Source organism: Amblyraja radiata, chromosome 2 (genome assembly GCF_010909765.2).
Source record: "Amblyraja radiata isolate CabotCenter1 chromosome 2, sAmbRad1.1.pri, whole genome shotgun sequence".
NCBI classification, from domain to species: Eukaryota; Metazoa; Chordata; class Chondrichthyes; order Rajiformes; family Rajidae; genus Amblyraja; species Amblyraja radiata.
This window is the reverse complement of record NC_045957.1, coordinates 78,816,520-78,888,608: the sequence shown is the minus strand read 5'-3', so window position 1 is coordinate 78,888,608 and position 72,089 is coordinate 78,816,520.

Genomic DNA, 72,089 nt, shown 5'->3' with positions numbered 1-72,089 from the left:
AGGGCTGTGAACTAAGCCCCATGCTCTACTCCCTCTTCACTCACGACTGTGTTCCTGCATTCGACACCAACACCATCGTGAAGTTTGCAGACGACACAACAGTGATTGGGCTGATCACCAACGGTGATGAAACAAAATACAGGGCAGAGGTGCAGAACCTGGCGGACTGGTGCACATGTAACAACTTGTCACTAAACACCTCCAAGACCAAGGAGCTGATTATTGACTTCAGGAGGACCCATAATGGAGAATACGCCCCAATCTCCATTTACGGGGAAAGTGTGGAGAGAGTGTCCAGCTAAGTTTCTGGGCACTCACATTTCTGAGGACCTCACATGGTCCACCAACACTGCTGCGCTGGTCAAGAAGGCACAGCAATGACTGTTCTTCCTGAGGACATTAAAAAAGACTGGTCTGCCCCAACAGCTGCTGACAACGTTCTACCGCTGCACCACAGAGAGCATATTAACGTATGGCATCTCTGTGTGGTATCTCAGCTGCACGGAGGCGGAGAGGAGAGCTCTTCAGCGCGTCGTCCACAGAGCGCAGAGGATCATTGGGACAGAGCTACCAGCCTTGGAGGGCATCTACTACACACGGTGCCTCAGGAAGGCCGTCAGCATCCATAAAGACTCATCACACCCCTGTAACAGACTGTTCAAACTACTTCCCTCTGGCAGACGTTACAAGGCCTTCTACGCCCGTACCTCCAGACTCAGAAACAGCTTTATTCCAAGAGCTATAGCGGCTCTGAACCGGCCCTGCTGAGTGCCCCCCACCCCCCCAGGACCGTCTCCCTCGGATGGTCACGACACACAGCTTATTTATTTATTTCACTTTTCTTTTTCATCGGTTGAGCTGCATACTAAATCTTGTTGCACTGACGTGCAATGACAATAAAATATATTATTATTATTATTATTATTATGGGGACATGGGAGACGCCCAAGAGGCCAAAGCTGCTAAGAAGAAACAATGGTTAAAATAAAGGAGACATGTTTTGAAAGCTGAAAATCTGTCTGAGATACTAAACGAGTAGCTTGCTGGGCTTTTCAAGTAGTGAGAAATGTAAGAGGAAGGTTACAAGATAAGGGGAAAAAAACCCATAAGAGCACATAATAAAAATGTACACCTGTAAATTTATCCCTCATTGGCACGATCACATGAGCACTTTGCATCCTGTAACGTAAGTTAATGAAACAAATTTTAGAAGCAAAGTATGTTATCGTTATGTTCACACCCAGGGATGCAGTTCAAACTCATGGAGCCGATCACGTTGCGTTTGTATCAACCGGTGGGACGGCCCCTGGCGTCCGTGGACTCCCGCTTCGCACGGATCTTGGCCGCGTTCCCAGACATTCTGACCCCACAGTTTCGATCATCGACCCCCAGACACGGAATGGTACATTTTATCCAGACTACCGGCCCACCTCTCCACGCATGAGCACGCCGACTGCCGCCGGATAAACTGCGTCTGGCACGGCGGGAATTCCGCACAATGGAGACCTTGGGGATCGTCCGCCCTTCGAGCGGCCCTTGGGCGTCCCCACTCCACATGGTCCCTAAGTCGAGCGGGGGCTGGCGACCTTGCGGGGATTACCGATGGCTGAACGCCGCAACAACAGCGGATCAATACCCCGTACCCCACATCCAGGACTTCACCGCCCATTTGGCTGTGGCCACAATATTTTTAAAAGTGGATCTGGTACGGGGTCATAACCAGATCCTGGTTCATCCAGATGACGTACCCAAGACGGCGATCATCATGCCATTCGGACTTTACGAGTTCACGCGGATGCCATTCGGCCTCAAGAACGCTGCGCAGGCCTTTCAATTCCTAATGGACGGAGTTTGTCGCGACCTCGATTTCGTGTTTGTGTACCTGGACGACATCCTGCTGGCCAGCCGCTCACAGCAGGTGCACTGCGCCCACCTTCGGCTGCTCTGTCAGCGGCTCAGCGAGCATGGTTTGGCCATCAACCTCGACAAGTGCCGTTTTGGTGTAACAGAGATTGACTTCCTCGGCCACCGCGTGACTGCGCAAGGCGCAGTTCCCCTGCCTGACAGGGCCGATGCCATCCATCGGTTTCCCCGCCCAAGCACGGTGCGTGGCCTGCAGGAGTTTGTCGGCATGGTGGCATTTTACTATCGTTTCGTGCCATCCGCAGCCCACATCATGCGGCCGTTGTATCAACTTCTGGCGGGTGGGCAGAACAAGAACGTTGAATGGACCCACGAGGCAGGGGCAGCTTTTGACGGCGCGAAGGAGGCCCTTGCTCGGGCCGTACTGCTGGTGCACCCACGGGAAGACGCCCTGACTGCTCTCACGGTGGACGCCTCGGAATCGGCGGTTGGTGCTGTGTGGGAGTATACAACATCTATCCGCCGTTTTCGAGGTGGCGCCCGGAATTGACTATTCTGCTCTGGCAGAGGCACAGCTCTCGGACTATGAGATGCCCGCCTACCGGACTGCCATCTCCGGCCTCCGCCTTGAGGACGTCCCTCTCGGTCCTGGAGGAGTGACAACCCTGTGCGATGTGTCGTCCAGTCAGCCGCGCCCCATCGTCCCTGCCACCTGGCGCCGGAAGGTGTTCGAGGTGATCCACGGACTGTCTCACCCATCAATCCGGGCGACAACGGCACTAGTGGCCGCTCGTTTCATGTGGCACGGTCTGCGCAAGCAGGTTGGCAATTGGGCTCGCAACTGCATTCCGTGCCAGATGGCGAAAATCCAGCGCCATGTCCGTGCGCCTCTCCAGGAGTTTGGTCTACCTCACCGGCGATTCGACCATCTCCACGTAGACATTGTAGGGCCTCTCCCGCCGTCCCGGGGCATCACCCACCTTCTCACAATGGTGGACCACTTCACGTGGTGGCCGGAGGCCATTCCGCTGGCCGATACTTCAACAGCTACGTGTGCTCGTGCGTTGTCCGCGCACTGGATTGCTCGCTTCGGGGTGCCGGCGCACATCTCCTCAGACCGGGGGCCACAGTTCACCTCCAAGCTGTGGTCAGCCATGGCTCGCTTGCTGGGGGTGCGGCTACACCACACCACGGCTTACCACCCGCAAGCCTACGGTCTGGTGGAGAGGTTCCACCAGCAGCTAAAGGCAGCGCTGAAGGCGCGACTCTCCGGCCCGGACTGGATGGACGAGTTGCCGTGGGTCATGCTGGGCATCCGGACTGCTCCTAAAGAGGACTTGGCCTCATCATCGGCGGAGCTCGTGTACGGCTCGCCACTCACGGTGCCCGGGGAGTTCGTGCCGTCGGCGTCGGGGCAGCAGGGAACGACCTCATTCACCCTAAAGCGCCTTCGCGAGCGAGTAGGCAGGCTCGCACCCATCCCGACGTCCCGCCATGGGACATTTCACCCACACGTGCCATCAGCCCTCAGGGACTGCCCATACATCTTCCTGCGCCGTGATGCCCACCGGACGCCACTCCAGAGGCCGTACGAGGGCCAGTGATGGAACACGGGCAGTCGACTTTTGTCCTGGACATGGGGAGCTGGCCGGAGGCAGTGTCGATCGACCGGTTGAAGCCGGCACACCTGGACATTGACCAGCCGGTGCTGGTTGCCCAACCTCGACCTTGAGGGCGCCCCCATTCACGGCTCCCTCCGCCTGTCACACCACCTGTCCTCCCGCCGATCCCTCGACCATTCCCTCGACCTGTCCCTCCACCTATGCATCCACCAGCCCCACGATCGGCTGACTTCCGCACGCGGGCCGGCCGGGTCGTGCGCCCGCCGGTGCGTTTCGTGCCTCTGGTTCTGGGGGGGGGGGGAGGTCCTGTTGCGGCTCCCAAGGGTCGTGCCATCATACTGTCGAACCCCTCGGCACGGGAGTGATTCAGTCCGGAGGTGGCCCTTAGCCAGAGGGTTTAAAGGCAGGGGTTTGGGTGCCATCTTTCTTTTGTTTGGTCTTCCCTACAACCGGGAGGAACATATTTAAAGGTGCCTCTCAAAACACTGGACTTCGTGCTTCCTTTTGAGACCCACGCACCACAATATAAAGGATCAGAAGGGGGTGAACTTTCCCACCACTGGCAAGACATGAATTTGGTGCTTGGTGGAGGTTTTAGTGATCGGGCAAACCACCTAAAGGATATACTGTAGTTGGTAAATTAAGAAATCACCAGTAAATATGCTGTGGATTGTTGTGGCATTTTACATTTTACAGAAATAAATTGTGTAAGTACAGATCTCCAGTCTGAATATCTGTGGCTTGGGAAACTATCAAACCTGAACTTCATACAGAAAGCAACTCTTTGAGAAATATTGATAAATATTAATAAATCTCATAAATTTACAAAGCCTTTTTTTTATAGTTTTATATATAGTTTAATATTAGCTATATGCTTGTAAAGCATAATTTAACATACAAATACATTTTTTTAATTACATCAGTTATGTAAAAACACCACAGATCTATAATCATAACACATCCATAATTCAAAGGCTGCACTGGAGCTGTTTCCCCCCCTGTATTCAAGTTATTATATACATCTTCTAAAAATTTGCACCTGCAAAATTGGAATCTAGTTTAGTTTCATTTTGGGTTCCTAAATTAACATTCTAATTTATTATTCATGAACGGAATGCATTAATATGATGTCTTACATCAAGGAACTTCACAGAAGTGTTGTCAAACAAAATTTGGCATTGAGCCACACAAGGAGATATTAGGCTAGATGGCCAAAAATGATCAAAGAGGTAGATTGCAAAAAGCACGAGATATCGGGGATGTGGAATGGTTTAAGGGATGAATTTCAAACCTTAGGTATGCCTCTAATCATATAACAATAACCATATAACCATATAACAATTACAGCATGGAAAACAGGCCATCTCGACCCTTCTAGTCCGTGCCGAACACGCATTCTCCCCTAGTCCCATATACCTGCGCTCAGACCATAACCCTCCATTCCTTTCCCGTCCATATAACAATCCAATTTATTTTTAAATGATAAAAACGAACCTGCCTCCACCACCTTCACTGGAAGCTCATTCCACACAGCTACCACTCTCTGAGTAAAGAAATTTCCCCTCATGTTACCCCTAAACTTCTGTCCCTTAATTCTCAAATCATATCCTCTTGTTTGAATCTTCCCTACTCTCAATGGAAAAAGCTTATCCACGTCATCTTTGTCTATCCCTCTCATCATTTTAAAGACCTCTATCAAGTCCCCCCTTAACCTTCTGCGCTCCAAAGAATAAAGCCCTAACTTGTTCAACCTTTCTCTGTAACTTAGTTGCTGAAACCCAGGCAACATTCTAGTAAATCTCCTCTGTACTCTCTCTATTTTGTTGACATCCTTCCTATAATTAGGCGACCAAAATAGTACCCCAATACTCCAGAATTGGCCTCACCAATGCCTTGTACAATTTTAACATTACATCCCAACTTCTATACTCAATGCTCTGATTTATAAAGGCCAGCACACCAAAAGCTTTCTTTACCACCCTATCTACATGAGATTCCATTTTCAGGGAACTGTGCACAGTTATTCCCAGATCCCTCTGTTCACCTGCATTCTTCAATTCCCTACCATTTACCATGTACGTCCTATTTTGATTTGTCCTGCAAAGATGTAGCACCTCACACTTATCAGCATTAAACTCCATCTGCCATCTTTCAGTCCACTCTTCCAACTGGCATAAATCTCTCTGTAGACTTTGAAAATCTACTTCATTATCCACAACCCCACCTATCTTAGTATCATCTGCATACTTACTAATCCAATTTACCACACCATCATCCAGATCATTGATGTACATGACAAACAACAGTGGACCCAACACAGATCCCTGTGGCACCCCACTAGTCACTGGCCTCCAACCTGACAAACAACCATCCACCATTACTCTCTGGCATCTCCCATTCAGCCACTGTTGAATCCATCTTGCTACTCCACCATTAATACCCAACCATTGAACCTTCTTAACCAACCTTCCATGAGGAACCTTGTCAAAGGCCTTACTGAAGTCCATATATACAACATCCACTGCTTTACCCTCATCAATTTCCCGAGTAACCTCTTCAAAAAATTCAAGAAGATTAGTCAAACATGACCTTCCAGGCACAAATCCATGTTAACTGTTCCTAATCAGACCCTGTTTATCCAGATGCTTATATATATTATCTCTAAGTATCCTTTCCATTAATTTGCCCACCACTGACGTCAAACTAACAGGTCTATAATTGCTAGGTTTACTCTTAGACCCCTTTTTAAACAATGGAACAACATGCGCAGTATGCCGATCCTCCAGCACTATTCCCGTTTCTAATGACATTTGAAATATTTCTGTCATAGCCCCTGCTATTTCTACACTAACTTCCCTCATTGTCCTAGGGAATATCCTGTCCGGACCTGGAGACTTATCCACTTTTATATTTCTTAAAAGTGTCAGTACTTCCTCTTCTTTGAATCTCATTGTTTCCATAGCTACTCTACTTGTTTCCCTTACCTCACATAATTCAATATAATTCTCCTTGGTGAATACCGAAGAAAATAAATTGTTCAATATCTCCCCCATCTCTTTTGGCTCTGCAGATAGCTGTCCTCTCTGACTCTCTAATGGACCAATTTTATCCCTCGTTATCCTTTTGCTACTAATATAGCTGTAGAAACCCTATGGGTTTACTTTCACCGTACTTGCCAAAGCAACCTCATATCTTCTTTTAGCTTTTCTAATTTCTTTCTTAAGATTCTTTTTACAATCTTTATACTCCTCAAGCACCTCATTTACTCCATGCTGTGTCCAATTTCCCATTGAAAACCATGGCTCTTTCCGATTTTTACTATTTCCTTTCAACTGAACAGGGACATAAAGATTCTGTACTCTTAAAATTTCACCTTTAAATGTACTCCATTTCTCTTCCACATCTTTCCCATGAAACAAAATGTCCCAATTTACTCCTTTTAAATCCTTTCGCATCTCCTCAAAGTTAGCCTTTCTCCAATCAAAAATCTCAACCCTAGGACCAGTTCTGACCCTCTCCATAATTATATTGAAACTAATGGTATTGTGATCACTGGTCCCGAACTGTTCCCCAACGCATACCTCTGCCACCTGACCCGTCTCATTTCCTAACAGGAGGTCCAGCACCGCCCCTTCTCTAGTAGGTACTTCTATGTATTGCTGCAAAAAACTATCCTGCACACATTTTACAAACTCCAACCCATCCAGCCCATTTACAGAATGTGTTTCCCAGTCTATGTGTGGAAAATTGAAATCTTCCACAATCACTACCTTGTGCTTACTACTAATATCTGCAATCAAGGAGGAAATACATGCAAAAATGTTTAACAAGCCAGAATTAGAGGAGAGAGTTATCTTCGAAGGCTGTAGAGCCCATTGTTGTGTCATAGCTCAAGGATCATTGAATGATCGCAGTACAGGAGGCCATTGACCCATCAGGTCAATGCCAGATCTCTACTGAAGCAATTGTTTAATTCCATTCTTAGGCCTCTTCTCCATGACATTCAATTTTTTTCTCAGTCATATATTTATCCAGTGCCCCCTGGAGTGTACAAAGGAACCTAATTCCATCACATTTGCAGACAGTGCATTCCAGATTCCAACCACATGGTGCACACAATTGTTTTCCCTCATGCCTATCTTCACTCTAAATTCTATCCACTCTTACTTTGTCTTGTGGCCCTTCATCTTCAAAGGCTCCAACAAAGGGGATGGCCTCCCACTATCCATTTTGCCATGATAGACACAAAATGCTGGAGTAACTCAGCGGACAGTCTGCATCCCTGGAGTGAAGAAATGGGTGACGTTTGGGTCAAGACCTTCCTTCTCTCCAGAGTTGCTGCCTGTCCAGCTAATTCACTCCAGCACTTTGTGTCTACCTTCGATTAAAACCTGCATCTGCAGTTTTTTCCTACACATCCATTTTGCCATGATCCCTTTTCCTTTATCAGCTTTCTCTACTTCAAAGTGTCTTTGCCTCTGTAATCTATCCTTGTAACATCTATCCCTGTTCGCAAGAACTACTGTATTCACATAAATCATTTCTGACTGTCCCTAATGTCTTTACATCCTTCCTACAATGCAGTGGCTAAATCTGAATACAGTACTCCATTTTGGGTTGGAGTAATCTATCACTTTCACAGTTCACAACATTGCCAAGATTTGTGTCAACTGCAAACTTAAAAATTGTAGAGTGTGCCTCCAAGTCTAGGTCATTAATATAGATTTTATTTTTAATAGTCCCATCACTTGAGGATGCTACTATTTCTCCAGTTCAAATAGCAACTATTCACCATGATACTCCTATGTTGTCTTTTACTTAGGTAACATTTGTTTGCACATTTTCCCTGTGAAAGGGCTTTCTCATTGTGCGACCTGAAGCAAGACCTAACAAGATTTAACATCGTGGGAACCTTCTGCGATAGCAGTACGGCATTCGTGGACCACCGAGGACCTCCGTGGCGCTAACGGCAGGTAGTCGTGTGACTTGGTAAGGTCGGGAGAAAATTCAAACATTTTTGAATTTCTCCAAGAGTGTCTTGAGCAGCGTTGCAACATTGTATGGACGCAGATGCCAGTGCGATATCCGTGCGATATCCGTAATGACACTTGCGAATACCGTGGGAACTCCTGCGAACGGTAAACCCGGAAGCTTGACAGAAGGGACATAAGGTGAGTAAAAGAGGTGGTCTCAATATCGCCAATGGACCATGTGTCCATCGAGGACGTCCCACCTAATTGTCATTGTTTGAGAATCTTTTTCACAGTAAGACTTGCAGAGATGCCTCTCAGAAAATCGCAAAGAAAGGGGTCAAAGAAAGTCGGAAAGTTTTTAGCCATGCAGGTAAATGAGGAGGAAACTCAGCAAGAGAGACAGGTGGAGAGGCAAGAGGAGATGCCAGAGATACCACTGCCTGTGGGCTCCTTGGAGCAGGGAGAGGGTGATCAGGGTGTATTTGAGATTGCCTCCCCAGTAGCTGTTGCCTCCACAATATTCTCAGCAGACGAGAACATAAAGGTTAGATGGCAGAAGGTAAAGCCATATAACTTCAACAGGGAACAAGAGGGTGAACTGGTGGAGTGGTACCAATTCAATGAGATTCTCTATGACAAATCCAGAGAGGATTATAGAAATAGGGAGAGAAAGCGCAACCTGCTGGAGACGAAGGCTGCTGAGTATCCCCGGTGCTCATGTGAGTAACTATAACAATATATTAGTTTATGTACAGGAGAACAATTTAATGTTATCCATGATTTTAAAACATACAATGCTACAGATGTAAAAGTGCTGTTTTTGCAGTCACCTTTAATTTATCTTATAAGTCTGTCTGTTCCCTGCAGCTGCAATGTAAAAGTAGTGGCAGACAGCTTTTACACCCTCTTCGTTTGAAGTGCGAATCATGTCTCTTTTAGAGCCATAAAATAAATTATGCGAATTCTACGAACGGAGGATATTTATATAGCGTGTGAAAAAAAAGTGACATCATTTGTGCCACGTGATTAACTACACTACAGTCTACGATGTTCATTCACGATTAACGGGAAAGATCGGGAGACGGACAAGTCAGTCGCACAAATGACAGAATTGCCGAGTACCGTGGGAACTCTTTATCATGGGAACACTTTATCGTGCGGAACTCGGGCTGGACCACGACCACTTCACTCGGGTGACATCTTGCTTCAGGTCGCACCGTGAGAACTCGCCATTACCCACAGTCCAAATACGTGCAGGTTTGTCAGTTAAATCGGCTTCCATAAATTGCCCCCAGTGTGTAGGATGCAAAATTGGGATAACGGGTGATCATTGTTTGGCGCAACTCAGTGGGCAGAAGGGCATGTTTCCATGCTGTACCTTTAAACTAAAGTAAACTACAGAGATCCAAGCACAGATACCTGCGGAATTCTACTGATCGCAGATCTCTAGCCAGAACAATACCCTTCCATAACAACCCTCTGTCTTAGTTATTTTTAATTACCATATATACAATGAAATTTGTAATTGCTGCAGTATTACTGGTCAATAAACACAGTACTCAGAGATGACACAATAAACAAAAGAAAGTTTAAAAAAAAACAATATTAGTAAAAGATAAAAGCCCAAAGTCCCTATTGTAACCGCCAGTTCATAGTTCATAGTTTAGTTTGTGGCTATCGTGCTTAAGAGCCTGATAGTGGTTGGGAACAAACTGTTCCTCAATCTGGAACTCACCAATTTTCTTAGTACATATGCAATCTATGTGGATTGGTCTGTGAATTTTGTCCAATTTATGCTGCTGCATATCACAGATGAGGGTGTCTTGCATCCATCTGGGGATTGTAGGTTCTAAGGTGACAAGTGAAGCTTATTGACTCAGCTTCAAGGATGCACAGTAAAATTGTGACAGATTGAGGATTGTGTGGTAGCTGGGTAGTAGGCAAAGTTTAATTCTTCCACCACTATTTTGTTTCATTGAATATCCAAGTGCTCCTCATGTAGGTACATGCATTCGCAGCACCTTCCCGAATGTTTCTTCTCTCTCTGTAGCCATATGCCAGAGCTTCCCTAATGTGGGGGAAATGTTTACATATTTTTAAGAAGACTTTGAAAACATTCATTGATGCATTCCCTCATCATCCTGGTAATCTCTCACCAGACAACACTTGGAGTTCAATGCTTGCTTTGGGAGTCTGATATTGTAACTGAATGACGTGTCCTGCGTACAGGATCTGAATGAGTGTAATTAGACTGTTCGTTCTGGAAATGTTGGCCAGGGACATGATGCAAGATCTTTCTTTGTCTCATTTAGCTTGAACACAATGTTATAAAGGTAATGATCCAGTGAAACAAAATAAAAAGAATTACACCCAACACTTCATACTTCAGTTACAACTGAGGTCACTGACATAGGTCACTGCGCAGATGTAACAATTATAACAAGAATATAGCAACAATTTACCCCCAATAGATATCATTTTGAAAATGTCAATGATTGCACCCATAATTTTAGCAAAGATAACTCTGTCCAGTATGGCAGTAAACAAAGAAACAGAGTAAACGGGAGAAAAAACAGGCTGTTCGTGCCTTCAAGATAATCCACCATTCAATGCAATTCATAAGATCATAAGAGATAGGAGCATTCTTATGCGATTTGGCCCATCAAGTCTACTTTGCCATTCAATCATGGCCGACATATCTCTCCCTCTTAACCCCATTCTCCAGCCTGCTTCCCATAACCTCTGACACCCATACTAATCAAGAATCTATCAATCTCTGCCTTAAATATATCCACTGACTTTGCCTGCACAGCCTGCTGTAGCAAATAATTCCACAGATTCACCACCCTCTGACTAAAGAAATTCCTCCTCATCTCCTTCCTAAAATAATGTCCTTTAATTCTGGGGTAATGACCTCAAGTCCTAGACTCTCCCACTAGTGGACACATCCTCTCCGCATCCAATCTATCCAAACCTTTCACTATTCTATACATTTCAATAAGGTCCCGCCTCATTCTTCTAAACTCCAACGAATGTAGGCACAGTGCCGTATAACACATATCCTATGTTAACTTCCTCATTCCTGAGTAAATTCCGTGACTCGGTACCTAGCTACTGTTCTCACCCCATGCTCGTTGATGTTCTAGAAATCTAGAATCTAGAAATCTATTTACCTCTTTCTTAAGTATATTCAGTAACTAGGCCTTTAGTATCTTCTGTTGTAGATAATTCTACAAGTTCATCATCTTTGGAGTGAAGATATTTCTCCTCAACTCTATCCTAAATATGTTACCCCATTGTAGACTCATTGTAGACCCCCAGCTAGAGAAAACTTCCTCCTTGCATCCAGAATGTTGAGTTGTATCAGAATTTGAATGAGATCCATTGTTTCTAAACAGGCATGTGTAAATACAGGCCTAGTCAATCCAATCTATCCATATATAATTGTCCTGTCATGCCAAGAATCATTCTAGTGAATCTTCACTGATTTCTGTCTCTGGCTGGAATATTCTTTCATGAGTAAAGAGACAATAATTGCACACAATATTTTGGTGTGGTCTCAACAAGGCCTTGTTTAATAATAAAAACAGAAAATGGAATGGTAGAATCATTCAGCAGGTCAGACAGCATCTGTAGGAGGAGTAACGGTTATCCTTTCAGTTTGATGACTCTTCAATTGACCTGGCAAAGAAGAAAAATAAATTAGTCTTCAGTAGCAGTAAAGCTGGGATAGACATGGTAGAAAGGGATGGCTGACCAGGCAGCATTTATGGAGAAAAATGAACAGATATTTTAGGTGGCAACTACCTTCAAACTGCTCAGTTTAAAGAAGTGTTCTGACTCAAATTGTCATCTGTCCATTTTAATCCATGGATGTTGCCTGATCCACTGAGTTCCTCCAACATTTTGTGTTTTTACTCAAGATTCAATCATCTGCAGTCTCTTGTGTTTCCAGATCATGGTTCTTTTTCTGCATGGATTGCTAAAATAAGGCTGTGAGTTGCTGAACAAGCCAGACTACACTCGAGTAATTTACTTTAAATTGGAGAATTTGAGCATTCTGGAGAATTCTGATTATGGATGCTGTCTGTATGGAGTTTGTACTTCCTCCCCGTGGCTTGGTTATTCTCTGGCTGCTCTGGTTTCTTAGAGTTTCTTAGAGTTAGATAGAGCTCTTAGGGCTAGCGGAATCAAAGGATATGGGGAGAAAGCAGGAACGGAGTACTGATTGTGGATGATCAGCCATGATCACATTGAATGGCGTGCCGAAGGACCGAATGACCTACTCCTGCACTTATTTTCTATGTTTCTATGTTTCTTCTCACACTCCAAAGACGTACAGGTTTGCAGGCTAATTGGCTTGGTATAATTGAAAATTGTCCCTAGTGTGCATAGGCTAGCATTAGTGTGCAGGAATCACTGGTTGTCACAGACTCAGTGGGCCGAAGAGCCTGTTTCCACACTATCTCTAAACTAATCTAAAGTGGAGAGCAGTGGTAAGGTTCTAAAACTAGTCAATTTATTCAAGGCCTTAACAGTACATACTGCAACACTCTCTGAGAGAACTGAAAGTGTTACAAACATTCACAGCATACACAGTCTCATATTCTTTGTTACAATGGAAATGTGTGGATATTACATTTAAAGAATAATCAATCAGTTTTTTTTGTGAACATTCATCCTTGCTCTCTTAAAGTAAGCTTCACATTTCTATTTCTCCTCCAACTTCTCTGAAAAGTGGGTTTAATAAAGAACCCCTCTTATCTTGTGATTAGTTTTATTGTTCTCAGCCTGGTTTACAACATACGATGTTTAGCTTTACTCAAACTAGCTGTGCCTTGTAGTCTACAGACATCCTGAATCTAACAATTGCCTCTTCTAACATATAACCATATAACCATATAACAATTACAGCACGGTAACAGGCCATCTCGGCCCTACAAGTCCATGCCGAACAATTATTTCCCCTTAGTCCCACCTGCCTGCACTCATACCATAACCCTCCATTCCCTTCTCATCCATATGCCTATCCAATTTATTTTTAAATGATACCAACGAACCTGCCTCCACCACTTCCACTGGAAGCTCATTCCACACCGCTACCACTCTCTGAATAAAGAAGTTCCCCCTCATGTTACCACTAAACTTATGTCCCTTAATTCTGAAGTCATGTCCTCTTGTTTGAATCTTCCCTATTCTCAAAGGGAAAAGCTTGTCCACATCAACTCTGTCTATCCCTCTCATCATTTTAAAGACCTCTATCAAGTCCCCCCTTAACCTTCTGCGCTCCAGAGAATAAAGACCTAACTTATTCAACCTTTCTCTGTAACTTAGTTGTTGAAACCCAGGCAACATTCTAGTAAATCTCCTCTGTACTCTCTCTATTTTGTTGACATTCTTCCTATAATTGGGCGACCAAAATTGTACACCATACTCCAGATTTGGTCTCACCAATGCCTTGTACAATTTTAACATTACATCCCAGCTACATCCCAACATGACCTTTAAGTTATCTTCACTATGTTAGCCTCTTTTACCATCATGCTGCCCAGTATGTATGCTCTTGGGTTATACGGTGAATCTTAATCTTCTGGATCAGCCTACAATGTGGGACTTCATCAAATTACAATTAAGACACAATGTACTTGTGCTATCATTCCTGGATAAGCACTCAACTAAGAAAACCAAGTCCAAAGTCAAAGTATTGTGTAACTATTTAACTTTACTATCCAATGCTTTACCAAAATCCATGTATTGAATGACGAACAAAGGTCGAAAGACCATATGGTCAACTGCTGTTCCTATTTTTCCATGCAACCCGCTCTCATTGTGTTGATTTCCAGTCAATGAGATCCATTCTTTGACCCTTCAGACTCAGACTCTTCAATACAATAGTAATAAATCATTTTTGCCAATGTAATAGTATCCCACTCTAAGCTCACATGTGCTACAGGGATAAATTGACTTATCTCATCTTCTTCATCCTAATACGTTGGGGATCTACAGAGTATAAAGGTAGAAGGGTTTTGGCCCGAAATGTTGCCTATTTCCTTCACTCCGTAAATGCTGCCTCACCCGCTGAGTTTCTCCATCACTTTTGTCTACATTCGATTTTCCAACATCTGCAGTTCCTTCTTGAATACAGAGTATAAAGTACAGTTTTCTTTAAATAAACATTTTCATAAGCAAAGGCACAGCATTCTATGGAGAAAGTTGTCAATCATTTACTTTTAGTTTAATTTGCCCAGTGTTATTCAGTGTGCACCCACACATTTTCCAATCAGCCAAATAATGAGCCCAGAACTCATTTGTCTAAGTGATTTTCCAACTTCTATTTAAACCATCTTCAAATAAACTGTAATTGCTTGCTCTTTCTCAGGAGCCTTGGAAATAGCTTCCTATTCACCAGCATTTGAATAGCCCATTTATTAAATAATAAACAGAGCCCTCCTTGTATAGGAAGGAACTGCAGATGCTGGTTTAAACCGAAGATAGACATAAAAAGCTGGAATAACTCAGCTGGTCAGGCAGCATCTCTGGAGAAAAGGAATAGATGACGTTTTGGGTCAAGACCCAACACCTCTTGTCAGCTCTGAAGTTAACATATAAAAAGATGTTTGTAGTGCTGTCACTTTCCACATCCGTTGTATGAATCATTTACCTTGAACGTTTTTTTGTCTGCCAGTACATTGAAACTTGGTCAAATCTTTACCTGCATGTCCTGAGAGGGACACAGGGAGTTTTCAGAGAAATATAGACAGTTACAGTGAATGGGCAAGGTCATGAGAAATTGAAAATGAAGTTAAAAAGCATGAGATCATCCATTTGTGTGCTTAGTCCCCTGCTCTGTACTCTTTCCCTCTCTATCATCAGTGAAATGTTGACAAAAGATTATTTGAAAATCAAGGAAAGTGGTTAAAAACAAAACTAAAATCCTTTCTTTCCTGACACTAGTTTCACTGAAGATTTGGTTGAAATATGCAGGGCAACTTAAACAGAAACTCTAGATGGGTTTTTTTTCTGTACTGCTTATAGCATAGCATAGGGTGGAAGGCATTGTGTGACATTATATCTTACAACTTCAATCCATCTGCTTTCTTGGTGCTATAGACTTTGATACTATTTTATCTTAAACTAAGAGAGCAGGCACTTGTCTTAGTCTTCAAAAAGTATTTGATTTCAAAACTAGAGCGGCATAGTGACACAGCAATAGAATTGCTACCTTACAGTACCAGAGACCCGAGTTCGATCATGACTTCCGGTGCTGTCTGTGCAGAGTTTGCACGTTCTCCCTGTGACTGCATGGGTTTCTCCGAGTTCTCCAGTTTCCTCCAACATTCCAAGACGTGCAGGTTTGTTGGTTAATTGGCTCCTGTAAATTGTCCCTAGTGAGTAGGCTAGAACTAGTATACTTGTAATGGCTGGTCGGCACGGACCCGATGGGCTGAACGGCTGTTTCCATGACATATTTCTAAACTAATCTAAATGTATTTATTATTTTTTGCTATTTATTATTTGGCATTCATTTCTCTTCAAATTAATTAATCAAACCAAACAGGATTATAACATGTCACTTTACCAGAACCCATTACAAAAATGGGTTTGAATAACATGTAGACCATTAGATTCTGTTAATTTTGTTCCCATTTTGAAACTTATTGTTGTTTGTTTTGTGCTTTGAATAAAATTGCTATGTAAAAATGTATATTTTAGTTAGCAGACAGTCCCTATAGAAGTTCTATAATACTAATATTTCTATAATTAGTTTCATTATAAACCATTTTTCCTTTAAAAAGGCAAACAATAGAGCCTACTTATTCATTTCCTTTATTAAAATGGATCAAACTTTTTAAAAAGCATTTTTGTTCATTTTTTAGTTCCTTTTAACATTCATCAACTTGACACATCATAATATCATTTTTTTACCCCAATCATTCCTTCATTCGACAAGATTTCTCATAACAAATGATTCTTAATTGTAACAAATGTCCATTTAATGTGCAGACGACTATAATTGTTCATACACTTTGCAGTCAATTATTTCATCTCTTTCCACTGTGTAGATTTGAAGGTTTTAATCGCACCTAATGGGAACAGACATTTTCATAATTCTCTTTCATGTGGAATTTGTAGCTCATTGATGTGACTTGGCCACATAATTAATCTACTGGAACTAACCATGGCACTGGCTGTCTCCAGAGATACTTCAACAGCCTGAAGTATCACCCTGACTCTACCATCTTATCTTTCTGTCAGCCACTTTTCTTCAACTCGCCCTGTCAGTGCCATCACTTGTAATTATAAATGTTGAAAGAGAAGGTTGCCCTCACTTTAACTTCAATTTTTCATTTCACATTTGATCTCCATTCTGTTTTCTTGTCCTTTGCTCTACGATTGTCCAACTTTATTTGAACTTGTCTCTTTCTCACTCTTTGATTCTTGTCCAAATCTCTATTTTCCATTTAAGCTTCATTCAGCAGACCTCTTTACTAACTTGATTAAAATAAGTGGAAAGTGCATTCACACTGACGGTATATATACCCTGCTTGTGTGTTGGGTTGGTGGATGAGGTGTGGAAAAGAGGAGATGATTAATGGAAAACAGACTCATGGTCTGTCAGCAGGTAGAGGAAAGTGTGGAAAAAGAAAAGGAAACAATGACGAATTTGTGCAGCACCTTGTACACTGGACCACAGAAGATTGAGTTGAATAGACTCTCCTCTTTTAATAGATCAACACTTGGGCATCAATTAGCATTGAGTTTACATTTTTGAAAAATAGGCTTCATAATTATATAGGGTGGATTTTCTAATTTATTACACCCAGTTATCAAGAACAAGCAAATCATATATATAAAAAAATGTTTTACACCTGAGGCACACACACATGAGACATTAATATTCGCCAATAACTGCAAAATTAAATTGTACATTTTCAAAATAAACACAATCAATGTAAATAATCCTTTATAGTTAGTGGGTGGTTATAAAGATGTCCTCTCTTTCTTCACTTGTGCATGATCTATTTGATCTATGTTTACCAAGTAAAGCCCATGTCCCTCTTTCACAACCTAATTCGCGACCTCTGATGACCTTAAACGACCTAAAAAAAACCTACGACTTCCTATGACCTCCCATGACTAGTGTATGTTGAAGACCTCCCACGACTATGAAGAGGACGTTTTACTGCTGTTTGCAGTAGCCCTTTTGCTTCAGCAGCCTTTGAAGAAAGGCAGGGGAAGAGCAAGAGTGAAGAGGAAGCACAAGAAGGGTTCTCAATGGGTGAATGTAGATGATGTGATGGACTGTACACCAGATGACTGGAAGAGAGTGGCGCTGGGCTTTGACAAAAGATGGAACTTTAAGCACACATGTGGGGCTGTGGATGGCAAGCAAGCCATTCTTGTCCCTGTCCCTGTACCCCTCATTTTCCTTTTCGTACAGGATGGCATTCTGCTGGAACCATTCTTCAAGGTCCCCCTCCTGCTGCTTGGTGAAGGTGTAGGGCATAACCTTCCTTCAGCCCTCCCTCACCACCAATGGGACATCTGACTCTGACGCTGAGCCAGACACAGGAGAAAGGGCTGCTTTGCTGCCTTCAAATGAGGCAGTTTAGATTAGATTAGATTAGATTAGATTCCTTTATTGTCATTCAGACAATGAAGGATGGGGTGGTGGTGGGGACATATACTATCACTTTGGTCTCCTCCTCCAGGGGTCTCAAATGTAGGTCTACCTCCTCCAGCACTATCACCTCCTGTGGCATCACCTCCTGCCACTCCTCCTCTTGGGTGGGCAACAACTGCATGGCAGTTTTTTTTGAGGATTGTGTTCTCCCCCTGCGCTGCTGCCTTTTTGGTGCCATCTCTAAAACACAAGTCACCTCTCCAAAAAACTCTCCAGCTATGAATGAACATGCCTTGGAGTGAAAGAGGTGACGTTCTGCTGTTTAAATAACCTTTTTTTTCTACTGACCTTTTTCTCAACCCGGAGCTATTATCTTCGACTGCCTCCGACCACCTACGACTACCTACGACTGGCATCATGACTTACTACGACCTATCTACGACCTACCTACGACCTACCTACAAGTAAAAAGTATAGATTTTTTCCATGCCAACCTTTTTTTTTGCTCGTAGACATTTTTTATTAGGCTAGAAAAATCACCGCAACCTACTTGATGCCACGAGTACCTAGACTAGCATCACAACCTCCTACGACCTCGTGGCGACCATGCTGCGAGTATGAATCAAGGGCAAATGCGGCAGATGTCGTGAATTAGGTTGTGAAAGTGGGACAGGGGCTTTATAAATCCATTTGTTTCGGAAAGAACTGCAGATGCTGGTTTACACCAAAGACAGACACAAAGTGCTGGAGTAACACAGCAGGCCAGGCAAAGCATCTCCGGAGAAAAGGAATAGGTGACATTTTGGTTCGAGACACTTCTCCAGACTGTTAATCACAGATAGGCAGGATGGTCAAAAAAGACATTGGGCTTCATCTGTCAGAGCACTGAGTATAAAAGTTGGAAGGTCATGTTATAGTTGTATAAGAGATTGATGAGGTCACATTTAGTGTCTTTTGGTTAGATTTGGTCACCATGTTGTAGGAAATATTGTCTAGCTAGACAGAGTGCAGAGGAGATTTACAAAGATGTTGCCGGGCCTCAAGGGCCTGATTTGTAGGGAGAGGTTGAGCAGGCAACTTTATTCCTTGGAGCACAGAAGAATGAGGGGTGGTCTTATAGAGGTGTACAAAATCAAAAGAGAAATAGATCGGGTAAATGCACAATGTGTTTACCAAGTTACCATGGGAATCTAGCGAGTACTGCCATAGTATTCCAATGATTTGAGGATCCTCGGTAGCAACAATAGTTGCTGTTTGAGGTCACTGAAATCTGCTTGGCTGGACTCTGCTAAAAATCTGTATCTCGATTATCTAATAGAATTATTAAGATATTTATATGGGAATTATTGGTGCACGAGAAAATTCTCCTGCATTAAAGTCAATCCTTTTTTAGTTCAAGGGAAATGAGATTTCAGCATGATTTCCAGCTGCTAGCTGAGTTTAGCCAGTAGCAGAGATTACCTCAAATATCTGCAGATAGTTTAATAATTCAGGGAGCTAAACTATTGTGATGTTGTGACTAAATGTGCTGTATGGAAATTGGAACTGTCTTTATTCAGCATGAGCAGACATTGACAAGACTGTCTGCAGGAGAGACTCCATGGAGAATGTGATATAATATCCTGAACTCAAATTATTACACCCAAGAACAGAGATAAAAGTAGATGATCAAATACAATTTCAATAATTACAACTGCATAGTTCATTTCAATATTTTGAGTGCAACCAGTTCCATCAAATTACATATTTACAATAAGAGCACATCATAACTGACAAGGCCATCAAACATCTTTGTTGAGACAAATTAGTTCACATTAATAGTCTGAAGGCTTCAGAGAACACAAACTCCAAACACTTAAAATAAATGTTATGAGGGCTGACCCTCTGGATACAAAATACTCAATTTCTTGTTTGTTGGATCAGATATATCTATGGCCATCTGTTGTGTGAAGTGACAAATAACCCGTGAGGAACCACTTAATCACTGTCGCAAAGGTGCAAAATATTGTCGTAAAGATACTTGATGCTTGGTTTGTTTCAACCAATTAAGATAGCCCCAATGCGCCTTGTTTGACCACTGCACATGTGAATGTCTCATGTTCATTGTCGGTTTTCAAACCATATACCTTGAGCGACCTCCTGTTGTGGGGCAGTAGTCTTTGCTCGGTAAAGAGTAGTTTGTTGTCAAAGTTGTCCTTCATAATTGTGCAATGTATTGTGAAATAGTCTGTGGTTTGTTTCTGGTAATGGTGGCTACATTTTAAATGGCATACTTTGAATACAGCTAGGGTGGCAAGGTGGCATAGCGGTTGACCTACTGCCTTACAGTGCAGGAGACTCGATTTTGATCATGACTACGGGTGCTGTCTGTACGGAGTTTGAACGTTCTCCTCGTGACCGCGTGGGTTTTCTTCGAGATCTTCGGTTTCCTCTCACACTCCAAAGACGTAGAGGTTTGAAGGTTAATTGGCTTGGTGTCATTGTAAATTATCCCTAGTGTGTGTAGGATAGTGTTGTTGTGCGGGGATTACTGGTCGATGCGGACTCGGTGGGCCTGGTTTCCGTGCAATATCTTTAAACTAAAACAGCTGCTGTTCCCCAACAGTGATGTTGGTTAAAATGCCAAAAGAGCAGGTGGGGAATTCTAAATTCTACCTATTGAATTAATTCTAGAATTTAAAAATCTTGTAACACAAATAGAATTCCTGGATTGTCATAAACATATCCCAGCTTGTTCTCTATTGCCCTTTAGGGATACTGAGTTGGATGATCAGCCATGATCATATTGAATGGCGGTGCAGGCTCGAAGGGCCGAATGGCCTACTCCTGCACCTAATTTCTATGTTTCTAATTTCTATGTTTAGGGGAGAGAATCTGTCATCTTCACCTCATCTGGCTCTGCACGTGACTCCAGGTCTGCAGCAATGTGGAGACCGCACCTGGAGTATTGTATGCAATTTTGGTCTCCTAATTTGAGCAAGGACATTATTGCTATTGAGGAATTGCAGTGTAGGTTCACCAGGTTAATTCCCGGGATGGCGGGACTGACATGTGATGAAAGAATGGGTCAATAGACAATAGACAATAGGTGACGGAGTAGGCCATTCAGCCCCTCGAGCCAGCACCGCCATTCAATGTGATCATGGCTGATCATCCCCAATCAGTACCCCATTCCTGCCTTCTCCCCATATCCCCTGACTCCTCTATTTTTAAGAACCCTATTGACCTCTCTCTTGAAAGCATCCAGAGAACCTGCTTTCACTGCCCTCTGAGGCAGTGAATTCCACAGACTCACCACTCTCTGTGAGAAAAAGTATTTTCTCGGCTCCGTTCTAAATGGCTTACTCCTTAGTCGTAAACTGTGGTCCCTGGTTCTGGACTCTCCCAACATCAGGAACATATTTCCTGCCTCTAGCGTGTCCAAACCCTTAACAATCTTATATGTTTCAATGAGATGCCCTCTCATCCTTCTAAACTCCAAAGTGTGCAAACCCAGCTGCTCCATTCTCTCAGCATATGACAGTCCCGCCATCCCAGGAATTAACCTTGTAAACCTACACTGCACTCCCTCAATAGCAAGAATGTCCTTCCTCAAATGATGTGACCAAAACTGCACACAATACTCCAGGTGTGGTCTCACTAGGGCTCTGTACAACTGCAGAAGGACCTCTTTGCTCCTATATTCGATTCCTCTTGTTATATAGGCCAACATGCCATTCGCTTTCTTCACTGCCTGCTGTACCTGCATGCTTAATTTCATAGACTGATGTACAAGGACCCCCAGATCCCGTTGTACTTCCCCTTTTCCCAACTAGACGTCATTTAGATAGTACTGTGGTCGACTGGGCTTGTAGTCGCTGGAATTTATAAGGATGAGAGGGTATCTTATAGAAACATATAAAAATCTTAGAGGATTGGACAGGGTAGATGCAGGAAAAATATTCCCGATTTTGGGAGAGTCCAGAACTAGGGGTCACAGTTTAAGAATAAGGGACAGGCCATTTAGAACTGAGATGAGGACATTTTTTTTCACCCAGAGAATTGTGAATGTGCGGAATTCTCTGCCAAAGAAGGCAGTGGAGGCCAATTCACTGGACGTTATCAAGACAGGGTTAGATTTAGCTCTTATGGCTAAGGGAATCAAGGGATAAGGGGAAAAATCCGGAACGGGGTACTGATTTTGGATGATCAGCCATAATCATATTGAATGGCGGTGCTGGCTCGAAGGACCAAATGGCCTGCTCCTGCATCTATTTTCTATGTTTCTATGTCTTTAACTTATTTATTGAAGAAAAGAGAGGAACGGACAGGAACAAAAACCTACACCCAGGAAAAATTCAATAATAATACATTTAACTAGGATTCTTGTCTACCCATGTCTTGTATCCTGCTTCATAGTTGTTTCAAAAATAACAGTTTGTATATGATGTGGCAGCATCTATGGATCGAAGGAAATAGGCAACGTTTCGGGCCAAAACCCTTCTTTGGTTTCGGCCTGAAATGTTGCCTATTTCTTTCGCTCCATTAATGCTGCGGCACCTGCTGAGTTTCTCCGGCACTTTGGTCTACCTTCGATTTTCCAGCACCTGCAGTTCTTTCTTGAACAGTTTGTATATGCATTCATATACATTTTTATCCATCGACAATTCAGGATTTTTATATGTACAGGTATTCCCCAGAATATTTAACGGTTCCATTCTGAGAACTATCCACAAGCTGAATTATCTGTAAGTCGGGAATGTCTGTTACCTAGAGTAACCAATATCATATCACTTAACATACACCGGCTATAATTCTTCCATTGCAACATAAAACATCATGAAATATTTTATCATTTTTATTATTAGCTCAAAAAATACTTCAAATATGCTTGGGAATATTTTTGAAAAAGTTGGTAATTTGTAACCTCAAAAGTTTCTATCTGTTTGTCTGGCAAGTTTAATAGTAAAAGAAAGAGAGAAAATAATACTTAAATGACTGAAGTGACTAAATACTAAAGTGACTTTAATACTTAAATGACTGTTAAAGATCATCATGGAAGAAAGAAGAGCTAAAAGCAAAAGATAATGCAAGTGGGGTTTGATTATGCATGAATATCAGGCTACACACAATGCTAGTCATGAACAATAAGAATGGGTAATTTTCAATTCAAAATCATGAAGAAAACACTTATGTCAAGATAATTTGTAGTGACATATTGTTGACTTCACAATTATAAAAGGCCAGTATCACATAATTTGATTGGCAAAAGTTTGGCTTCCTCTGGTAGGCTTTTCATTAAATGTTTCAGAATGTAAACACTAATTAATAAATAGATGTTGAATAAACTTAGCTGAAAGTTGCAGAACACCATAAAGGTAAAGGTCCGTCACTCATTTACTTCCTTATTGCCAGAGCCTGAGACAGATTAAGTTTCAAATGATTAAAGAAAGGAAGAGAAATTGCCTCATTAATACTGGCTGTGTATATCTAAGAAAACAAACAAAAGAATATCTATTTTAAAGAATCTGTAGAATCTAGTTATTTATTCTGCTAGGAATAGATTTTAATCCAACCTCTCATATACAGGAACATTTTCTCCCCCTTTACAATTTTCATCATCAACGGGACAGTGACGGAGACATGTGAAAAACTTCAAATCTCTGTGTGTGCATATCTGATCATCTGTCCTGACCCCAGCACATTGATGCAATCATAAAGAAAGCCCAGCACTCTTTTACTTCCTTAGAACATTAGGTATGTCAACGAATACTCTCTTGATCTTCCACAGGGGTACAGTAGAGAGCATATTGAATGGTTTCATCATGGCCTGGTTCAGCAATGCGAAAGCCCAGGAATAAAGAAGTTTTCAAAAAGCGGTTTCCCTCTTTTTTCCCTCTCCCCTGACTTTCAGTCTGAAGAAGGGCCTCGACCTGAAATGTCACCTATTCCTTTCCTCCATAGATTCTGCCTGACCTGCTGAGTTACTTCAGTATTTTGGGTCCATCTTCTTTTTTCTCTAGTTGGACTAAACCCAGTTTACTAGGTGGTAATTCATGAGGTTTCCTTCTGCAGTTCCTACCTCTGAGACAGAAACAGGGCTGTCATCTATGAAATCCTGACGGTATTTCAGTTCAAATATGACTGGTTAACTGAAGAAAACAAATGAGTAGTTTAAAGGAAAGACACATTCTGAGGCAGCATGTTTAAGAAGGAACTGCAGTCTGAAGAAGGGTTTCGACCCAAACGTTGCCTATTTCCTTTGCTCCTTATCTGCTGCCTCATCCGCTGAGTTTATCCAGCATTTTTGTCTACCTGAGGCAGCATGGTTGTTTTACTGAAGATTCCATCATCTGCAGTTTGTCATGTCTCTGTCTTTAATGTTTGAAGTACCAGAATTTGCCATACTTTCAGTGAATGTCAAGTGGATGAATATTCTTTTCTTTAGTCCGTCCTTTGCTTTGATCAATACGTGCAAATGCCAAAACAAGTATTATCTCCCTAGGGCCTTTCATTGGCATGGTAGATCCTGCTTAAAATCAACTCTCCTAATACCTGATTCAGATTAATGGATACTTTTTATTCAATATATTTTCAAATGCCATTTGTGTGAAATGTTTTGGCACAGTTAAGATTTTATCAGATATGATTAATTTATTTCAGGGCCTTTTGAAAATAAAGAATGACTTTCCCAGTGGAACTCAATAACTAGTTAAAGTAAATAGGCTGACATTGTTTGCTAAGTGTTGGTAATTGTGACACTGATGTGTGTGTATTCTTCTGGAACCCTCTGAAAGATCTGGGTTTTGGGTTCCTCCACTCCTGTCCTATTAGTCACCTTACCAATTGTGACTGTGTCTTTGTTTGGAGTTCACCTCTCCACCTCTCATTCCTTCTTTCCTTCCATATATCTTTGTACATGCCTTTGTTCAAGTATAATTGTACATGATCCAATATAATTTCTTGTTTGTTAGCAATCATACAAATAACATTGGATGGTTTGTAACATTATGGGGGGCAGGAGCGGCGGGGAGGTTTAAAAATTTGAAGTCGCTGTTGTTCCAGGTGCCTTTAACGTTGCCACATATTCTGCTTTAGGCACAAAATAAAGAACTACCTGTTATGGAGAAGGATCTGTATAAGAACAATAATTTGTCAGTTTTCTATTTACACACTGACTGCTGTGGTCTGTGTTTCCAGTATTTGTGATTGATTTTGGCGGTGTGCAGAGGCAACAGTTTGTCTTTCATGTAATAGTTACCATTAATACACCGCTGTCACCAATATACTGTAGAGTAAAGGAATGGGATTGGGATCCAAGTTAATGAAGTGGCAAGCCATTTCTTGATCATGAATGCATACCACAATGCTCTTTCTCCCTGCAGTCCACCATAACTATATTAGAAATGTGAGGACAAAAAATTACAGCTTTTAAAAAAAATCAAAAGCCAAAAAGAAACCCTCAGGAAATGTTCCCTCATTAAGCTATTATGTCAGACTTAAATAATTGGTAGAATGAAATTAACTTTGTGCTTGTTAAGCCTAATGCACCAACAGCAGCCTAATTTGAATTATCAGAGGCTTCAATTATTTTTCAAGATAATATCTCAATCAACCACAAATTTGCCTGTTCCATTATTGTTAGCTGTCAAAGCTCTAAATCTGGAATTTCTTCCCCAACTTTCTCTTTTTTTAACACATTTTTTTTTTCAAATCTTCTATATCATCTCTAGGGAAGATCATGCGAGATCTTGGAGGACTAGAGAGTAGCGAATGTTGTTTCTTTGTTTAAGGAGGGAAGTTGTGATAATCCAGGGAATTGTACACTGGGGAGCCTTAAATCAGTGGGAGAGCTAATGGAGAGGATTATTTGGGATATTATTTACTCCCATTTGGAAGAGAATGGAATAATTAGGTAGGTGCATGGCTTTGACCATGGCAGCACCTTATGAACTTGACTGAGATTTTTGAGGAGGCAATGAAGGTGATTGGTGTGGAATAGGGCTGTGGATATTGTATACATGGATTTTACTAAGACATTTGATGCCCACTTGGTAGTCTGATCTAGATAATTAAGTTGTGCAGAATTCCTGATAACTTGAATTCAGAATTAATAATAGCAACCATTTTACCTCAGAATGTATCTTTCCTTTAAACTGCTCATTTGTTTTCTTTGGTTAGCCAGTCATATTTGATTTGAAGTGCCATCAGGATTTCATAGATGTGCAGAGCCTGGTGTCGTCTCAGTGGAAGGAAATTCAGAGAAGACAGTGTTTTGATGGAAAGGTATTATTCTGGCTGGAGGTCTGTCATCGGCAAACTTCCGCAGAGATCTGTGCTGGGACTCCTGCTGTTTGCAATATAGATAAGCAACTTGGACATTTTGCTGAAACTTAAACTTAACTTAAACTAAAACTTAAACTAAGGCTAAACTTTTAAACTAAGCTAAACTAAAACACAAACTACCTGCAGCAACGTGCAGCATTGTCTGTGTGTGTGTTACCTGAGTCTCTGCTGCGGTGCAAGGTCGTGGAGGTTCAGAAATGATGGCACTCAACAAACAATCAACTAACAAATTAAAGCAAACTAAAAATAAATAACATGTTCCCTTTCCCGACTCGACCTCATAAGTACTTTAATGCTGTTAACAGAGCAAAGGGATATTAATCTCAAGAATCAAAAGAGGGAAAGTGGGGGCAATTTTGCTTAAATGGTCATTCTAAGCCCATTCAGATCTTCATAGAGTCATAGTTATACAACATGTACGTGGCTGGCCCAATTTGTCCATAATGATCAAGTTGGCATTCTGCGTGCCCAGGGACTGGCTGCCGTTCCCAGATCAGCTCGCGTCCCAGGAACTGGCTGCAGTTCTCAGGTCGGCTCGCCTGCCCCGACCCTGTGAAAACAAATTGAAAAAAACGTGGTTTTTTCGGGTTACGGGCCGGATTCAGCCCGTGTGCCGTAGGTTGCCGAACCCTGTCCTAGATGTTTGGCCTAATTGTGGTCCTCCCCATGTTACAACCGATTCACCTGGTTAGTTTTATCTCCGGCTGCTTCATGTTGTCGGCGGCTGCACATCCAACCAAGAAAGAAGAGAAGAGAAGAGATGCGACGTCACTCACAGCCGCCAACTGACGCGCTTCCCCAGATTGCACAGATCGTTGTGATATGGCGCAAAAAGACAAACTGTGCAGGGACTGAAGACAGCGTGAGAATTCTGTCATCAGCGTGAGAATTGGCTGAAATGCGTGACTCTCACGCTCAAAGCGTGAGAGTTGGCAGCCCTGTCTAAGGCCATGATGTGACAACAGACGCACAGGGAGACACATACACAAAGGAAGACACACACACACACACACAGGGAGACAGACACACACAGGGAGACAGACACACACACACACAGGGAGACAGACACACACACACACACAGGGAGACACACACACACACACACACACACACACAGGGAGACAGACACACGCACACAGGGAGACAGACACACACACACAGTGAGACAGACAGACACACACACACAGGGTGACACACACACACACAGGGAGACACAGACACACACACAGGGAGACACAGACACACACACACACACAGACACAGACACACACACACAGACACACACACACACACACACACACACAAGGAGACACAGACACACATACACAGGGAGACACACACACACAGGGAGACACACACACCCACGGGGAGACACACACACACACAGGGAGATACACAGAGACATGCACACACACACAAGGAGACACACACAGGGAAACAGACAAACACACACCTTTCCTTCCCCCCCCTCCATCCTCCCCCTCACTCCCTCTTTCCTCCCCTTCCTCCCTCCTCCTTCTTTCCTCCCCCCATCACTCCCTCTTTCCTCCGCTACCTCTCTTTCCTCCCCTCCCTCTCTTTCCTCACCCTCCCTCTCTTTCCTCGCACTTCCTCTTTCTCCCCTTTCTCCTTCCCTTCCTTCAATCCCTTTCTACATTCCCTCCCCCTGTCTCTCTTTGCCTCCATCCCTCCCTTCTTTTCTTTCTCTCTCTCTCTTTCTCCCCTCCCTCTCTTTCCCCGGCCGGCCAATGGGGAGTCTGGCGGGCACGGTGTAGCATGGATTGGCGGCGTTGGTGCTGCCGTGTGAGTTGAAGGGCAGAAGGGAGGGAGGGAGTGAGGTTGCTGCAGCAGCCGGAAGCGCAACGCTCGCAGACAGCGCACAAAAGCGCTGACACCCGCTGCCCGGGACCGACGCGCTTCCCCAATCCGTGCAGATCACTGTCATGTGGCACAAAGAGACAAACAGTGCACTTCGCTGTGCAGGGACTGAAGACAGCGTGAGGGCGTGAGAATTGGCTGAAATGCGTGAGTGTCACGCTCAAAGCGTGAGAGTTGGCAGCCCTGTATTGAATGATCATATTGAATGGCGGTGCTGAACTCCTGCACCTATTGTCTATGTTTCTATGACATAAATGTAGATATGTTAGTGAGTATGTTTGCAAACCGCATAAAATTGGTGAGGTTGAGGAGTGTGAGGAAAGCTGTCAAATACCTGTATACAGCAGGATATACCTGTAGATCAGCTACGGAAATGGGCTGAGAAATGCCAGGTGGCGTTTCATTCCAGCAAGTGCAAGTTGTTGCACTCTGGGATATCAAATTTCAGCAGAAGGTTTACTGTTAATAGCAAGAACCTTGACGGCATAGAGCTACAGAAGGGTTTTAGGATTGAAGTCCACAGCTCTCTGAAAGTGGCAACACAAATAGATAGAGTGGTGCATAATTGAAAGTTATTAATGGTGAATTCATTTGTTTAGTTCCAGTTACTGGATAATTTCAATTTACTATTCTGATAGTGAGGAAGTCGGAAGTGGTGCAATGGTAGAGCTACTGCCTGACAGTGCCTGAGACCCGGGTCGATCTTGACTACGCGTGCTTGTCTGTACAGAGATTGTACGTTCTCCCCGTGACCTGATTGGGTTTTCACCGAGATCTTCAGTTTCCTCTCACACTCCAAAGATGTACAGGTTTGGAGGCTAATTGGTTTGGTATAAACGTAAATTGTCCCTAATGTGTGTGGGATAGTGTTAGTGTGCAGGGATCGCTGGGCAGTGTGGACTTGGGGGCCAAAGGGCCTGTTTACATACTGTATCTCTAAATTAAACTAAAATCAACAAGTACTGGCTTTATCTTAACAGTGGATTCCAACAACATAATCTTCTCATTCAATAGAAAACCTTAGATTTAAAAAAAAATAGGTTAAATGTGCAAGCAGAGAAAACTGGAGGCAAAACTGTCCTTGGAGATTATTGTTCTGACTACACATGTACCTGGGTAGACCACTGACTGAGTTCAATACTGTCATCTGGCAACTGGCAAAAATTGAGTTGGACAAGATCCTCAGTAAATCTTACAATTTTATCTGTCACTATTAATTTAGTTGCAGACACCAAATCTCCTGCCCCTGCATCCTTTTATCACCAAGAAATTCAAGGGCACAGTGTACAGAGAAAACCTCCAATCTGCAGGTTATTTGCTGACTCGTGACTTGGAAATGTGTTACTGTTCCTACATTGTGACTGGATCTAAACACTAGACCTCCCTAATCAACAGCACTGTGGGAGCACTTTATACAGAAGGACTGCACCAGTTCCAGAGTGCCTCATTTTCACTTGCTAAAATGGATTTAGGAACCGATGGTGGTATGTCCGACCAATGTTCATGCCTTGAGAGATTAATAAATTCTGAGTTGGTCATGGTTCCATCAGTGCTTCCACATCTTATTTTTTCTTTCCTGAAATAGAATTCCAAATTACCTGGAATTTGATGGTATTTCCCGGCCCAGTAATCCTTCTCCAACTGCGCATGTACGACTGCCGCCCTAACTGCGCATGCGTGGATACCAGGCCTACTACGCATGCGCGGGGAGTCGGCGTCCCTAACGCATCACTGGTGCCATTTTCAATTGTGAAACGGCTGATGGGCCTCCCCCGACTGCGCAGGCACGGATGGTCGGAAATATACAGGTACATACTTTTTTCCCACAAATCATCCCGCGGGCCAGCTTAGACCCCTTTGCTTCTCCCCGCGTGTTTACAGTGGGCCCGGTATCTGTGCATGTGCAGTTGGGGCAGCAGTCGCACATGTGCAGTTGGGGAAGGCTTACCGGGCCGGGAAATTTCCCGAAATTATTTCATTTCCCTAAAATTACCCGAAGGCAACCAGAATTTCCAGAATTTGGGGTAATTTCCATCAAAGTGGAAAGACTGGGTTCCATACCCCTAGCTGCTGGTCTTAGTATAGGTATGTTGCAAAGCCTACCTGAAGCGTCGCTGAAAATCTGTCGCTGCGGGTGTGCGCGATTTTGGCGCCGTTTAGAGGTGGCAGGTTTAAAACTCGATTTTCTCTAGGCTGTTCAAATCGAAGATGTTCAGCCTAGTTAATTATTAACGAAAAATCGCTGAAAGACCCCGTCGCAAAAGCTATTATTAGTTTTAAAGGCCTCGTATAATAGTTATAGTAGTTTAAAAATCAATTTCTAAACCCGCGACCACCAGCAACCGCAGGGTCTCATAAAGCAAATAATAGAAGGTAAGCTGTATATTTTTACATTAAAAAGGGCTTCTAAAGATCCCTTCATACAAAGTTTAATATTGCGAGAAGCTAATTTTGGGCCCATTATATCGCGCAGTATTTTTCTGGGCATTTGGGGCACAAATCTACCGCAATGTGAACGTTCTAAACCAGCGCGTTCACAGGAACCCACTGGAAAGTTGATTTAAATGGGCATTTATTTACAGCAGTTGAGCACTAAATTCCTTCCATTTGGTCTATAAATTAATGTAAATGAGATTTAAAAATCATGTTTTATTGTGAATTATTTGTGAATATTATTTGTACATTTAGGCTATTTAAAAATGTTAATCATTTATTAAGAAATGGATAGATGTTTAGATCTAGTAATTGAAGTCTGAAATTAGCTACAATTAGGTAACTAACTAATTATATGCTTTAATTTCAAGTCATCCAAGTAAGATTATTTTATATTTGTTTCAGAATGCTTCAATCTATGATAACTGAAAATTTCATTCAGTTCTCTTAATGTTTAAGAAAGTTATGGGCTTTTGACTGTTCACGATCACAGCTTTTTTGTTATGTCCATAGAAAATCAATAGGGAACAAGATGCTAATTTCCCAGTATGAAAATGGCCATAACTTTTTTAATACTTGGGATATGAAAGTGAATTAGGTGTCAAATTACACTTCTTTTTATGCTTTATCTGATGGGATAAATTGCAGACTTGATTTTTAAAATCTCAAAATTTTGTAACATTGCTACTTAGTAGCATTAAGATTGTGCCATTTCTATCCAACTATTTTCTATTTCATTTATTGACAGCTTTACCATCTTTTAGATGTCACTTATTATTTATAGGGATGCTATCCAGAAACAAAAATAAAATTGTGCTCAGTTGTTAATTAATAGATGCCATTTCGAGCCTTGATCTATGCATGGTTAAAATGTAATATTCAGATTAGTGGTGTGCAATATTAACTGGTAGGTGCGTGCATATGAAGACTGTTTGCATTACCTGGACATCGCTATTCCTTCATAACATATTATTAACTCCCATTAACAGATAATTCTCACATTGCTATTGCTGTTGATGGAACAATTTGGTAACCAAAGTAGCTGTCACATTCTGTTTAAGAAGGAACTGCAGATGCTGGATCTATATATCAGTTTAGATTAGAGATGCAGGATGGAAACACGCCCTTTAGCCCATTGTGTCCCTGTTGATCAGCAATTATCCTTACACTAATTTTCTATGTTTCTATCCTACTCACGAGGGTAAATTTACATAAGCCAATTAACCAACACATCTTTGGAATTTAGGAGGAAACCCGAGCACCCAGAGAAAACCCACATGGTCATAGGGAGAATGTATGAACTCCGTACAGAAAGCACCCATAGTCAGGACCGAACCCAGGTTTCTGGTGCTGTAAGGCAGCAACTCCACCGCTGCGCCACTCTGCTGCACTACTTATATAATTATTTGTTGCAAGGTAAATCAAAAGACACAAAGTGCTGGAGTAATTCAGGGGTGAGGCATGATCTCTGGAGAACATGGATATGTGACATTCTGGGATGGCAACCTTCTTCAGACTGCCTGATCCCCTGAGTTACTCTAATACTCTTGTGTCTTTTTTCCTAAACCCGCATGTACAGTTCCTTGTGACTACATCAAACCTCAACAATCTAGCTAATATGATGGCCACAACTTTTATTGTAAACCCATTCTGATCATCAGAAAGGATTCCCACTGTGTGAGAGACCTTCACATATCTGAATATTTACAGATGCTTGATTTAAAGCAAAGTTAGTTATGGAGAAAAATAGTTTGGGCTTTGGAGAAGCCATCACTGCTCCTGACACTTCTAATAGTTACAAGAAATTGTACTGCAAAGTTTTGGATTATATTCTGACTTCTAAATGTCATTCAAAAACTGCTGCCAAATGTTGTGGTTTTGGTAACTTTGTCTCTCTTTCTCTCTCTTTTTCACTTGACAGAAAAAAATGGGATTACAGCCTGCAAAGGGGAAGAGAACTTGATAGTTTCAGACATCTTACCCAAAAGGTTGACCTGAGAGCATTTATCCTATATACACCTCGGTTCCATCATCCAGTCGCTCGGTGATCGTTTCACTGAACATCTCTGCCCAGTCCACCTAAACCTGCCTGATCTCTTGGTTGCTAAACACTTTGACTCTCCATCCCATTCCAACACTAACCTTTCTATCCTGGGCCTCCTCCATTCTCAGTGAGGCCCAGAGCAAATTGGAGGAGCAATATTTCGCTTGAGCAGCCTATGAATATCGGTATCGGTATGAATATTGACTTCTCTGACCAAGTAGCCCTTGCTCTCCATCCCTCCCCCCTTCCCAGTTCCTCAACCAGTCTGACTGTCCTCGAATACATTTTATCTGTTTGCTTTGTTGTTACCTTCTCCTTGCTAACAATGATCGATTCTACATGTTCCTTGATCTCCATCCCCTTTGTCCTGTTTTCACACCTTACTCTTCCTTATCTCTGTATTGCCCTTTCCCCTGACTCAGTCTGAAGAAGGGTCTCAACCCAAAACTTCACCTATTCTTTCTATCCAGACTTGCTGCATGTTCCACTGAGTTATTCCAGCATTTTGTGTCTATCTTTGGTTTAAACCAGCATCTGCAGTTCCTTCCTACACGTCTCAACTCTTTTGTTCTCCATGCATCACATCCCAGGCATCGTCACTATCTCCACACATACTTTCCCCACCTGACTGTTATCTGCCCATATCCCTCTAAACTTGTACAATCCATGTTCCTGTCTAAATGTTTCTTAAGCATTGCAATAGTACCTGCCTCAACTACCTCCTCCAGCAGCTCGTTCCACCCATCCTTGAGGAGGAGCCATCTTGGTGAACGGCTGCTAGCCAGCAGCCGTCCGTTTTAATTCGTTTTTTTAATAGTTTTTAGTGAGTCCTGTTTTTTGTTTGTAGGGGATATGGACTTTTAATGTGGGGGGTAGGTCTCAACTTTATTTCTAGGTCCCTACCTGGTCGGTGTGGCAGCTTTTTCTCCGGGCTGCCCGTCGACCCATCCTCGTGGCCCACCAGCGGGCTTGGAGCGCCGTTTCCTGGCGTGGACCACCCAGCACCTCGGCCTCGGTGGCGATACAGCGCTGGAGCGCTATCGCGGAGTGGAGTGGAGCGGGCGATGCCTTGCCTGGGTCGTCGCGTGGAGCGACGCGCTGTAGCTCTGGTGAGCTGGACCGCCGAGAGCAACACCTCCGGGCTGCGGGTCTGCGGAGCGGAGAGGCGGCGCCGACTTTAACATCGGGAGCCTAGGAGCTCCAAACCGGCGCGGCCTTGTCGGCTCCGGAAGCCGCGGTCTCCAACCAGGAAGCGGCCGTTCCAGGTAGCCCAGCCGCCGAGAGGACTCGCCCGACGCCGGGGCAAGACCACCCGGTGAGAACGGCCAGGAACATCGGGCCTCCGTAGAGGCAATTGCGGTGGCCTCAATAGGCCTGACTTTGGGGTGAACTTGGGGTGGGGACTGGACATTGTGCCTTCCCCCACAGTGGTATCCATTGTGGGGGGATGATTTTTTTGTCTAATGTAATCCTGTAAGTCTGTGTCCAAGATGGCTGCCGTGAAGGGAGAGTGGACGCTGGTGCGCTTTGGCTGCCGCTGCTCTCTCTTCACATTGTGTTTTTGATTTTCTGTTTTTGGACTGTATTCTGTTTTTAATTTGTGTCTCTGTGATGCCTTTATTACTTATTTTATTCTGATTATATGTTTTTATTTCTATTAACCTATGTAAGGTGTCCTTGAGATGTCTGAAAGGCGCCCATTAAATAAAATTTATTATTATTATTATTATTACCTCCTCCAGCAGCTCGTTCCACCGAACACCCAACATTGTGTGAAAAGGTTACCCCTCAGGTTCCTACTGAAACTTTAGCCCTTCTTGTGAAAACAATGTCTTCTGTTTAGTTTATCAATTCGTTACTCTGGGCAAGAGCCTCTGAGCGTCTACCCGATCTATTCCCCTCATGATTTTGTCCACCTCAAGATAAGTACACCTCTATAAGATCATCTGGCAGGCAAGATTATGTTTAAATATTTCATAACAAATTATTTAACTCCTTGTGATTTAGCTCAGTGGTGCAGCGGTAGAGTTGCTACCTTACAGCACTTGCAGCGCCGGAGACCCGGGTTTGATCCCGACTACGGGTGCTGTCTGTACGGAGTTTGTATGTTCTCCCTGTGACCTCGTGGATTTCCTCCGAGATCTTTGGTTTCCTCCCACACTACAAAGGCGTACAGTTATGTAGGATAATTGGCTGGTGTATGTGTAAATTGTCCCTAGTGTGTGTAGGATAATGTTAATGTGTGGGGACAAGCCTGTTTTTGAGGTGCATCTCTAAAAAAAACAGATGCAGACAGTCACAATGTGAAATCACAATTTTCCTAGTATTCCCTGAGCAGTTGTAATGGTCTACTATGTCCTCCATCTATAAATGACCAAAACACACTTAATAGGAATAGGAGATATTACTGACAGGGTACACAAAATTGCTGGGGGAACTCAGCGGGTGCAGCAGCATCTATGGAGCGAAGGAAATAGGCGACGTTTCGGGCCGAAACCCTTCTTCAGACTGATAGGGGGTGGGGAAAGAAAGAAGGACAAAGGGAGGAGGAGGAGGAGCCCGAGGGCGGGCGGATGGGAGGAGACAGCTAGAGGGTGAAGGAAGGGGAGGGGAGGGGGGGAGGGGACAGCACGGGCTAGCCAAATTGGGAGAATTCAATGTTGATGCCAAGGGGACGCAAGGACCCCAGACGGAATATGAGGTGCTGTTCCTCCAATTTCCGCTGGTGCTCACTCTGGCAATGGAGGAGACCCAGGACAGAGAGGTCGGATTGGGAATGGGAGGGGGAGTTGAAGTGCTGAGCCACCGGGAGATCAGGTAGGTTATTGCGGACTGAGCGGAGGTGTTCGGCGAAACGGTCGCCCAACCTACGCTTGGTCTCACCGATGTAAATCAGCTGACATCTAGAGCAGCGGATGCAGTAGATGAGGTTGGAGGAGATACAGGTGAACCTTTGTCGCACCTGGAACGACTGCTTGGGACCTTGAATGGAGTCGAGGGGGGAGGTGAAGGGACAGGTGTTGCATTTCTTGCGGTTGCAACGGAAAGTGCCCGGGGAGGGGGTGGTGCGGGAGGGAAGTGAAGAATTGACGAGGGAGTTGCGGAGGGAGCGGTCTTTGCGGAAGGCAGACATGGGGGGAGATGGGAAGATGTGGCGAGTGGTGGGGTCACGTTGGAGGTGGCGGAAATGGCGGAGGATTATGTGTTGTATTTGCCGGCTGGTGGGGTGAAAGGTGAGGACCAGAGGGACTCTGCCCTTGTTGCGTGTGCGGGGATGGGGAGAGAGAGCAGCGTTACGGGGTATGGATGAGACCCTGGTGTGAGTCTCATCTATGGTGGCGGAGGGGAATCCCCGTTCCCTGAAGAACGAGGACATTTCCGATGCCCTGGTATGAAATGTCTCATCCTGGGAACAGATGCGGCGTAGGCGGAGGAATTGGGAGTAGGGGATGGAGTCTTTACAGGGGGCAGGGTGGGAAGACGTGTAGTCCAGATAGCCATGTGAGTCAGTGGGTTTATAATGTATGTCGGTCAGGAGTCTGTCCCCTGCGATGGAGATGGTGAGGTCAAGGAATGGTAGGGAAGTGTCTGAAATCGTCCAGGTGTATTGGAGTGCCGGATGGAAGTTGGTGGTGAAGTGGATGAAGTCAGTCAGTTGTGTGTGGGTGCAGGAGGTGGCACCAAAGCAGTCGTCAATGTTACTGACACGTGGCTCTTACCTCTGAACTTTAAGGATAAGAAGAGAATGTCAATTGATCAGAGTGTTAGAGGTAACAGAGGTTAGAGGTAACATAATTGGAAGCACACTATCTCCTTCGGTTGACCCACTATTAAACAAGGTCATGACTAATACAGTATAATCATTGGCTTTGATTCAATATTGCTGTCCTATCTCCAAAGCTTTTGATTCCCCTGTAATGCAAAATACTACCTCAAACTGTGATGAAGCAAAAACTGAAGAAGAAATTCCTTCCCAACTTAGACTTAAGTTGTTGATCTCTTATGCTGAGTCATTTTCCGTTGCTGACAAGTTGAAACATTTCATTACATTCAAGCAGGAAGGCTGGTGTCAAATCCTTTTTCTGAGCAGCTGGCTGCCATTTTGTCGACCACATCCAAATGGTGCGCTCAGTCTTGTTCCGGTTATGTTTCAAAAAGAGTCAGGAATACTATTTTGGCAGACGGTTGAGTTGGAATCTGCCATCAAAAAATGATCTTTAGCTATTTTGTGTCTCTTAAATTATGGGTTTTACATGGGTTGGAACTGTTGTAGTGAAGAGTTTCACCGCCGAAAATGTGCTGAGCATTTTCTGATAGGTTCTTTCACATGTTTCCGCAATTCAGCTCGCAGTTCAGCGGTGACCAAAGATGCCTTGTTGCTGACCACTTCAACTGCCTTTTGTAATCTTAATTATACTACTATCGGTTAATTGCCAGATGCTCTCATTCACAACCTCCTAAGCTTTGTCTCATTTATAAAAAACATCTACTCATCTGAATAAGTCATTGGCTGAAACCAAACTCGAATCTCCAACTACATGCATTGCATGCACACCAAGTGCATGCTTTCTCAGGAGGGAAGACAATGATACCGAACTTTAAAAACAATGGGCCACTCATTGCTGCTTCTATTTTGCACGGATAGTGTAAATGAATGAGGATTCATTTCTACCATCTCCTGACTATACACACCAACCATGGAGCCAATTCCTTTGTGAATATTGACAATGGTGCGGGCAGCATCTCTGGATAGAGGGAATGGGTTACATTTTGGGTCAAGACCCTTCTTCAGACTGAAGAATTGTCTGGTACCGAAACGTCACACATTGTACCTGTCCAACTGTTTCTTAAACGATTGGATAGTCCCAGCGTCAACTACCTCCTCTGGCAGCTTTTTCCATACACCCACCATCCTCTGTGTGAAAAAGGTACTACCCGGATTCCTATTAAATATTTACCCCTTCACCTTGAACCTATGGTCCCCGATTCCCCCACTCTGGGTAAAAGACTCTGTGCATCTACCTGGTCTATTCCTCTCATAATTTTTTATACCTCGATAAGATCTTCCCTCATCCTCCTATACTCCATGGAATAGAGACCGAGCCTACTTAACCTCTCCCTATAGCTCACACCCTCTAGTCCTGGCAACATCCTGGTAAATCTTTTCTGAACCCTTTCAAGCTTGACAATGTCTTTCCTATAACATGATGCCCAGAACTGAACACAATATTCTAAATGCGGTCTCACCAACATCTTATACAACTGCAACATGACCTCCCAACTTCTATTCTCAATAAGCCTTTTTGACCACCTTTTCTACTTGCGACTCGACCTTCAAGGAACCATGGACGTACTCATAGATCCCTCTGCTCTACAACACTACCCAGAGGCCTACCATTTACTGTGTAGGTCCTGCCCTCGTTCGACATCCCAAAATGTAACACCTCACACTTCTCGGTATTAAATTCAGAATCAAAATCAGAATCAGAATCAGATTTTATTTGCCAAGTATGTTTTGCAACATACGAGGAATTTCACTGGCCAGGTCAGTCATACAATTAAAAGCAACACTCAAAAACAGATTTTAACATGAACATCCACCACAATGTCTCCTACACATTCCTCACTGTGATGGAAAGCAAAATAAAGTTCAAGTCCATCCTTTTGTTCTTCCTCGGTCGGGGGCCTCGAGCCCTCCGTTGACGGGATGGTCTTGACTCCCGTAGACAGAGGCGTTCGGGCCCTCCGCATCGAGGCGTTCAGCTCCTGCATCGGGGGGTTGTCAGCTCCTCCGCATTGGGCGATCGAACCTCGCATCGGGGCTGGTCGAACCTTCTGTGGCGTTGGAGCTCCCGACTAGCCTCTCCCGAGACTGCGAGCTCTTGGTGGTAAGTCCGCAGGCCGTGGTGGGAGCGATCCCACGCAAGGGATCTGCTCCAATGTTAAGTCCGCACCCCACGGTGGGGCTCACGACAGTCCGAGAAGGCCTCCAGCTCCAGTGATGGTTGACCGCAGAGCCCGGAGAATGTGATCCGAAAATTGATCACATCTCCGGGAAGGTAGAAACTTGAAAAAAGTTTCCCCGATCCCCTCCCCCTTCCCCCCACATAAAACAAACCGAAGTACATTAAAAAAAACTTTTAACAAACGTTAAAATAACAAAAAGATGAAAAAATGAACAGACTGCCAGCAGGGCTGCCATCTCCCTGGCGCCCCTGGTGGTCCATCAACCATTCTTCCGCCCACCTGGCCAATCGATCCAGATCCTGCTGCAATCGTTCACAACCTTCTTCACTATCTGCAAAACCACTAACTTTTGTATCATCAGCAAACTTGCTAATCTTGCCCTGTATGTTCTCATCCAAATCAATGTAGATGACAAACAGTAACGGGCCCAGTACCAAACCCTGTGGCACACCACTAGTCACAGGCCTTCATTCTGAAAAGCAACTTTTCACCATCACCCTCTACTTCCCTCCATGGAGCCAATTTGCTATTCATTCAGCTATCTCTCCTTGGATCCCATGATCTAACCTTCCAGAGTAGCCTACCATGTGGCATCTTGTCGAACACCTTACTAAAGTCCATGTACACAACATCTACAGCTCTGCCCTCATCAATCTTTTTGCTCACGTCTTCAAAAAAATCAATGAAATTTGTGAAACACATTTGTCCTCCCACGTACAAAACCATGCTGACTGTCCCTAATCAGCCCTTGCCCACCCAAAGGCCTGTATATCCTATTCCTCAGAATACTCTCCAGTAACTTACCAACTACAGATGTTCACCTCACCGGCCGATAGTTCCCAGCATTTTCCCTGCAGCAGTTCTTGAAAAGAGGCACAACATTTGCCACGCTCCAACCCTCTGGCACCTCTCCTGTATTTAAGGACGACTCATAAATTTCAACCAGGGCTCCCGCAATGTCCTTGGATATATCTGATCAGGCCCCGGAGATTTGTCCACCTTCAAACACGACAGTGCTTATTTATCAAATTCTTGATAAAGTAAACATTTTGTAATAAAGAAAGCTAGTGCATTCAATTCACGCATGCCAAAAAGTATTCAGCGATGGGCTCATTTAATTAAAAAAAGCACCAGTCAGAATCTGAGAATTATTGAGCAGGGAACTTTGCTGCTGTTCCTTGTTAACACTTAAGGTCATAATTTTTCCTGGTTAAATCAGCACCCCTGAGAATCTGACTAATTATTTCCCTTATGTTATCTTTCTCCAGGACAAGCTGGAAATTGAACACGTTTATATTTGATGCTGCTGAAAGCAGACTCTGGTATTCCGGTCCAAATACAGTCAAATGTTACCATTCACAATAAGGAGCTGGCCTGCCAAGTGGAAAATGATGACTGAAAAGATCTATTGTTAATTTAACTGTGTTTCTAAATTAACGTGGCAAGTCTGAATTGTTGCTTTAATTTTCTTTCTTCATAGCTTGTGTGAGTTAAGATACGTGTAAGTAAATGAACTCTGATGAATATCCAATTTGCAAACTAACTACAGTGTTTGTTATCATTTGTACAATTCTAAAAAGAGTGAACAATCAGTCCATTATTGAATTCCTGATTAATGCTTTCTTTCTTTCCAATTTTCAGCATCTTTCCTCCAACTCTAAATTCCCGAAAGTCGTATCTTCCAAAATCAATGTTGTTTTCATTGATGTCTCACACTGTATTCAATCTCTCGCAGTGTCCTGCAAAACTTGTGTCAATGCTCATTCTTCACCCACTGATTGTTCTTCATTCTAAGCTATTATGTTCTGCTCTCTCACTCGTGTTTTGTAATGTGTCATTACAAGCTGATTCCACACTCACTCGCAGGGATGCAACGGCCATTTAGTATCTCATGCCAATAAAATATCAGCCCTTAGGGATAGGTGGGTTCAGGAAATATTCACGAGAATGGTTGCAGTCAGGAGGGATTTCTGTACAATGAGACACCGGGATTTGTAGTTGCTGTAATCTTGAGCAAAACAGAAAAGGTTGGAGAAATTCAGCTGGTCAGGCCACAAAAAGCTTCTCTGGAGAAAAGGAGTAGATGATGTTTCATGTCGAGACTCTGTGGAATGATGAGATAGGCAACATTTCCATTAGATCCTTTCTTCAGACTCAATAGAGGTTGACTATAGAATCTAAGTTGTTAGAACAGAGTAGGCTGAGAAAAGGTTTTATAAGTATTACAGAAGAGTTTAGATGGCATATTTAGAGAAATGTTTGTCCCAGTAATGGGAGAATCAAGGACCAGAGGGTGCAGAGATTCCTAAGAATGAATGTGTGTTAACACATATATGATGAGTGTTTGAAGGCACTGGGCATCTACTCGCTGAAGTTTAGAAAGATGTGGGGAAACCTCGATGAAACTTACTGAATAGTGAAAGGCCTGGATAGAGTGAATATGGAGAGGATGTTTCCACCAGTGGGAGAGTCTAGGATCAGAGGCCATAGCCTCAGAATAAAAGGACGTACTTTAGAAAGGAGATGAGGATTTTCTTTACTCAGAGGGTGGTGAATCTGTGGAATTCAATGCCACAGAAGGCTGTGGAGGCCAAATCAAAGGATATTTCTAAGTTGGAGATTGACAGATTTATGATTAATAAGGGTGTCAGAGGTTATGGGGAGAAGGCAGGAGAATGGAGTTGAGAGGGAAAGATAGATCAGCTATGATTAAATGGCGGAGTAGACTTGATGTTGTGAGTTCACCCTATTGCAAGTGTTGGTGTGGTCACTGCTGAATTCACTGTCATGCCCGACACCACAATAGAGTTCTAAGAATACTGGAATGCTGAATTCACAAGAATGCTTAACTCTTAAGAGAGAACTTTATGTTTTATGTAGATTAGGCATGGAAGGTAAATTTCTACATAAAATCTCTACTTAAACCACAATTATAATAGAAACATAGAAACATAGAAATTAGGTGCAGGAGCAGGCCATTCGGCCCTTTGAGCCTGCACCGCCATTCAATATGATCATGGCTGATCATCCAACTCAGTATCCCGTACCTGCCTTCTCTCCATACCCTCTGATCCCCTTAGCCACAAGGGCCACATCTAACTCCCTCTTAAATATAGCCAATGAACTGGCCTCGACTACCCTCTGTGGCAGGGAGTTCCAGAGATTCACCACTCTCTGTGTGAAAAAAGTTCTTCTCATCTCGGTTTTAAAAGATTTCCCCCTTATCCTTAATCTGTGACCCCTTGTCCTGGACTTCCCCAACATCGGGAGCAATCTTCCTGCATCTAGCCTGTCCAACCCCTTAAGAATTTTGTAAGTTTCTATAAGATCCCCTCTCAATCTCCTAAATTCTAGAGAGTATAAAACAAGTCTATCCAGTCTTTCTTCATAAGACAGTCCTGACATCCCAGGAATCAGTCTGGTGAACCTTCTCTGCACTCCCTCTATGGCAATAATGTCCTTCCTCAGATTTGGAGACCAAAACTGTACGCAATACTCCATGGTGTGGTCTCACCAAGACCCTGTACAACTGCAGTAGAACCTCCCTGCTCCTATACTCAAATCCTTTTGCTATGAAAGCTAACATACCATTCGCTTTCTTCACTGCCTGCTGCACCTGCATGCCCACTTTCAATGACTGGTGTACCATGACACCCAGGTCTCGCTGCATCTCCCCTTTTCCTAGTTGGCCACCATTTAGATAATAGTCTGCTTTCCTGTTTTTGCCACCAAAAATGGATAACCTCACATTTATACTGCATCTGCCAAACATTTGCCCACTCACCCAGCCTATCCAAGTCACCTTGCAGTCTCCTAGCATCCTCCTCACAGCTAACACTGCCCCCCAGCTTAGTGTCATCCGCAAACTTGGAGATATTGCCTTCAATTCCCTCATCCAGATCATTAATGTATATTGTAAATAGCTGGGGTCCCAGCACTGAGCCTTGCGGTACCCCACTAGTCACTGCCTGCCATTGTGAAAAGGACCCGTTTACTCCTACTCTTTGCTTCCTGTTTGCCAGCCAGTTCTCTATCCACATCAATACTGAACCCCCAATGCCATGTGCTTTAAGTTTGTAAACTAATCTCTTATGTGGGACCTTGTCGAAAGCCTTCTGGAAGTCCAGATACACCACATCCACTGGTTCTCCCCTATCCACGCTACTAGTTACATCCTCGAAAAATTCTATAAGATTCGTCAGACATGATTTACCTTTTGTAAATCCATGCTGACTTTGTCCAATGATTTCACCACTTTCCAAATGTGCTGCTATCCCATCTTTAATAACTGACTCTAGCAGTTTCCCCACTACCGATGTTAGACTAACTGGTCTGTAATTCCCCGTTTTCTCTCTCCCTCCCTTTTTAAAAAGAGGGGTTACGTTTGCTACCCGCCAATCCTCAGGAACTACTCCAGAATCTAAAGAGTTTTGAAAGATTATTACTAATGCATCCACTATTTCTGGAGCTACTTCCTTAAGTACTCTGGGATGCAGCCTATCTGGCCCTGGGGATTTATCGGCCTTTAATCCATTTAATTTACCCAACACCACTTCCCGGCTAACCTGGATTTCACTCAATTCCTCCAACTCCTTTGACCCACGGTCCCCTGCTAATGAAGCCAATGTTGCTATAAGTTGGTAAAATTAAACTTCAGGAGTGATCTCAGGAAGCAGTCCTCCACCGAAGAAGGTATTGATGTCCTGGAAATGTATTCTAGTTAAGCAGTGGAAGGAAAAAATATATTTGGAATTATTTGCCTTGTGGTTAGATACTGTCGAGCATGACCATAGGACAAATCAGCAGTCCAAACACACAAGGACAATTTCACATACAGCTGTTGTGCCCCTGAGAATAATATATAAAATTATTATTCGCATTATAGTTAAATAAACCCCAGGCATTTTCGCATAATTTCCTTTATGCATTTTATGTGAGTAAGGCATGGTCCATCTGTATAATATATCATCCCATACCAGAACTATTAACTGAAGGTTTCTTGTTTGTATAACTAATGGTGCCTTAAAACCTGCTTGAAAAGCCTTGTTGAAAATATTTCCGCAATCACGATAATCAATGCTGAGCCAATCCATTTGTTCTAAGTTCTGGTTGTATTATATATGCATCTATACCACCGGGTGGTGCTTTGATGGCAGCCTGACACAGTCCATCCATCCTTTTCATCTTTTTTTTTGTTATTTTTAGTGTGGTTAAAAAGTATGTGTTAATGTTCTCTGATTTGTTTTATGTGTGGGGTGGGTGGAGGGGGGTCAGGGGAAACATTTTTTCAATCTCTTACCTTGCCGGAGATGCGATTGTTTTCTGGATCGTATCTCCGGTCACTCAGCGGCCTAACATGGTGGAGCTGGAGGCCTTACTCGGGACTGACTTTGAGCCCCTCTGCGGGGATGTGGATTTACCATCAGAGCCGATCTCTTACCTGGGATTGTCACTCCAACCACGGCCTACGGACTTTAACATCAAGTGCTCACAGTCTCGGGTTGAGACCGGCATCGGTAAGCTCCAAAAGACGCACAATGTTCGACTAGTCCCGACCCGGGGTAGATCGCCCGGCCCGGGGGAGCTGAGAATCCCCACACCCCCACCAATGCAGGAGCTTGATCGCCCAGACGAGGATGCCCGCCGCCGACTACGTAGAGTAAGATCGCTCCGTTAACGGAAGGTTAGAGGCCCCCGATCGCTGGGGGACAAAGAAGGGAGAGATTGAACTTTTTTTTGCCTTCCATCACAGTGAGGAATGTGGAGGACATGAGGAGTCACTGTGGTGGACATTTATGTTAAAAAAATGTGTGTGTTCTGTTGCTTTTTATTGGTATGACTGTATGGCAAATCAAATTCCTTGTATGTTGCAAAACATACTGGGCTAATAAAGTATGATTATGGTTATGATTATGATTATGCTTATGCTTATGATCTGTAAACAGTTCTTTGGAAATGTAATTGTCAGCAGAATCAGCATAATGTGAAAAAACTACAAGATTACCTTCCAGGCTGCAAGATATTTCAAAGCACTATTTGAACAAAATGCTATTAGACAGTATCCCTCACAAGCGACTCATTTGTGAACCCCACAGGAGCAATATTGAAACTAACTTAGTTTAATCTCAACAGTGGAAACTGATCCTGCAAGGTCTGCAATGTTACTGTTGTTTTTTTAAATGTATCCATTGGAGTGTGAAGAATGAATTCACTATAATAATGAAGTTCTTGAAAAATATAGATAAAAGGATCTGCAGATGCTGGTTTACAAAAAAAGACAGAGACATTTGGAGTAACTCAATGGGTCAAGCAGCATCCTTGGAAATCATGGTTTGGTGACTTTTTGGGTCAGTACCCTTCATCAGACTTCTACTGCTGAGTTACTCCAGCATTTTGTGCCTTTTCTTGAGCAACATGGGGGGTATGGTGAATTCAGTGAGGATTTTCCATAGATGATTTAAAAAAAAACTCAGACTGCTTGCCTAACATGTTAATTATTGATTCCAACATAAAAGTAAGTTATTTAGTCCATCATGTTCACACTGATTCATACCAGAACAAAGCCAATACTCACATTCGCCTTCGGATTTTAGTTCTGCAACAGATTCTCTCTCACATGCTCATCAACTCCCATCTGATCCTTTTGCTATTCACCTACACAAGCAGTAATTTACAGCAACAGAAAAAACATGAAGTGCTGGAGCAACTCAACGGGTCAGGCAGCTTCTGTGGGGGACATCTGTGGGTAGGCGATCAGCATCAACAGTTTCTTGTATCTCAGTAATTTATAACAGCCTCTTAACCTATCAGTGCATCTTTGGGATGTGGAGGGAAACGAGAGCACTCAGGAGACACCAGGCAGTCAAATTCCAGAAACCTCACCTGAGATCTGAACTCCACCTAGTCCCTTGGACCAATGACCCAACCGTGCTGCCACCTGCACTAGCATGCCACCATGTTATTGATTTCCTGTTCAAAGTTTCAATATAATTACATATTCTTCTCCATACAGACATCAAGCTCATTTTAACAGCAAACTATATCAAATATTAAAGAAAATCTTAAAATGTACATTAAGAACTTGAAGATATAGTGTGCCTTATTTTCCACAAATATTCTCCTGTTACCCTAAGGAGATCACAAAATGCCTGGAAATCTGCCATTAAAAGTTTTTTAAAAATGTCTTTATATAATACCTTTAACATCCTGTGGTGTTCCAATGTACAGTATGTGTGAGTAAGGAATAGATTTAGTACAACTCCTTTGAATAGAGATGGATGACTGCAAGGTTACTACATAGAACTTAGAACATTGAACAGTCCAGCATCAGAACAGGCCCTTTGGACCATAATGTCTGTTTTGAACATGATGCCAAGACCAAGTCTTATCTGGTTGCACATAATCCATTACCGTCTAATCCCTGCATATCCATGAGCCTCTCCAAAAGTCTCTTAAATACCACTATCATATCTGCTTCAACCACCACCCCAGGATCCAGGCACCCACAACCCACTTTGTAAAAAAAATGCCCCCACATCTCCTTTAAACTTTGCCCCTCTCACGTGAAAGCCATGCCTTCTAGCATTTGATTTTTCCATCATGGGGAAAAGGTTTTGATTGCCTGTCCTATCTATACCTCTCATAATTTCATATAATTATAACAGGTGGCCCTACAACCTCCGGCATTCCAGAGAAAACAATCCAATTCTGTCCAACCTTTCCTGCAGCTAACGTCCCTTAATCCTGGCCTCCATACCTCCTCTGCATCCTTTCCAGAAACCTCCACATGCTCCCTGTAATGGGGCGACCAGAACTACATACAATACTTAAACCCCTGTCCCACGGTACGAGTTCATTCCAAGAGTTCACCCGAGATTGCACTGATTCGAACGCGGAGATTTACGGTAATGGCCACTCGTCGGTACTCGGGGCTCTCGTGGACATTTTTCATCATGTTGAAAAATCTTCACGAGTCTTCTCGTGCTTATCTGCCGTTAGCGAGTCTTACCGAGTACCTGCCGTTAGCTCTAAGAAACATTCCCGAGCTCCGACGTACCCGCTACGTTCATTCTCCGTGCTTACCACAAGTTCCGTGGGACAGTGCTATTAAAATGCAACCTAACCATAGTAATATAAAGCTGCATTGGTGAGGCCAATTCTGGAGTATGGTGTACAATTTTGGTCGCCTAATTATAGGAAGGATGTCAACAAAATAGAGAGAGTACAGAAGAGATTTACTAGAATGTTGCCTGGGTTTCAGCAACTAAGTTACAGAGAAAGGTTGAACAAGTTAGGGCTTTATTCTTTGGAGCGCAGAAGGTTAAGGGGGGACTTGATAGAGGTTTTTAAAATGATGAGAGGGATAGAGTTGACGTGGAAAAGCTTTTCCCACTGAGAGTAGGGAAGATTCAAACAAGGGGACATGACTTGAGAATTAAGGGACTGAAGTTTAGGGGTAACATGAGGGGGAACTTCTTTACTCAGAGAGTGGTAGCTGTGTGGAATGAGCTTCCAGTGAAGGTGGTGGAGGCAGGTTCGTTTTTATCATTTAAAAATAAATTGGATAGTTATATGGATGGGAAAGGAATGGAGGGTTATGGTCTGAGCGCAGGTATATGGGACTAGGGGAGATTATGTGTTCGGCACGGACTAGAAGGGTCGAGATGGCCTGTTTCCGTGCTGTAATTGTTATATGGTTATATGGTTATATGCATCATTACTTCCTGACTCTTGTCCTCAATGTCCTAAAATATGAAAGCAAGCATATCATGTGCCTTCTTTAACACTCTATCTACTTGTATTGCATTTTCAGGGAAAAGATAATTTATGTGACATAATTTTACACATTTTGACTAAATTAATTAATTTTACTATTCTATTAACACTTTAAAGTAAATTTTTTTAAAGAATTTTGTCCACTGTTGGCTGTCTAAACATTTTTTTGTCAAGGGGCTTTTTATTTATCATTCCAAGACTCAAGTTGGTTGAAGCTATCTCTCTTGAGGAAGTTTGCACAGGGTGACCCACTCCAGAAAATATCAAGTTTAGTGGCAAGAAATTAATGAGCATGAGAGTGACCAAATTAGTCTGCTGAACATTTGGGGGAAATGCCTGTTCACTTTTTCCTTAGCATCCCCCACGATTCTGATGCAATCAATTATCTGAGCTCTCCCATTGCTTCTGTAGGAGAAATTGAAGTCTTTGCTCACTTCCAACCCTTATCTATTCTATCTAACAAGGTATTGTCTTACCCTTCCCAGATTGTAGCTAAGGGAGTTTTTCTGGAAAATTATCCTGAGTTCTGTCCATTTCTACAACAATTTGCAATTGACACCATGTCAATCCCACCAGATTAACTCATCAATCGTGGTTTCATTTGTCATAAGAAACTACTTGAGTGTCCCACAAAGTGAATCAATCCAGAATGAGTAACAGGGCCTCGACTGGTGGGTCCTGAAGCTTGGTCCCCAGATTGCACTGAAGACATTTGTTCAGGTCACTTTTGTTAAAGGTCTTAAGCTATTCTTAAACCTCTCTGAGGATCAAGAACATTTTATAGCAGGTTGTAAAGATAACATTTTTTTTAAATATCATGCTTAAAACACATTGAAATGAAACAAATCAAATCAAGTAAAATAGAAAAAGAATACTAAGCTTCACAAAATTGTTCAAATAGGCGAGGTGATGCCACATATGGTAGGTGTAGGAAGGAACAGCAGATGCTGGTTTAAACCAAAGATAGATACAAAATGCTGGAGTAACTCAACGGGACAGTCATCATCTCTGGCGAGAAGGAATGGGTGACGTTGTATCTCGATCAAGGAGACATGTATCTCAACCTGAAATGTCATCCATTTCTTCTCTCCAGAGATGCTGCCAATCCGGCTGAGTTACTCCAGCATTTTGTGTCTATCTTCCTCATCTGGTAGGGTTATGCTGCTGGAGTCAGGCTGAAAACTGGATCAGATATCTCCAAGTTTGTTCCTGACTTCTGAGGGTGTTGCACGGGCATGGAAATCAGGAATGTGTCCATCCTTTACCTTTCTCTACAAAACCAGCAACAAAAGGTGAAGAGGTTTCAGTCCACTGACTCAACTTTCAATTGCAGTTAAGTCACAGCCACTTACACCTACTCAGAACCTTGTTTGCCATGCTGTTCAATTGCTTGTCTAACATACAGATGCAGAGTTATCATCCAAATATTAACTACATTAAAAGTATCATCTTCAGCCTCCGGCAATAACTTGGATGTTCAATAATACTATTGAACATCCAAGCCATCATCTGAGGCTGAGCTTATTGCTGAGTCCATTGGCAAACAACTTGCCTCATATTTTCTACATCTCACCTCTGACTTTCACTTCTTGTTTCTTGATTGGTACGGTTGTCAGGAAAATAGGGTTGGGTGGGAAAGATAGATCACTCATGATTGAATGGCTAAGTAGACTTAATGGACTGAATGGCCTAATTCTGCTCCTACAACTTATGAACTTCACCCAGATCAATTGATTTTGCCTCACTCTTAGCCCACATATTATTAAAAGTAAGTATTTTGATGCAGTATCGATTTCCTTGCCTCACAATTTTCAAAGTAATATGATTGATTTCTGAATTTAAATAAACTTTTTTTTCATATTTACTTTATCTGTGCATGGGATGGATATTGTTGGCAAGGATATTATTGCCCTTCCCTTGGTTTTCCCCTGAACTAAAGGGTCTCCTGGGTCACTTCAGAGAATAATCACCCATGTTAGTGGGTCTGCATCGCAAGTAGAATATACTGAATGAGGAGGGCAGATTTCATTCCCTGATAGTCTTCAGTGAACCACGAGGTTGATTTACAATTTTGTAATTATTTTGTCATCATTAAATCTAAGTTTATTTTAGTTTATTTAGTTTAGAGATACAGTGCGGAAACAGGCCCTTCGGCCCATCGGGTCCTTGCCGACCAGCAATCCCCGCACAGTAACACTATCTTGCACACACCGAGGACAATTTTTACATTTACCAAGCCAATTTATCTACATACCTGTACATCTTTGAAGTGTGGGAGGAAACCGAAGATCTCGGAGAAAACCAGCATGGGGTCACGGGGAGAACGTACAAACTCCATACAAAGCACCCATAGTCGGGATTGAACCCAGGTCGCCGGGACGGCAAGAGCTGTAAGGCAGCAACTCTACTGCTGTGCCACCGTGCCGCCCATATTTAATTACTTGCATTTTATTGTCCAAGCTGTCATGACGGGACCCAGGATTACATTTATTGGATCAAACGTCTCGATCTTTGGGATACTGATCCAGTGATTTAGATTCCATCTGCACTACCCCAGTCAGTGGTCATCTGTTTTCTCAAGTTCCCTTTAACCTTGGTCCCATAATGTGTTTAAGTTAAATTTACATTCTACCATCTCAACTTGTTCATTGCCGCATCTTCATCAAATTGCTTCTCTGCAAAGTGACTCATTCTTTGAAGAAATTGCATTCTTCAAAAATGCTCACTTGTTTGACCTTACAACCGGATGCTCTGTCTTCAGTTGCCTCGGCAGCTCTGCGTATCTCTTCCTAATTCTCTCTGCTCCCTTAAAGTCAATAGACAATAGACAATAGACAATAGGTGCAGGAGTAGGCCATTTGGCCCTTCGAGCCAGCACCGCCATTCAATGTTATCATGGCTGATCATCCCCAATCAGTACCCCGTTCCTGCCTTCTCCCCATATCCCCTGACCACTATTTTTAAGTCCTATCTAGCTCTCTCTTGAAAGCATCCAGATAACCTGCCTCCACTGCCCTCTGAGGCAGAGAATTCCACAGACTCACCACTCTCTGTGAGGAAAAGTGTTTCCTCGTCTCCGTTCTAAATGGCTTACTCTTTATTTTTAAATTGTGGCCCCTAGTTCTGGACTCCCCCAACATCGGGAACATGTTTCCTGCCTCTAGCATGTCCAAGCCCATAACAATCTTATATGTTTCAATGTGATACCCTCTCATCCTTCTAAACTCCAGAGTGTACAAGCCCAGCTGCTCTATTCTCTCAGCATATGACAGTCCCGCCATCCCGGGAATTAACCTTGTAAACCTACGCTGCACTCCCACAATAGCAAGAATGTCCTTCCTCAAATTAGGACGTCATTGCAAAAATAAAGCCTTTTAACCAATCTCTTGGCTACAATTCTGAAGCTTTCTTTCTTTGACATCAACATCTCCTTTTCTTTCCAAATGCAGAACGTTGTTAGTGTTAAACTGGTATTTTTTCTAAAATCTGGACAAAAGATTTTCAAATGAACAAAAATGATTCCTCGTGATAATTATGGACTCAGTGAGAATTATCTCTGCACTCTTTGTTTTTTTTAAATTGTTTTCTCTGTTCTGAAAATCACATAGGAAAATTCAAGAGTCATTTATCCATCTGATAATAAAGATTGATTTATTCTGTATTTCACAATAGTAGACATGGGAATCCCATCTTGGATCTTATTACCAACTGGTTTTGAATTATAAAAGGTCATTATTCATCTTCCATCCAAGCAGTTTTATAGCTACACATTTCCTAAAGATGGTAATTTGGTGTGGATGCATTAAATGGTCCAAGTATTTTTGCTGTGGGGGAAATGAAGAAACTAGATTCCAATTATTGTTGGCAATGAAAAATGTGAAACTGCATACAACAGACAATACGAAGAATTGAAAATCAGGTAAGAGACTCATAAAATCTTCACACTTAAAGGTCATAAGTATTACTTCTTAGCCTTGATCCTATTTATGAGCCAGCCTTCACGTGAGCATTTCTAATTGGAACTTCAGCGAGGCTGCATGCTTCAGGAATTCAATCAGCCATTTTCAGAATGATCAACAATATAAGAGTTTGCAGCCTGACAGCAGGCAGACAATTTACCACGTTCAATATCCCCTGAAATTGCAGAATTTTATATTCACAATATTTGTCTTTATTGAATTACCTGTGTTTTCACATATCACATTACAATTTAACAAATATTCTATTGAGTAAATAAGAATTATGCATTGTATTCACGGTCTATTTAGAAATGATAAAGAACTACCTTTCAGTGTTTTATTCATATTCAATGTGCACCAATGTTAACGGCTTCACTCCTGAAGTTAATTACATTTGTTACAATCTGCACAGAAGCGGGATGGAAAAGATTGGGAGAGTTTTAAATATAATATAAAAATGATTGGAATTACAAGCTGAATAAAAAAAACTGCATTATTCATTGTCATGGATGAATAATAGGAGCCTTCCTCACACATATAAAAATCAAATTTACTATGAATTTATGAATATATAAATATTTAAACGATAATACTGGTGAATGTCTAAATAAATATACATTTACATTTTGTAACTGCGGCACATTTACACCTGATGCATATGACAGCAATTTTCCGATTCCAAATTGCTGTGATTTAACTTCATTGTTAAACTTTTGCCTATCTTCATATTACCGCCCTTCAACGTCTTGCTTTGTTAAGCTGGCAAGAAGGAAAAATGAAGGGCAACACTTAATTTGGTAATTTGCAGGAAATTGAATCTCCAAAAAATGAGGGAATGACAAATGCAGACACCTAACCACATGCATTACAGCAAGTGTTTAAATAACACTGGAATTGTATAATTGTGATTACAATGGGTGGCAAAGATCAAGATACAAGATACAAGATACATTTATTTGTCACATGTACCATTTGGTACAGTGAAATGTGTGGTCGCCATGCAGCCATACACTAATAAAGAGCACAGAACACGATAGTCTTTAACACAGACATCCCCGCACAGCGGGATCAAAGTTTCCCACTGTGAGGAAAGGCTCCAAAATTCAGTCATCCTCCTCTGTTGGCCTCCCCTGGTCGGGGGCTCCTGAACCCCCTGCTGTCGCCACTACAGGCGGCCCGATGTTCAGGCCCGCTCGCCGGGGTGATGGAAGTCCGACATCGGGACTGGAGGACATCCTCAGTGGCTTGGACAACCGAATCGGCCACCTCCTACCGGTGTCTGCGGCCTCCGATGTCCACAGGCCGCGCTGGGTGGAGATTCAATGCTGGCGGCCCTCGGCAAAGGGCCCCAGGACTCCGCGATGTTGAGTCAGCGCCGCCCGCGCTGGAAGCTCTATGAACCGCAGCTCCGATGTTGAAGCAGCAGTCAAAACACTCTGGAGCATCAACAGCGATCCAGGTGAGGCATTACCCGCCCCGCGATGTATCCAGCGCTGCGCCGCCGCTGCTGAAGCTCTGGTCCGGGTCCCTGGCAAGAAAGGCTGCTCCAATCCAGGTGGTAGGCCGCGAGGAGGGGAGCGAGGACACGACTTGGAAATAGTTGCATCCTCGCCAGGAAGTGACTGGGAAACGGTTTCCCCCTTACCCTACCCCCCTCCCCCACATAGAAAAGTTAAAGAAATATCCAAACACACTTTTAATACTGACTAAAAAAAAAAAATATGACAGAAAAACAGACACTGCAGGCAGAGGCTGCCATCAATGTGGCGCCCCTAGTGGTGATCCATGAGCTTGGGCATCAAAACCACCATGTATTCTGAGGCCTCACATTTTTACAAAGTGATTTTGGATATCAATTGATACTAATGCCTCTATTTAGTTCTGAATTTTACTTGCAATTTGATGTCAGAGCACATGAAAATCACATGATGTGGTTCTTAAAGATTCAATTTGACTTTGCATTTGGTGTATATATTTCATTCTCGTGTGAGTCAGGTTTAAAGATAACAATGAATTTATAGCATTGGAATAAGCCTTTCAACCTCACTGGCCCATGCCAGTATTTATCCAACCTACAGTATTTCCAATGCAGGATGTGCATAAAGACAAAAGGGGAGGTTTGCTACATATTAACATCATCTCTTCCAAATGCAGCATTTATCTGTTACTTTTGATAAACCAGGTGCTGTAATCTTTTAATTCTTCATTACCTTCACTGAATGGCCATCTACCAATCTCTTTTGCAGACAAAACACAAAGTGCTGGAGGAACTCAGTAAGTCAGGCAGCATCTGTGGAGGGAATGGACAGATGACATTTTAGGTCCGGACTTTTCTTCAGACTGCAGGCAGTTATTCTTTCATTAATTCCCTTTTAATGATTGTGTCAGCCCAAAAACAAAGTAAGTAAAGAATTAGGATATTGGAATTCATGAACCTGGCTTCCTGAAAATCTGTTCATCACAAAATGATCAGTGATGCCTTCATGAATATGAAGACAAATTTGGATCACTGATAAAACATTTTGTACGATATCTATATAATTAAAAGTCTCATCTTGATCACTTCCTGTCTGCGCTGTATATTGATTTTAGAAAAAAAAATGCCACCCTATATCGCAATGACTTTTGGCCATCTTACTCACAGTCTTCCTCCGTTAAGGCAGCCCTGAGGATTTTTCCGATCAATGAAAAATAAAAAAGTTATGAGTGTTTAAATGTTTTTGAGATCAGCTGATTGGTCCACTCGCATGCCAATCACCATGGGGGGAGGGCAGGACTATAAAACCCTGGATGCCTGGACGTGAGTCAGTCTCTCTAAAAGAATGCGAGGGAGAGGCCACAACTCTGATTCTGCTGTGAGTCTACTGAACTGTGTCTACCCTTACCCACCAGTGATGAACGCCACCTCCTCTATGGACGTGTACCCCCGGCCCAACGGCTGAAGTCCAGGAGAAGCTTTCTCAGCCATGTCCAGGCCCTAATAAAATCACGGGAAGAAACCAGACTCCAACTATGGACAAAAAGGCTTGAGGACAACCCCCCTCCTACTGACATGGGTATCCCTCCTTCTGAAGCCCTCCCTCCGGGCTCAGAAGCACCATGGGTCCAGTGGAAGACGCTCAACCGCCTGAGAACAGGAACAGGGCGATCAAAAGCTGCCATGGCCAGATGGGGCTATGAAACTGGCCAAACCACCTGTGAATGTGGAGAAGAGGACCATACAATGCAGCACTGCCTTGTCTGCCCCCTACTACCCAACCAGTGCAGCTCAAAGGATCTTGCAGTGTTCAACAAAAACGCAAAGGACTGTGTAAAGGAATGGGAAACTGTCATATAGTCAACCAGCTTCAAAGACTCGAAAAGAAGAAGATGTGCTTTATGTGGTTATATAGTTGTGTGCTTTATGTTGTTAACCCTTTATGTGCTTGCAATAAATGATTTGTTAGCCAGCAATGTGCATGCAATGAATGATGATTTGTTAACCCTTAATGTGCTCGCAATAAATGATTTGTTAGCCAGCAATGTGCTTGCAATGAATGATGATTTGTTAACCATTAATGTGCTTGCAATAAATGATTTGTTAGCCAGCAATGTGATTACAATGAATGATGATTTGTTAACCCTTAATGTGCTATCAATAAATGATTTGTTAACCAGCAATGTGCTTGCAATGAATGATGATTTGTTAACCCTTAATGTGTTTGCAATAAATGATTTGTTAGCCCTTAATGAAATTAAATTAGTTGTTTGGCTTGCCCTGTCCTTTTACTTTTGCTTTGGCTTTGGCTTTGCTTTGCTTGAGCTCACCTGAAAAGAAAGCAAATGGATTGTATTGTTGGTTGGCCCCGCATTCCCTGTGCTTTTGCATTTGCTTTGGCTTTGCTTTGCTTGACCTCACCTGAAATGAAATCAAATGGATTGTAATGTTGGCTGGCCCTGCCTGCCCTGTGCTTTAGCTTTTGCTTTTACATTGCCTTTACTTTGCATGATCTCACCTGAAATTAAAGCAAATAGATTGTATTGTTGGATGGCCCCACCTGCTCTGTGCTTTTGCTATTGCTTTGCCTTTGCTTTGCTTGACTTCACCTGAAATGAAAGCAAATGCATTGTTGGCTCGCGCCGCCTGCCCTGTGCTTGACTTGACTTGACATGAAATGGATTGACTTGACATGAAATGGACTGAAATGGATTATTGGCCCTGCAGTCACTGTGCTTGACTTGACCCATAACACCCATGCTAGCGCTCCAGAACCTTCCCCCCCCCTCCCTCACCCTCCTCACTCGCCACCGATATTGGAATTGGTGGAGAAGTGGAATATTGCGTTGGGGGAACAGCACCCCTGTGTGAACCTGGGACCCAATGGGTCCCACTTAGTCTAGTTATAAAAGGAATTGAACAAAATCTCATATTTTGTTACATCAGCCGATTGTGGACATATATTGACACAAATCATTAGCAAAAATATTTACATGATGAAGGGACTCTTCTCCTCCTCCATCTGTTCCTACTTTACTTAACACAAATAATTGTTCATTTCCCTTTCACTCCTGTTAGGCTGTCCAATCACCTTCATCTTCCACTTCAAATTATACTGGTACTCATTAATCAAAAATGTGTCCAGCAATAATATGAGTTGGGCACCATCTTCCTCCAGTCAATGGTGTTCTTGAACTCAGTTTCCCTTGGATTTTTTTAAATTTTACTCTACCTCACTGCTTTCTTCAATGCATCCTCTTGAATCAATCTTAATTTTTATTAGAGATACAGCACAGAAACAGGCCCTTTGGGCCACCGAGTCCGCACCAACCATCGATCCCTGTACATTAACACTAATCTACACAATAGGGACAATTATTTTACATTTATACCAAGCCAATTAACTTAATCTGAAGAAGGGTTTCGGCCCGAAACGTCGCCTATTTCCTTCGCTCCATAGATGCTGCTGCACCCGCTGAGTTCCTCCAGCAATTTTGTGTACCTAACTTACAAACATGTACAGTAAGTCGTTGGAGTGTAGGAGGAAACCAAGGATCTCGGAGAAAATCCACGCGGTCACAGGGAGAATGTACAAACTCTGTACAAACTCTGTACAGACAGTACCCATAATTTGGATTGAACCCGTGTCAGAGAATTAAGCAAAATTGATCTGCCAATGTAGACAGAAACTCACTTTCTTGTTGGCATGTGAGAGACCCCCCGACCTCCTCCAAGTAGTTGTCCGCAACATCCCTATTATGCTGGAATTTTACCTGCCTGCTTGGATCATCTACACCTGTTATTTTCTTCATAATCGAGTTTTCCCAGTCAGCGTTTGTTTGACTGTATTGAACCAATTCACGCAATCAGTAGCACAGGGAGAGTGTTAAAAGTCTTTGAATGTTTGGTTCTCATTTTTTGGAGAAAAAAAAAGGATCAAATGCACATTTTGTAGGAAACTTACACAATATATTACATAATTCCTTATTTCCTTAAAAACCCTAAAAAACTTTTGAAAAAGATGGCGTGTCATTTTGTGTTGAGATTTGGTAATGGTATTGATTTATTATTATCACATCATAAAAACATTGGTTTGCATGCTTTCATAAAGTCTTGGGTTTGGTGTAGGTTTTGTAATCTGTCGAGCTGGTCATTTAACATTTTGTAAAAACAGGTCAATTGGTGAGCTTCACGTCTGTCTTGGAGAGGGTTCGACCCCAGTGAATTCAGAAGTTTGGTAACACTCGCTTCCCTCTCATAGGTGTTAGTAACAAATCGAGCTGCCTGTCTTTGGACACGTTCGATGGAAGATATGTTTTTATTTATGTATGGGTCCCATGATGCAACTGCATAGTCCAAATGAGGTCTAACGAGGGTGAAGTATAGTTTCTCCTTGACAGAAGTTGAACAATGATGAAAGTTGCGTCTCAAAAAGTTTAGGACACCTGTTGCTTTCACCGTTGCTTGATGAGTCTGACCATTCCAACGCAGAGCGTTCTGCTTGCAGTGTAAACTGCCCAAGCGGAATATGAGGTGCTGCTCCTCCAATTTACGGTGGTGCCCACTCGGGCCATGGAGGAGGGCCGGGACAAAAAGGTCGGATTCGGAATGGGAGGTGTAGTTGAAGTGCTGAGCCACCGGGAGATCAGATTGGTTATTGCGGACCGAGCGGAAGTGTTCAGCGAAATGATCGCCAAGCCTACGCTTGGTTTCACCGATGTAGATCAGCTGACATCTAGAGCAGCGGATGCAATAGATGAGGTTGGAGGAGGTGCAGGTGAACCTCTGTCGCACCTGGAATGACTGATTGGGTCCTTGGATGGTTGACGGGGGAGGTAAAGCGACAAGTGTAGCATCTCTTGCGGTTGCAAGGGAAAGTGCCCGGGGAGGGGCTGGTGCGGGCGGGAAGAGAAGAATTGACAAGGGAGTTACGGAGGGAGCGGTCTTTGTGGAAAGCAGACAGGGGGGAGATGGGAAGATGTGGCGAGTGGTGGGGTCACATTGGAGGTGGCGAAAATGACGGAGGACTATTTGTTGTATGTGACTAGTGGGGTGAGGGCTAGGGGGACTCCGCCCTTGTTATGAGTTGGGGGATGGGGAGAGCGAGCAATGTTATGGGGTATTGAAGAGACCCTGGTGAGAGCCTCATCTACAGTAGGGGAGGGGAACCCCCGTTCCCTGAAGAATTATGACATTTCCATTGCCCTGGTGTGGAACACCTCATCCTGGAAGCAGATGCGGCGTAGACGGAGGAATTGGGAGTAGGGGATGGAGTCCTTACAGGAAGCAGGGTAGGAAGAAGTGTAGTCTAGATAGCCATGGGAGTCAGTGGGTTCATAGTGGATGTCGGTCAGAAGTCTATCAACTGCGATGGAGTTAGTGAAGTCACGAAATGGTAGGGAAGTGTTGGAAATGGTCCAGATGTATTTGAGTGCTGGATGGAAGTTTGTGCTAAAGTGGATGAAGTCAGTGAGTTGTGCATGGGTGCAGGAGGTAGCACCAATGCAATTGTCGATGTAGCGGAGGTAGAGGTCAGGGATGGGGCCCCGGTACGTCTCGAACAAAGATCCCCTCTCATTTTTTTTTCGATTATCAATTAAACGAAAAGGTTGCTGAGAAAATTGGTAGAACTTGCAGATTCATTACTGCAGAAGATAACTATTGATTTCCAGAAAAAAAGTCCCGTGGGCTGATGCAACTATTAACATAAACTGACATTTTCCTATTACACTGATGGAGAGTGAAGAGGTCAGGGTTCTCCTGGGGAAACAGAATAGGTCAAATATTCCTTTACTTATCTGTGGAGAATACATATGCATAAAGACACATGGAATACAACTGGCAAAAGCATGTTGCAATTCACCAAAGCATTGCTGATGTATAAATTATGTATAATTAAGAATCAGTAAGAAACTGGAATAATCAGTGGTAGCTTTTTCAGCACAATACTGATTTTAGAACTCTAAAGTGGTATGCATGCTTTGAACATATAGTTATGCAGGAAATCATTCCAGACAACAACTTGGTAAAATTAGTGAGCACAAAGTGAGTTCCCATTGATTGCCCGATATGAAATTAAATTTGAACTTCTCTTTAACATGTTGTATTTGTATTTGAGGGTGATAAGGGAGATGTGATGCATAGCACAACATTCCTGCAAATCTGATTCATAACAAAACCCTGGTGGAGACTGTTTGCAATGATAATCATCATGAAACATAGAGCTACTGCCTATTGCACATTAAGTCACATGAAGTACCACTCTCTGCCTCTTCCTGGGTTATTTAATGGTTGGTGACTTTGACACTTCCTATAAGTGTCTGATACTGTGTGCAGTTAATTTAATATGCAGATGTCTATAGGGAGTGGGATGCAATCAGAATTATGGTGGCTGAAGTAATTTACTACACTGATTTACTAATTTACCACACTGATTTGCTGATATACTATATGGCCAAGTTATCCAGCTATTAAACACTACAACCTCATAACCTATGAACTACAGTAGACTATTATTATTATTGCACTGTTATTGGGTTTTTTTTCCTGAGTTTTTGTTATATTATTTATTATGATTACATATTCTGTTTATTCATATTACATATTTTGTGCTGCATCAAGTAAGAATTTCATTATTCTATCTGGGAAATCTATATAACTAAAAGTCTCATCTTGACCACTTCCTGTCTGCGCTGTATATTGATTTTAGAAAAAAACACTACCATATATAGCTATGATTTTTGGCCATCTTACTCAGTCCTCCTCCGCTGAGGCAGCCCCGAGGATTTTTCCGATCGATGAAAAATAAAAAGTTATGAAAGTTTTAAAAATCTTGAGATCAGCTGATTGGTCCTCTCACCTGTGAATCACCATGATGAAGGTAAAGCCCCTTCCGGAGGGACAAAATTACAAAATCCCAGATACCTGGACCTGAGTCAGTCACTCTGGAAGATCGCGAGGGAGAGGCCACAACTGTGATTCTGCTGTGAGTCAACAGAACTGTGTGCCTACTGAACAGCGAGTCTGCAATGTACTTGCAATAAATGATTTGTTGGCCCTTAATGAAAATAAAATGAGTTGTTTGGCCTGCCTTGTACTTGAAACTGAAATGGCAATGGAAATTAAATGAAATGAAAATGAGATGAGTTGTTTGGCCTGTCCTGTGCTTGAAACTGAAATGGCAATAGAAATAAAATGAAATGAAAATGAGATGAGTTGTTTGGCCTGCCCTGTGCCCGAAACTGAAATGGCAATGGAGATGAAGTGAAATGAAAATGAGATGAGTTGTTTGGCCTGCCCTGTGCTTGACACTGAAATGGTAATGTAAATGAAATGAAATGAAAATGAGATGAGTTGTTTGGCCTGACCTGTGCTTGAAATTGAAATGACAATGTAAATGAAATGAAATGAAATGAAATGAAATGAAAATGAAATTAGTTGTTTGGCCTGCCCTGTACTTGAAATTGAAATGGAAATGGAAATGGAAATGGAAATGGAAATGAAATGAAATGTCTGGCCTGCCAGAAACCACTCATTTCGGCCAACAAGGCCCCTATTAGGCAAGAAACGTCAATTTTGCCCCCAATGCCCGGATTAGCCCAGGAAGAGCACTTTGGCCCAAAAGGCCCATGCCAGGCCAGGAAAAGTCCGGAACAAGTGCCTTTCACTGAGATTTCACTCACTTTTTTAAAAGTCCCTTCAGCCCATCAGGCCTGTAATAGCCCAGGAGGAGTCCCTTCGGCACATTAGTAATATTCCCCCTGCAAGTATTAAACCTCACCCCAGTAATTTTCTCCCTCCCTTCATTGGCTCCCTGTGAGATCTAGGCCAGGATAGACTTTCCTCCTGCCAGCACACCAGGCATGAGTGACTGAGCAGCCAACCAACCAGGCCTGAGTGACTGTGCTGCCAGCCCACCAGGCCTGAATGACTGATCTGCCAGCCCAAGAATCCATTCGGCCCACACGTCCATACTAGCCCTCTGGAAATCAGTCCCTTTGACCCACAACACCCATACTAACGCTCCAGAAAGCCCCCCCATCCCGCCCACTGGCCACCAATATTGGAATTGGTGGAGAGGTGGAATATTGCATTGGGGGACCAGCCCTCCCATGTGAAGCTGGGACCCAATGGGTCCCACTTAGTCTAGTATTACAATAAAACACTCTTGACTATTTCTTATGGACAAAGACTACTCCGCAATCATGTTGCCTCACAGCATGGATGCATCTTGGGATGTGATATAACTGAGCAATTGATCAGAATGGACACAGAGTACATCAATAGATGGAGAAGGAAGAGCAAGTGATAATTCCTAGAATCAAGTAACTGCAAATGCTGCTTTTCAAATAGACACAATGTACCGGAGTTACTCAGCGAGCTCATATCTGCATTGTCTAATCATGGAGCAAATCGGCTTCTCGAACTCCAAGAAGGAACAATATGTGAGACGTAGACACCTTCAGTGAAACCAGCCACAGCCTCAGTCACACCTGCCAACTAAGAACAGCTCAAGGACTGCAGTGGCCATGTGAAAGTGACCGCAGTAATGCACTTAGTTTAGTTTAGTTTAGAGATACAGCACGGAAACAGGCCCTTTGGCCCACTGAGCTGCATCAACCAGTGATCCCCACAAATTAACGCAAGCCTACATACACCAGGGATCTTCTTCTTGCGAATTAAACATAAATCAAAGGAATAGTTAGATCTCAAGCCGGGTGTTGAGCAGCCAGGTTGTTGTCTCTGCGTCAATGTCTGCCAGGCCCTGAGCTCCATTTGGTGGGTGGTCGAGCGGGCACCCAGAGATGACATGGTTGGCTGTCTGTTGTTCTGCTCCCCATTCACAGGCTGGGCTCTAGCGGAGTCCCCATCTCCTCATGCTGGCATTGAAACACCCAACTCCAGTACGAAGTCTGTTGAGCTTCACCCATGCTCCTCTGGGGAGGTCAGATCCTGGGCAACCCTGGACACTAGGGATAATTTACACTTATACCAAGTTTACAAACTCAAGCCAATTAACCTACAAACCTTGTGTCACCTGGTTCTTCCCTTACTGGCACCATAGATATTTTGAACAATTATCTGTTTGAGGGAGGTTACTGTAGATCTTTGTTAAATGGAGTGGATTATTTAGTGAAAAAATTATTTCACTCAACAATAGTTGGTGGTCTGGAACTCACTGCCTGTAAAGGGGGTGGAGGCAGAGCCATAGACTGCAGGATAACGGTCCACAACTGGTAAGTGGAACATCAAGACCATGTTTGTCTGGCATTTATGGGCCAAATGGATTCCTTCTGTGTTGTAGATTTCTATGATTGCTTGTCTCTTATTGGACACCAGGGTGGCACGGCATAGCGGTAGAGTTACTGCATTACCGCGCCAGGGACCCGGGTTCGATCCTGGCCTCGGGTGCTTGTTTGTATGGAATTTGTATGTTCTCCCCATGACCTGCGTGGGTTTTCTCCAAAATCTTCAGTTTCCTCCCACACTCAAAAGACGTACAGGTTTGTAGGTTAATTGGCTTGGTATAAATGGAAATTGTCCCTAGTATAGCGTTAGTATGCGGGGATCGCTGGTTGGTCTGGACTCAGTGGGCTGAAGATCTTGTTTCCACGCTGTATCTCCAAACTGAACTAAACTAAACAAGCCAGCAGAGACAGTGTATGATCTCTTCATCATCAACTTCGACAAAGTGCAGGGTGCCAGTGACTGTATACACATTGTTTTCCGTGCTGTAATTGTTATATGGTTATATGGTTATATGGTTATTGTGGATACCATATCTAACTCCCTGTCCTATACTGGAACCAAAATTGAAAGTCATAGACAGATACAGCAAAGAAACAGACCCATTTTGACCAATGATTCCACGTTGAACTTCATCCACCTATTTCATATGTTAATGCATTTTTTTAAACGCTCCCACAATCTACACACATGAAACAAATTTTAATGGCCATCTATTTAACCCATCTCATATGTTTGCGATGTAGGAGGAAACTGGAACACCTGGAGGAAACCCATATTACCAAAAGGAGAATGTGTAACTCCACACAGACAGTACCTGAGGTTAGAATTTAATCCACATCTCTGGCACTGTGAGACAGCGGTTCTATGAGTTGAACGCCTGGACCAACCTTAGTTTGCGCCCTGCATATCAGTCTGTCACTTAACGAAAGACAGTGAAACATTACTTAAGATAGGCATAAAATGCTGGAGTAACTCAGGCAGCATCTCGGGAGAAAAGGAATAAGTGTCTTTTCAGATCGAGACCCTTCTTGAAACTGAGGGTCTTCTTCATCCTGTCATCTATCATAACATATTTATATTGATAGCATTTGCATATCTGCATTTGAGTCACGAAGGCAAATGTCGAAGAAAATGGTTAAACACTGACAATATGCCTCATACACAACAGTGACATCCTTACAATGTGAGTCACGTTGCCTGTCGATGTCAAGTGGAGCCGTCCATTGGTGTGCTGAAGTGTGTTTCTCCCATGGGGAATTCACTGGAGGAAGCCTACAGTATGCAGCCGCATACATGTTACATTCCCTCTATCATATCTGAAGAGCACGAGAAAGAAGAGAGGAGAGGCAATCTGCAGCACTCTTCTTGCATATGCTGTCTGTGGGGAAATTACCCACATGGAATTTAGTCTTTCAATTTGTATCCAGATCCTTAAGGCTTGATTCTGAGCATTGTTCTCCAGATTCCTCCATTCAGATTCTTCTGGCTAAGGATATGAAGGCCATTCTGCCAATTTCTTCCTCTATTCATAATAACATTCATCTTCCACCATGTCCACCGAGGTCTGCAATGATAATTTTAAAATGATGATGCTCACTTTACCTCATGTTATTCAAATTGTCTCTGTTTCCACTCGGATTTATTACTGAGCTTCCAATTGCTAGCTCGTTGAATTCACATCCTACTCCAAGCTCTGTCCACAGCCTCCTTAACTGCTCCAACAATGATTGATTCAAGTTCACAACAAAGCACTTTGACACATTATATACGCTTTCAATATCAATATTTTCAGGTATAGTTGTTTCCAGGACTTCCATATTGTAACGTATTCATACATATTCATGAATATGTTAATGCTGGTGTTCAATATAAGCAGGGAATGTTGGGTAATACATTTCTCTCTCGTGATCCAGGCAACCAGCGTGTAAATTGTTATTCATTCTGCCGTCTGGAATATAACAAAATTGTCGAAGAGGATGGGATAGAGTTTGTGAACTCATCCTTTAAATACAGTGCAGGATTGTTTTGCAACATGCAGTATTGTTTAACATTTTAAACAGTAAATACGGAGTTGTGTCGTAGTTGTTTACAAACTGGACATGATAGGCCGCTGATCCTTCTATGCAGGAGACTGTAGTTTAAAACAGAAGCTGTACAAGTCGTCGAGTGTTGTTCAGGCTATCTCTATGTTGTGTCTACGTGGCAAGATGCCATCCTTGGGATTGTATACGTTTTTTTTTGTCGAGTTCCTCAAGCTAAATAGCCTTTGTTCAGCTAAGGTTTAGGTGAAATGTTACACCAGAACAGACAGGGAATCAGGCTTTTTGAACGTACTTTAAAAAAAAGAGAATGACACGATGGCAGCATACATGGGCTACATCGGAAACCTTGGCACTTTTGCCAAGAAAGGAGAGCCGTTCAGCTCCTATATGGAGAGAGTGAACATGTTTTTCACGGCAAACAACACACTGGAGATTAGTGGTGAAGGAAAGATAGTGACTGAAACAAATAAGGCCGTTTGTGAATGCATGAAAGCGATTCTGCTCACGGAGATCAGTCCTGAAGTGTACAGCACACTCGTGAATCTCCTTGCACCCATAAAGGCAAAAGACGTGCCATTCAATTACATTATGAAGAAGTTGGAGGAGCACTTCAACCCAAAGCCTCTGGAAATTGCAAAAAGCTATAAATTCAGCACTAGAAACCAGAAGCAGAATGAGACAATCAATGAGTACATTGTTGGCTTGAAAAACTTAACTTTGCACAGTAACTTTCGAACCTTTCTCGGTCGTGCACTACGCAACAGATTTGTTTGTGGTCTAGTGGATGAACAAATTCAGTCCAAACTCATGAACACTCAGATCTTACATTCGAGAGAGCATGCAAGATTGCTACCACAATGGAGATGGCATCAAAGAATGCTTACGAGATTTGTCCACCATGGACTGCTGTAGCCGTTTACAGTCACAAGGCAGTGCCTATGGACATACCAAGAGGCACTAAACTGAAACCAAAGTATAGCGGGGAGCCGAGTTCAGCCAGTTGTTATCGTTGCAATGGTAATCACTCATCCCAAATTTGTCAGTACAAAATCGCCAAGTGCAATAACTGTCAGAAGAAAGGCCATATCACCTCAGCATGTTTGGCCAAGCTTAAAACAGGAAACCAACAATTTGCGGGAATCAAGCAACAACACCAGAAAGGAGTTCACAACTTGGAGATGAACCCAGATGGAAATGAACTGGGGTCGTACACGATTTATGCAACCAACATCGATAAGCCTATAACCAGCCAAGGCAAGGACTTTCGAACAAAACTATTGATTAATGAACAGTTAATCGATATGTGTATTGACACGGCAGCAGATTGTTTGGTCATGAGCAAAGATCTGTATGAAACAAAGTTTCCACAGATACCATTGTTTGAGAGTTAGGTCAAGCTGAGAACCTACTCAGGCGAAGTTTTGGAGACATGTGGACAAATGAACTGTAAAGTTCAGCATAATGGTCAGTCAGTAACACTGCCCATCATAGTGGCCAGCTACAGAAATAAACCAACCCTCCTTGGAAACGATTGGCTGAGTAGAATAGAGTTAGACTAGAAGAACATTTAGCGTTGATTTGTCCAAATGACGTCTTGAAAATATCATAAGCAAACGTGCTAACATTTTTGCTGACAGTTACACTGGAATAACAGGGTACTCTGCACACATTCAACTTAAGAAAGATGTGAGACATGTGTATTGTCGACCATATGCACTAAAGCAACAAGTGGAGGAAGAACTTGACAGGTTAGAGCGTAATGGAGTACTCATGAAGACAGACCAGAGTAACAGGGCAACGCCAATTGTGGCCATACCCAAGGCTGACAAAACTGTTGGACTATGTGGTGACTACAAAGTCACAATCAACCAAGCCATTTATGACGAACAATATTCGTTACCAACCTCGCATGATCTGTACGCAGAACTTAGCGGAGCAAGAGTCTTCACTAAACTGGATTTGTCTCACGCTTACGCCCAACTCAATGTCGACAAGGAAAGTCAGCAGTACTTGACTATCAACACACATAAGGGCTTGTATTCATATACAAAGCTGCCCTATGGTGTGAAATCCTCCCCGAAAATGTTCCAGTCTGTCACGGACAAAATGTCACAAGGCATTCCGCACTGTGTGTGCAACCAGGATGACCTACTGATATTCACAGAGGGCATGGTAGAACATCTGGAAATCCTTGAGCAAGTTCTCACACGACTGAACTGCCACAATGTCAAACTGCGACAAAGTAAATGTGCATTTGCGCAGTCAGAGTTGGTCTACCTTGGACTCAAAGTAGACGACAACAGACTTCGCCCTGTGAAGGTGAAATTGGAAGCAATAATGAATGCTCCAAAACCCAACAATGTGTCAGAGCTATGATCATTCCCAGGGATGGTGCAGTTCTATGCACGATTTCTTCCAGATTTATCAACGGTGCTAAAGCCACAACATCATCTGCTACAAAAAGATGTGAAATGGACGTGAGGAAAGGAACAGCAACGTCCATATGACATCTGCAAGGAAAACTTGACAAGTGACAAACTCCTTGTTCACTACGATATAACACGCAAGATGAAACTTGCTTGTGATGCTTCAAGTTATGGTGTAGGTGCAGTGATCTCCCACGTAATGAATGATGGACATGAAAAGCCTATTAGAAACATAGAAATTAGGTGCAGGAGTAGGCCATTCGTCCCTTCGGCCCTTCGAGCCTGCACCGCCATTCAATATGTTCATGGCTGATCATCCAACTCAATATCCTGTACCTGCCTTCTCCCCATACCCCCTGATCCCTTTAGCCACAAGGGCCACATCTAACTCCCTCTTAAATATATGAACTGGCCTCAACTACCTACTGTGGCAGAGAATTCCAGAGATTCACCACTCTCTGTGTGAAAAATGTTTTTCTCATCGCGGTCCTAAAAGATTTCCCCCTTATCCTTAAACTGTGACCCCTTGTTCTGGACTTCCCCAACATCGAGAACAATCTTCCTGCATCTAGCCTGTCCAACCCCTCATTTGTCCACATGTCCCCCTATTGCTTTTGCATCCCGCACTCTATCACCGAGTGAACACAATTATGCACAGATAGAAAAGGAAGCAAGAAATTCCATCAGTTTCTTCTCAAAAGACTATTCACCCTAGTGACTGATCACAAGCCACTACTAGTGATACTTAGTCCCAAGTCAGCTATACCTTCCATATGGGCATCAAGGATGCGGAGTTGGGCAATTCTGCTGTCTCAGTATGACTACAAGGTTGAGTACAGAAGCTCCAATGCGTTGTCCCGGTTTCCCCATGAGAACTCTGACGTGGGAAGTGAGAACTCAATCTACACACTGCAAGTTGTAAACAAAGACTTTCCAGTGACTGCAACAGAAATTGCAGCAGAAACAAAGAAAGACACTGTGCTGAAGTGGGTCTATGAACAGACATTGAACGGTTGGACTGAAATCGATAGTAGATTGAAATCAGTTCTGAACTCAGAGCTGAAGCCTGTCAATAATCTACGCCATGAAATTTCATGTGAGCGGGGATGCATTAAGTGGGGTCACAGAGTGGTTGTACCAGAGTCTTTGAGAAACAAAATTATGAATGAACTTCATGCCGAACATCCTGGCATAGTAAGCATGAAGTCAATTGCCAGAAAGTTTGTGTATGTTCCTGGTATTGACAGTGATATTGAGTCACTGGTGAGCAAATGTAGCGTCTGCCAAAATTGCAGGAGTAAACCACCAAAAACACCACTGCAACCCTGGTCATGGCCAAGTAGACCTTTTCAGAGAGTTCATGTAGATTTTTGTGAAAAGTGTAATGATCACTTTCTGGTACTAGTAGATAGTCATTCCAAATGGATTGAGGTTAAGCATATGGGTCAAGCACTACTACTGAGTGAGTTTTACTGAGTGACTGCTATAGATGAGTTGAGATCAATTTTTGCATGGAATTTTTACCGGAAGAACTTGTTTCTGATAATGGGCCTCAGTTTCGTTCAGAACGGTTCAAAGAGTTCATGCAGCAGAATGGTGTAAAACACACACTTGTTCCCCCATAACATCCAGCCTCCAACGGGGCGGCGGAAAGGTCTGTTAGAGTTGTCAAAGATGCTCTCAAGAAACAGGTTTTGCAGGATAGTTCAAAGCTCAGCATGAAACATCATTTGGCTAGTTTCTTGCTGAATTACAGAACCACACAACACACAACAACAGGTTACTCACCTGCAAAACTGTTGATGAAGAAAAGGCTAAGAATACGCCTAAGTCTAGTTCAACCAATTTGGCCTTGAGAGTTGAGCAAAAACTGTAAAAAAAAAAAAAGTCAAAAACGTATTATACTGCATCTGCCATTCATTTGCCCACTCACCCAACCTATCCAAGTCACCCTGCAGCCTCCCAGCATCCTCCTCACAGCTAACACCGCCCCCCAACTTTGGGTCATCCGCAAACTTGGAGATGTTGCATTCAATTCCCTCGTCCAAATCATTAATATATATTGTAAATAGCTGGGGTCCCAGCACTGAGCACTGAAATGACCTGTTTACTCCTACTCTTTGCTTCCTGTCTGCCAGCCAGTTCTCTATCCACATCAATACTGAACCCCAATACCGTGTGCTTTAAGTTTGCATACTAATCTCTTATGTTGGACCTTGTCAAAAGCCTTTTGAAAGTCCAGATATAACACATCCACTGGTTCTCCCTTATCCACTCTACTAGTTACGTCCTCGAAAAATTCTATAAGATTCGTCAGACATGATTTACCTTTCATAAATCAATGCTGAATTTGTCCAATGATTTCACCACTTTCCAAATGTGCTGCTATCCCATCTTTATTAACTGACTCTAGCATTTTCCCCGCTACCGATGTTAGACTAACTGGTCTGTAATACCCCGTTTTCCCTCTCCCTCCATTTTTAAAAAGAGGGGTTACATTAGCTACCCTCCAATCCTCACAAACTACTGCAGAATCTAAAGAGTTTTGAAAAATTATCACTAATGCATCCACTATTTCTGGGGCTACTTCCTTAAGCACTCTGGGATGCAGCCTATCTGGCCCTGGGGATTTATCGGCCTTTAATCTATTCAATTTACCTAACACCACTTCCCGACTAACCTGGATTTCACTCAGTTCCTCCATCTCATTTGACCCCCGGTCCCCTGCTATTTCCGGCAGATTATTTATGCCTTCCTTAGTGAAGACAGAACCAAAGTAGTTATTCAATTGGTCTGCCATGCCCTTATTTGCCATGAATAATTCACCTGTTTCTGACTGCAAGGGACCTACATTTGTTTTGACTAATCTTTTTCTCTTCACATATCTATAAAAGCTTTTGCAGTCAGTTTTTATGTTCCCTGCCAGTTTTCTTTCATAATCTATTTTCCCTTTCCTAATTAAGCCTTTGTCCTCCTCTGCTGGACTCTGCTGAATTTCTCCCAGTCCTCTGGTAGGCTGCTTTTTCTGGCTAATTTTTATGCTTCATATTTTGTTTTGATACTATCCCTGATTTCCCTTGTTATCCATGGATGCACTACCTTCCCTGATTTATTATTTTGCCAAACTGGGATGAACAATTGTTGTAGTTCATCCATGCGGTCTTTAAATGCCTTCCATTGCATATCCACCGTCAACCCTATAAGAATCAATTGCCAGTCTATCTTGGCCAATTCACGTCTCATACCCTCAAAGTTACCTATCTTTAAGTTCAGAACCTTTGTTTCTGAATTAACTATGTCACTCTCCATCCTAATGAAGAACTCAACCATAATATGGTCAATCTTGCCCAAGGGGCCACGCACAACAAGACTGCTAATTAACCCTTCCTCATTACTCAATACCCACTCTAGAATAGCCTGCTCTCTCGTTGATTCCTCCACATGTTGGTTTAGAAAACTATCCCGCATACATTCCAAGAAATCCTCTTCCTCAGCACCCCTGCCAATTTGATTTACCCAATCTATATGTAGATTGAAGTCACCCATTATAACTGTTTTACCTTTGTTGCACTCATTTCTAAATTTGTGTTTGATGCCTTCCCCAACTCCACTACTACTGTTAGGTGGCCTGTACACAACTCCCACTAGCGTTTTCTGCCCATTAGTGTTTCGCAGCTCTACCCATATCGATTCCACATCCTCCAAGCTAATGTCCTTCCTTTCTATTGCATTAATCCCCTCTCTAACCAGCAATGCTACCTCACCTTCTTTTCCTTTCAGTATATCATAGAAACATAGAAACATAGAAAATAGGTGCAGGATTAGGCCATTCGGCCTTTTGAGCCTGCACCGCCATTCAATATGATCATGGCTGATCATCCATGGCTGATTATCCCTCCTGAATATTGAATATCCCTGGATGTTCTGCTCCCGGCCTTGGTCACCCTGGAGCCATGTCTCCGTGATCCCAACTACATCATATTCATTAATAACTATCTGCACATTCAACTCATCTACCTTATTACGAATGCTCCTTGCATTGAGACACAAAGCCTTCAGGCTTGTTTTTACAACACTCTTACTCCTTATACAATTATGTTGAAAAGTGGCCCTTTTTGATTTTTGCCCTGGATTTGTCTGCCTGCCACTTTTACTTTTCACCTTGCTACCTATTGCTTCTACCCTCATTTTACACCATTCTGTCTCCCTGCTCAGGCTCCAATCCCCCTGCCACAAAACTGAGCATGAAGTCCTAATCCATGAGTTTTTTTGATCAAAAAGCGAGTTGGAAGAGACCACCGTGATTGAAACACAAAGTTCAGTTAGTACAGACAAAGAAACAGATTCCTCTGGTCAAAGTCAGTGTACAAAAACAGAGCCAAACAAGCCAACAGTTGAGTCAACACCTAAGCCTGTTACACCTGTTACTGTTAGACGATCAGGCAGGAACCGTAAACTAGTAATCAGATTAGGTTTGTGGTCTATATGTTACACATATTAACTTCCAATTTGAAATTTGTAATTTCATATAACGTCGTTATTTTTTTCATTATTGACCCATATTGACCTAGCCTTTCATTAATGTCCCATGATCATCCACATTCACCTTTGAATATCATCTAATTCTGTATTTAATCAATCTTACCTTCCACATATCACAGGTATTCCCTAGAATGACCTTGTCAACTTATCCCCAAAGAAACCTTGGCTACACACATTTCACACCTCATCCACCCTCTCTGCAACTTGAAACTGGTTGTCCTCTTTACTGTAATTCAAAGAAGGGCCTTTATTGTGAAATGTTATCTCTATTTCTCTTTTCGCAGATGCTTGGCATGTGTTTCCAGCTTTTTCTTTGTTTTTTTGTTGATACAGATTTCCGACATTTCCAGTCTTTTGATTTTCACAGATCTTTTTCTTTGTTCTCCATCTGACCTTCTCCCATCTTTCAATGTGACTGTTTACTCTACCTGTTCCAGTTTCTGATGAAAGGTCATCGAAGTAGAACGCTAACACTGTTTCTCTATCCACAGTTGCTGTACGTCCTGCTGAGCCTTTCCATCATAATGTCTATTTTTATTACACGCTCAGTTTCTGCATGGCCAGAAAAACCCGATGCATTCTCAATGGAAAGTATCCAAAAGCTAGATGTTACTGGAGTTAGCTTTTCAGGAAATTTGCCACCTGCTGATGAATCCAGCCTATGAACAGTTTAAATCAATTAATTGAGCAGGCAGTAAAAAGCTGTCATGTTCAATCAATGGGTATGAGTTAATCACACAAAGTGAACACCATGCCTTTTTTTAATAGAGCGTTTCCATCTCGCTGTTGTTTCCTCAAAGTTTAAACTGTTATCAATCAAAACCCTGCCTGTCCTGGTTCTGTCTTTTATGCTGTTCCAAGACACCCATGCTTGTACATTCAATTATGT